This window comes from Rhea pennata, chromosome 1 (genome assembly GCF_028389875.1).
Source record: "Rhea pennata isolate bPtePen1 chromosome 1, bPtePen1.pri, whole genome shotgun sequence".
Lineage (NCBI taxonomy): Eukaryota > Metazoa > Chordata > Aves > Rheiformes > Rheidae > Rhea > Rhea pennata.
This window is the reverse complement of record NC_084663.1, coordinates 186680422-186752143: the sequence shown is the minus strand read 5'-3', so window position 1 is coordinate 186752143 and position 71722 is coordinate 186680422. Positions and strand designations below refer to the sequence as shown.

The 71722-nt window shown below is 39.8% G+C and overlaps 3 protein-coding genes across 7 annotated transcripts; 1 reads left to right on the top strand and 2 right to left on the bottom strand.

Annotated features, from left to right (window-relative positions):
• Positions 1 to 34968: 34968 nt before the first annotated feature.
• On the bottom strand, positions 34969 to 39231 carry KCNRG (potassium channel regulator). Its single transcript, XM_062567045.1, has 2 exons — positions 37449 to 39231; positions 34969 to 35524 (listed from the first exon to the last, which is right to left on the bottom strand). Exons 1-2 carry the CDS (start codon positions 38024 to 38026, stop codon positions 35272 to 35274), a joined length of 831 nt encoding a protein of 276 aa, XP_062423029.1. The 5' UTR covers positions 38027 to 39231; the 3' UTR covers positions 34969 to 35271.
• A 91-nt stretch (positions 39232 to 39322) lies between these two features.
• On the bottom strand, positions 39323 to 45859 carry TRIM13 (tripartite motif containing 13). 5 transcript variants are annotated; one of them, XM_062567041.1, is made up of 4 exons: positions 45783 to 45859; positions 45564 to 45650; positions 41390 to 41506; positions 39323 to 40905 (listed from the first exon to the last, which is right to left on the bottom strand). In XM_062567041.1, the coding sequence occupies exons 3-4, from the start codon at positions 41399 to 41401 to the stop codon at positions 39673 to 39675; spliced, it is 1245 nt and encodes a 414-aa protein (XP_062423025.1). In that variant the 5' UTR covers positions 41402 to 41506; positions 45564 to 45650; positions 45783 to 45859; the 3' UTR covers positions 39323 to 39672. The 5 variants fall into 5 exon arrangements, with proteins under 5 accessions (XP_062423025.1, XP_062423027.1, XP_062423024.1 ...); XM_062567043.1 differs by lacking the exon at positions 41390 to 41506; XM_062567040.1 differs by lacking the exons at positions 45564 to 45650; positions 45783 to 45859 and adding an exon at positions 43399 to 44723.
• A 10915-nt stretch (positions 45860 to 56774) lies between these two features.
• SPRYD7 (SPRY domain containing 7) lies at positions 56775 to 67899 on the top strand. The gene is made up of 5 exons (XM_062567039.1): positions 56775 to 56928; positions 57926 to 58042; positions 60515 to 60681; positions 62300 to 62402; positions 65228 to 67899. Exons 1-5 carry the CDS (start codon positions 56823 to 56825, stop codon positions 65323 to 65325), a joined length of 591 nt encoding a protein of 196 aa, XP_062423023.1. The 5' UTR covers positions 56775 to 56822; the 3' UTR covers positions 65326 to 67899.
• The last annotated feature ends 3823 nt before the right edge of the window (positions 67900 to 71722 follow it).

Genomic DNA, 71722 nt, shown 5'->3' with positions numbered 1-71722 from the left:
ATGATTTTGTTCTCCCTCCCCCCTCCCATACAAAAGCAATTACATTCTTGTTAATGAAAATCAGGATTATATTGCAAGGCAAAGGTATCTAAGGCTCCCTTGTGACATATTTAAAAGGTGAAAGTTTGATGGAGTGTTCCTTGGTCTGACACAAGTTCAGAGTATTTCTCATAGAATCTTATTCAGCAAAAACTATAATGTCTGCTCACAACTGTAAATCAAAGGGATTTTAAATTTAGGGCCTGATCCTGCAAACTTCTAGATACACAAGTAGTCCTAATGACTCAGTTCCATGAATAAGGATTTGCAGAATCATGTTCTTATTAGATCCAAACTTTTATTTCCTTTCATGAATAAAAGATATTAAAATATTTTGAACTTTGATACAAGTCTTAATAAATTAAGCAAAAAAAAAAAAAAAAAGTCCAGGGAGAAATTTTGCAGTAATGGATTTAATTGCAAGCCTTACTCATTTACAAGCTCAAATACCTTTCAAGTGTGCTGCAGTTGTCAGTTATCATTAAAAATCTGCTTTTTGAGTGTTGATTAGCTCTAGAACATTTTCATGCTGAAATTTGGCCTATATTTCTGTTTTAGAATTTTTCTATATTTAATAGTCAGCATGGCTGTTTTGTGACCCGAGTAGTTGAAGCTTTCAGGAGAAATGTGTGTTATGTGTTGCGGTGGTGTGTGGTGGGGGGGTTCTTATTCTTAGCTTCTACTGTTGCGGTTCTTATTTAGGCAAAATTCCTATTGATTTTGATGGAAGATGAGCCTGAATAAAGGCTGAGTGCTGGCCCCTTAAAAACTGTTGGTGTGGCTATTACAAATTATATGGTTAACTTTGTAAACTGTTTTGCAATACCTAATTGTAATGAGGCTGAAAAGAGAAAAATGTACAGACTTCTTTGCTGAAGTGCTTCCTATGTGTAGCTTTTCATGGTCACTTTTACTATTCGTAATACAGGTATTCACATGAGACTCTACAGCCCTTGTTGATTAAATCATAATTTGATAGCTGACAATGCATGCTTATTACTGTTCCGAAAGAGCTGTTGCAGATGACTTTGTCAACTCATTTATGCTTTCTTTAAGGATTTCTCTTCCTTTTCAAATGCAACTTAAATAATCCCCCTGAAAGAGATATGCAGCTATTAATGCAACCCATGCCTTGCTATTACAACACATGTAAAATCAGCCATTGTTTGAAAACCTTATGATATCTTGGGCATAGCTGTTTTAATTTTTGATCTGAAACAACTGAATTTTCTGGAGTCTGCTAGTCTAAACTAGATTCAGCCTTAACATTATTTTAAAATAGAGTTCTATATACTATTAGATTTTAAATAAACATTTAATTTTTGTTATTAGGTCAAGCATTTAATAATACATGTATATTGCAAGGATTTCAGACTGGTACATAATTACACTTCATTTTTTCTTGTCTGTTAATAAAAATGGTACTTCAAGGCAATTGGTAAAGAAGAACAAATGACATAAATATCCCAAATTAACATGTTTTTACTATTTTTTCCTAAAGGATTTTTAAGTACTTGCTGTTCTTACCCCAAACCAAATATGTGAGAGTAAGCTATTGCCTTCCTCCTGCCCCCCCCCCCCCCCCCCACTGCAACAAAAAGCTAAGAAGGAATTCCTGTAAACCGATGTATTTAAGCTGTGGTTTGTTGGGGGGGGAGGGGAGAAGATATGTAGAAAGAGTTCTCTTAAAAGTTCAACTGCTGTATTGATGGCTCGTTAATTCACCTTGTTTTAGACTGCTATTCACACAGTAACACGAGGAGGAGAGAGAATGTATAAAGATGTGACTACTGACTGAGTAGTGTATTTGAATAAGCCCTATTTCTAGCTTTGCGAATTTTGAATTTAATTTAACCACATAGATGTTCAAAGTAATTATTTTTCTAAGCATTAAGTTTTTTTTTTCCAGAGAACTTTTTTTCCTGATAACATTATAATCTTTTGCAGCAATATTTTGAGAAAATTAATGCTTTTTGACACTCTACTTGCACGACATTTTTTTAATCTCACTACCAAGACAGTAGATTTAAAGCATGAGATCTACAATATAAATATTTGTTTAATTTGTAAAGTATTTAAAAATCTTGGTATTATGCAAATATCTCTAAAATATTTACACCTTTCCATTAACCCACTAAGCTTTAAGAATATGCTTTTTACTTACTGTAAATGCCCTTTCGTGGTTTTTTTGAATATTTCAGTCCAAAAATTGTCATGATTTCATCCATCAGTCCACTGTTAATACCAAATAAAAAGTAGGGGTTTTTAGTAAGAAATTGATCTAAATATTAATCTGAAAATGAACTTAATCACAATGTTTTCAAAAAAAGTATCAGCATGGTTATCACTTTTAACTGAAACATTATGCTCTATTTTGCAGGAAATTAGGTCACTTTTAGATATATTGAAAATTTGGGGCAAGATAGGACTTAAAGTGGATCTTAAATATCAAAACATTTGATTTAGACTTTCTGTACAACTTTGGAGCAAAATTTGCCCTTGTTAGATTGGACAGATACTGTGATCTTGAGACTATTATCACTTCGGTAATTCTGAGATCACTTTGTTTCTTCCTTTTATAAACTCTTCCATATTTTGATTAAGATCAAGAGTTAGGGGAAAAAAAGGATGCGCTATCCACTGAGAAACATTTTAAGGGCTTTTAGGAGAAAGTCTATCTCAAATCAAAATATATACACAAAATGCCTTTTGCAGAGCAGAATTCTTCGACACAAGTGTGACAATGTCAGCAGTATCTTGCACAGGAAAAGCAAACTATTTATCAAAAATAACTGTCTTCTGTATACGCACCTCTCCTTTGCCCCCCAGACTCCTCAAAACCAAAAGATTTTTCCCATGGTTTTTAGAGAAGGGAAAATGATGGCAAGCACAGCACTTGTATAAGTGTCAAATGTGTATTTTCTAAATGTATTAGATCCCTTGATTTATATAATATTTTTCAGTTCTCAGGTAGAATGAATGTTAGGGACTTTAGCTGTATATGACTTAAGCCTGTGTTTTGGGGGGTTTGTTTTGTTTGTTTATTTCTTTATTTTAATAAAGGGTGATATGCTGATCTTTGTAATGGATGTGTATATCAATAGTCTAGATGATATGCAAAGGTTACCAAGAATATGTTCTCCATACTTTAAAACTGTACTTTTTGGATTATAAATTCACTGGGTCTCTGATCAATTCAAAAGTAGCTAAAACAGTTTATTTTAAACTTGAAGAAAAATGCTTATATTTTTCTTCATGGAATTACCAGGTTTAAAATCTAGATCTACAATTGCATGGTGCCTGTTTTATATCCAGTTTAGAACATAACTAAAAGACTCTTGAACTAGCAGTGGGAGAATAATTCCTTCTGCAGTATTAATACTGGTAGACTGTTTTCTGTTTTTACACCAGTAACCCTTCAATTTTCATTAAGGTCTTGATTCCAGCTATGTCACTATTGTTACAGTGATTTGGCTTTGAATATTGTGTGTTTGTTTCAGGAATTTATATTTTTTGTAAAATTACATAAGAAACCAGTGTAAATGCAGAATATAAGAATGTTCATAAATTGTCCTTTAAATTTATTGCCCTTGATTATTTTTTCCTATTTAGAAATGTAGACTTCTTGCATTTCTGTTGTGTGATGTTTAGTTTAATCCCACAACATCTTTTGACATGAAAATGATCATTCAAAATGCTGTGCAGTCTTTCTAGCTTTATTTGCAGGCTAATATAACTTCTGTTGGTGACCCGTTTGCCATTACATAAAAACCTGTCATTGAAGGAGGAATTCGTGAAGGCTAACACTAGAGGGCAATTCAAAGCAGGAGCCTGTCTTACCCCCTGCCCCAGAGCAGCTCAGGGTGCCTCTGCCCCACCTAGTGAACAGCGAGGGAGCCGATGCAGGCTGCCCTCCCCAGGAGGAGGTTGGTCTTTGTCACCACTCTGCTAAATCATTTCTTTAGCTCGCTTTTCACGTCCAGTAAATTACATCAATGTATCTTTGAGTGCTCCACTGAATATGGAGGAACTTAAGCCAGTTCCTATGCTTTGTTGAATTAAAACTTAAACTTCCAATTCTACAGTGTCCCCCCTCCCATTCACTTTTGCCACTGTCAAAAAAGAAGGCTTAATTTATTCTCTGTGTGCGTTTGAGGGAAGGGAGAGTGTTGTTTTTAATCTGCTCTGGTTTGCTACATTGAACCTTTAAGATCTTTTCTGAAAGATACAAGTTTTGGGGTGGTAGGGTTACGCTGCACAGATACTTAAATGCAATGCCTTTGTTCTTAAGGAAAGTAGGCTATGTAGTGAGTAAAGTATTCTGAATTTGTTTAAAAGCATTAGTAGTGTGGAAAATAGTTTTTTGACCAATTGTAATCAATTTGCAGTAATACTAATAGCCAGGAGAGCCATTACAAAATATTGCAAAATTTTATTTATTAATAAGAAAGTATAAACATTTTCATTGAATCAGGTGCTATATTTAATATTAAGCTGAGATTGAGAGATCACTTGTGTATATTTTGTATGGTTTAAACTATTTACATAACAAAGTATTACGTAATAAATTATAGTTTTTATTGACTATAATCGTTACAGATTTATAGAATATCATGAACACTTGTAAATAGTAAACTAATGCAAATAGTGATGTCATGGTTCTTGAAAAGCCCTCAAGAATTCTTATTTTAGCAATATGGATACATACATTTCAATATAGTGAAACAGAATCTGGCCATGTAAATGCTTGCAAGTGCCATAGTACAAATTTCAACACACAGGTGTTTTATAAGCGTGTGTGTGTGTTTTTGTTTATGCTAATCTGAGATAAAAAATGGTGTGATCATTGCTACATTCTGTACCTATTTTTTTAGCAGTACTATCTGTGCATTCTTTGCACAACTTATTATAGATATCTAAAACATCTTGCTTTAACTGCTCTTTTTTTAAAGATTTTTTTTAATAACACTTGCTCATAGTCACTTAGGCAGTGCCACAAATGGATAGAAATATTGCAATGCACTGTTACAGTAAACATTTACACCTGTCTTCTGCAGGTCTGATCAGCAACTCTGGTGCGATTTGAAAATATGTAATCTGCTGGCAATGATGTGCCCAACCTTAATTGGTGCTGGAGCCTTTGGAAGAGAGATTGTGTCATCACACAGAATAAAATCCAACAATAACTGACCTTGATGAATCTGTGAAAGAAGAAAACAAAATCTTCTTAATTTGCCAAATGCACAGAAGAAAAAGATAATGGATTACATGGAATTTAGCCTACTCTGAAGTGGTTAAGTTCCCTGGGTTAGGGGTGGGGATTCTCTTTTGTTTTTTGGGCAGGGAGGGAAAGGGTTTAGAAAACAGCTGATAATCAAAGACAGTGATAGAGGAGGTCTTAATAAAACACAAGAACACTTGATTTTTGAATATGTGAACATTCATACCAAATCTAGGTGAACACTCAAGTGCTTAAAGCAGGCATGCATGTAAGCTTTTAAGGAACTGAACCCTTAGCCTTTTGTAGGTAAAACGTTAGCAATTTTAAAATAAGCATTTTCATGTCAGTGTGACTCTCCTCATTTTTTTTCTTCTATCAGTTTGATTTTTAGGTCTAAGGCAAAGAGTTAAGGTCTACTGATAAATAAGTTGATGTAAGTCTGTATTCAGAATTTTATTTGTTTGAACAAAGCAAGAACAATTTTGTAAGTATCATCAGCAGCAGACCAATATTGCAATATTGTTCTGTTCTATCTTTAAGCAGGTGGTTTTATGTGGCAGGCTGGAAGAGAGATTCTTTTTCTTCCCAGATTTTGACAAAAAGATGACGCATATGACTCAGAATTAGAAGGGGAAATCTGCCAGTTTGCATCAGTTCCTTAACTTGTGAGTTGCTATTCACCACAAGGAAAATCAGTATTTTCGCACCAATGCTTCTTGAGAGATGAGGAGTAATCATTTCCTTCAGAAAGTGTAGGATGATTGGAGTAGGCCTTTTGTATGTTATACTAGGCTTTTAGTATAAGATACTTTTCAACTGTGTTTAATTTTAGGAAGGAGAAAAACAAATAGTGTTCTTAAAAGCTGCATTTAATGTTTAAAATAGGAATCAGACATCTCTTGCAGCTTAATGCAGAATAAAGGCAAAGGAATCTGCTTTCGTCTGAAAACATTAAACTTCTATTTTGATGGCCCTGAAACTCAAAAACCATCGTAGATCTCCACAGTTGAAAGGTAAGTTTTGTATTTTAATCTAATTCAGCATATTGGAATCTTAAATTCTAGTTTTCAAGTAAGTTAGGACTAAGAAAATTAAATATAGTAACTTTGAGAGCAGAAGCCATCTGTTTTGAAGGGAAAATACTTATAATGAAGATCTGATTTTCAAAATGTCATACTCTAGACCTTCTAGAGCAATTACAAATACTATTTAATTTGCAAGCATGAAAGCATATTTCTTAATATTATTTCTAATGATAGAAAAGATAATGCACAACTCTAGTTTTACTTCATTTTTCTTTCGTATAGGTTTGGAATATAAGGTAGAGAAAATTTGCAGAATACTGACATTTACTCAAAGAATGTACTGTCAACTGGTTTTTCATTTTAAAAAAATCTGCTGAATGTTAACTGCAAGAGATTTTGCCATCTTTTTGGTTTGTGGATATTCACTAATCAGTTTGATAGGAGAGAGACTACAATTTAGATTCCTTGACTGCTACTGTGCTTTAGGTATTGCATAATACATCTTTTTCTCGATATACTAACATCTAGTTAATTCAGCATGGTTTTATTTTAAGCTTGTTAGTAAAATACTGAAAATCTAGCTTAATATAAAGCCATAAGAGGGCCAAGCATCCTTATCTTTCTTGTAGTGGATACAGTTCCTTTCATTTGGCAAACACTTATTTTCTTCTTGTTTTAGAAAGGCATATCCTGAATTATTGTAACTTGAAAAATGAGCTTCACTGCTTAGCAATCTGTGTCTGCCTCCGAAAGCGCCGTATTTCTCCACGTTAGCTCAGTTCTGAGCAGTGAGCCTCATTGAAGGGCATGGAACAAGCTCATAAACATTATTGAAAGTGAGTATATGCATATGTGTATGTAGATCTCTTCTACAGTTACTTTATTGGGAGGGGAGGGAGGGAAAGGGAAGGGAATAAAACAATCTCCTACCTGAGCTGCTGCTTCTGTATGTTTCCTCAGCTACCATTGAATAAACAAAAATCTCAGTAGATAACATCTTTGACATACAGATTCCTAATATTAAGGACACCCAAAGTATCCCTTAAAATGAATAATGAAATAATTAAGTTGTAGAAATACATCTAAGGATTGGAAAAATTCTAGCAAATACCAGGGGATATTTGCCCTGTTGTTAAGGGAATCCACTAGTTAAGAGTCCAGTTGATTTCTTCCAACAGTTGCAGCCTTACCTTTTGTAGGTCATACAGTTGTCCTGCATTTTGTGGAAGTCATGTAGCGATGATGTCAAGGTATAGAACAAAAAGATAAATTTACTATCAGAGCCAGGAGGCAAGCTACCAAGAAGCAACTTTTTTCAGGACAGGAAAACCTATTTGTTCTGTGGCTTTGGTCTTTTTGTGCTTTGACTCTTATTTTACAGCACTGTCACTCTTACCCTAAATCTTTGGAAGCAGACATGCAGCAAGTCCTTGTAAGTGGGACTGCGATCTGCGCTCTGGGCCAGTTTTTGTCTTTTGACATTATAATCCTATAAAATTGAGATACACTAAAATCAGAAATTGGGGTTTATGCTTCTATGTAGTGTAAGCAGTATTACATGTATATCAGGGAAAGTTTTATATAGATAGCTATATTACCATTTTGTGAGTTATCGTTGTTATTTACCAATTTCAGATAAGAGAGCAACTAGGAAGGCAGTCTCCCTAACACTGGTATTTTCTACTTTTCCAGCAGTAGTTTGAAAACTCATTGTGTGAGCTGACCACCAGGGACCCTGTTGTAATTTTATTGAGGACAAAACTTTGATGTATGTTATAGAGAGAGAAGATTTAAACAGCAGTACCTGAATGACTGACTTTCATACAGCTCTGATGCCAGCTTTGGTAGGAGAAAGCAAAATTTTAAATTAGGCCTGTGACTCCTTCCTGGGCCAAAAGATTGCTCCATTTTTCTCTTTTACTGCAATTATTCTGTGTATTTTAGCAAGCTTTTTGTAAGCTTGGACTATAGCCATAGGATACTCTCTTGAGGAGATGATAGTATACTAATCTAAACAATTTGTAGGATATGTATTTATTGGAGAATTTGTAAAACATATGTTAATTTTTGGTCTAAAGTCAGGAAAAAATTTACAGATTAATTTGGAAACTTAAGCTGTGTTTTAAGACAACCTTGGCTTTTTCTTTTGTAGAAGGTCCACTAGATTATTAAGTATTGATACCTTTATATTAAAAATAGGGGAAAGTGAATATTTTAATGGCCACTACAATGCAATATAAAACTTCATAGAATTTTATAAAATAGATTTTTCCTTTTTTTGCTTCATTTTGTATGTGTGCTTTCAAGTAAAAAGCATAATGTTGGTGTAGTTCAAAAGTCTTCACACAGCTTTCTTCCTATGTGCATGCCAAAGGTACATGGAAGATGTGGGATTTTTTTGAAAGTTGTATGCAGGCTACACTAGTGCAATTAAAAGAGATCAGGAAAGCTTTTCTTAAACACAACTTCTACAAACTCTGCTAGAGCCCAGAGCTTGCTATGCTTTACAAGCTCACTGTGAAGTATTTCACATAGCAATCTAGTTAAAGCATCAACATCTGACAAATCACTTTTCGAAGCTGCAAAAGAGATGAGGGGAGTCAGTCTTACTTTATTTTCAAGCTAAAGTCAATACTAAAATATTTTATTTCTATCTGCTACCTATGCCAGCTTCCCTTCGTGCTGCTTTTTTGGCTAGCAAGTTCTAAAAACTGCTTAAAGTCCTATATTGAATTTCTCAAGTCAGAATAGACTACCTTTAGTATCTTACCTTCCACATACATTTAGTGCATCTTGAACGCTATCCGCCACTCCAATAGAAGTGTCAATATTGTGCTACAAAACAACTGTTTTCATCTGGATTTATTTTCATAACTACAATGACAAAAACAGGAATACAGCTCATAGAATATGTGAGTCAGGCTAATGTGAGCAGTAGATAGTGTTGAGATGGGTTTGGAAAGGACATGAAACTGCATTTGATGATGATATACCTGGAAGTTTGGAAATGCATTTACAGTATTTTTTTTTTTTTTTATACTTTAGATTTTCTTAATGTTTTACTTCCTGAGTTGTTTGTTTTGGTTTTTGTTGTTTTTACTTTCAGGCGGCTTCATTTGTTATTTTATACTTATCTTTTGTAGTAGTTCTCCAGCTAGTCTAAGTAAGTTTGTGATCCTTGGAGAGATGACTGGCCACATTATATAGATTCACCCCTATTCAATAACAGCAAACTTCAGTAATAATCAGGTGCCTGCTTAACTTTCTTTATTAATATTTTACATGGTAAGCAAATTCTTACATACAATGCAATTTCTGTAGTTGCCTCAACCTATTACAATGATTATATGAAAGAAATTATTGATGTGAAACAGTTGACAGACTATCCCTGTTTTGTCAAAGTTTGTTTGCTGTACCTTACTTATAATTTGCAACCAAAAACTCCAGCTCAGTGCTAGACATCTCTGTTCAAATAATCATTCTGTTTCTGTTCAAGAAAATTACCCAAATTGTTAATTATGAGTTCTTAATACAAATTAGTTATAGTCTTAGAAATAATCATCTGCTCAGTAGACAGTAGGAAATTTACTATATATGGGGAGTGTGCACAAGCTTCATCCTAATTGACTGCCCCTTTCTGAGGTGAAGAGGCAAGACAAATTTATTGCTGGATAGCGGTCTTATGCAAGTTTTATTTAATAACTGCAACGTCAAGGATATAGATTTTTTTAAAGAAATTTTTAAAGATTTTAAATGGGAATTCAAAATTTTCCTGTTATTTCAGGAGAAAAGCAATTAAGGTGTATAGTTAGCTCTTTTAATTCTCTTCCAGGCCCACAAAATAGTCTCGCTTAAAGTGAGCAGATTAAATATCATAGGTTATATCTGAACTAAACAATAAAGTAGCCAAAAGTACACGGCTGTAATATCTTTTATACTTTAAAATGATATTTTAATGGGATCATCTTCCCCCCGCCCCTCCTGCTTTGTGTTTATGCATATCACTTAAAGCAGAGTCTGCTGACATGAAGAATTTGGGGAGATAAAATCAAAAAGCAACCAGAAGGGAGAGAGAGAATAATATTTAACTTACATTTAGCTTCAAATGTAAGTTTTAAGAATGAACAAAAGTTATAAATTCCAATGTGTTTGCAGTTATAAATATTACTGCCTTGAGTGTGCATATAGCAAAATAAAGTGAAACTACTATTGTTTAAAGTGGGGGAGGGTAGTAAACTGTATTATCAACATACAGCTAAGTACACCTTCAGGTCTTACAATTTGTGGTGTTTGAGATTAGAATTGTTTAGGCTTGTTAATATTGACGTGAGTGTTTCTTTAATTCTATAGGGTTTTTTTTCTGGAGCTAAGGAGCCCTGCTAGCCTAAATAATTTAGTAAAATATATATATTTAAAATATATATATATTTTATATACATATTTTATAAATATATATTTTATGTATACAGTTAGCAAGTATTGCACTGTCAGTGTGTATACATGTGTTTATTTGTATTGAATGATGCATTAGGGTCATTGAGTTGTGAGCTCTGAGAAGAGTGTGTTGCAAAAAAAAAAAAAGACTTATCTGCCATGTGAGTGGACGTTACTGTCTCTGGAATTCACAAAATGAGACATGTCTATGCCATCTAAGTACAAACTATCTCATTCCTAGTTTAAACTAAGAAGCTGAAGTGGGAAAACTGAAGTATGGAGGTGTAATCATTCTGATGACTGTGCTAGAGAGAGGATACTGCTGGTAGTCTAAAGAATTATGTTATTTGTCTGTGGAATGCTTATTCTTTCAATGTATTTCATCTTCAGATTCCTGAATTTAAACTGAAATGAGGTTGAGAAAAGGTCATAACAAAGAGCAAAGCAATAGCCTTACTTTTATAGTGGTTCTGTGTTGCTTTGTCTCAGCAAGTAAGTACCCCAACAATGGTATGTGGTTGTGTGCAAATGGGATGTAATGGTATCAATGAGGAAGGCATTTTGGCCTAAAAGTACCAAGAGAGTGCTGTTGATATATGATCAAAAGGCACATGAACGTTTGATCTATTTTTGTGTTCTGGGACATCAGAGATAGTATACTCTGTTTAATAGAAAGGCCTTGATTTGTTTTCTCCTAAATCACAGGACTGTCAGATTGCTGACTAATGGTAATTACCTTTTTGAACATAATGTGTAGCGTTTAAGGAGCTTCTTAGTATTTCTAAGAGCAAGAAATTCAATTGTAGTTGGTTTTCATGAGGTCAGGAATAAAATGAATTGACCTTTGTCTTAAACTCTTAACTAACAAATACTGAACATGGTATTTGATATTAAGCATGGTCTTTGATTAAATCAACTAGAATTTATTTAAAGGGAGGAGCCTTCCCTTGATTTCAGTGTGTGTGTGTGTATATACATAAACATATATATGTAAATATATATATATAATTTTTATATTTTTAAAATTCTTTTTCTAACATCCTTGATTTCTGTGTATATGTCTGCTTCTGTGGAATTTAAATTTTACCTCTTCAGAATTCTTCTTCCATCTTCTCCAGCAGAGCTCTCACTTTGAGAGGTCTAGGGAGGATCTAATGGAGCGCTGTCTACATGTATGATTCACAGCCTTTATTGAAGTCTCCTGAATCATCCCTATCCAACTGAAGACACAAGGATAGAGGTAGAAGGAGCGCTTTTGATGCACATGTCTAATAGCCTTATGACCTGAACGTAGCATTACAAAGCTTTGCACAAACACCCCTATAGATCTACGTTCAGGAGATACATTACTTAGATTTTTAGATGGCTTTTACAGGCTATATTACTAGTACTGTTTTATCCTCATCTTCCTCTTTTCATCGTTTTCCTGTTCTTCATTATCTTCTCTCACGCATTTTTTTTTCAATTTAGCCCTAAAACTTGCTTTTGTTCCTTACAGAGAAAATACATTTTTAATCATAAAGTAGAAAATACACAGTTCTGTTATGTTTGTTTGTGTTTTTAGGTATTTTAGGGTTTTTTTTGTGATTGTAAAGTAGAAAATACATAATCCTGTTATGTTTGTGAGGCTTTTCTCTTCATGATTTGGGTGGGTAGGGGGGAACTACTTGAAAGTTCTACCACTAAAGAAGCACTTGCTGCAGAAAATATCATAATAATTCTGCCAAGTCCTACGTTTTGTGATGTGTGTAGTTTAATTTTAGAGAGACTTAATTATGCAACAGCAAAAGCCTCCATGCTTGTGCTAGAAAGCTACAAACAACTAGGCAATTGAAGCAACAGAATCTAGTTAAATACATATACTTTAAAAATAAAGAATTTGGCCTGGTTATACAGATGAGAAAAGTGTTTCCAAAGGAATTAAACACTGCAGCTGTCTTGTTTACTTCAAATAATTTTCTTTTGATCTTTTAAGGTAGATCTACATGTAAGAGGCAGTATTTGCTGCTGTTAGAGAACATCTTTCATAGTCTTTTTCCCAGAAAAGTTTAAGCAAGTCTCTTGCTAGTAGCTAACATCTATGCTAAGATTCACACTTTTCTTGTCTGAACCCACCACTTTATGTATATCTGATAGATATTTTTTCTCCTTTTGTTTGCTGGATTATGCCTAGCACAGTTTCTTCACAAAGAAACAGCTGACGCAACATACCTTTGCTGTTAGTTTTATTTTTATATTCAGATTTTACTTTATATAGGCATAATAAATTGAGTCCTTTGATAATCTAGCTTGCCTATCCTCACTGTCAGATAAAAACACAGGCATGCTCTAGGTGACCCTGCTGAGCAGGGGGATTGGACTAGATGATCTCCAGAGGTCCCTTTCAACCTTACTGGTTCTGTGATTCTATGAATAGGGGAGGGGGAAAAAAAGAAAATCTTTTTTAAACACTATTGAACGATTGCCTCTTGTTAAAATTGTCTGTAAGATTTGTTCTATATAAAAGTGTAGTTGTGCATGTATAAAATATACCAGAACTAGCTCTTTTATGCAGTTCTGCAGATAGCACAAGTATTTAGCCACATAAAAACCTCAGTGTGCAGTAGCTACCTGTATACTTAAACTGGCAAATCTCATTTTAACTGAAACAGCTATACCAACAAACCCTTCTAGCAGAGACCAGCCTGCATTATTATTGTAGGAGCAAACATAGGAGGGAAGAAAAAGAAGACTTACTGGACCTTCCCCCTTTCTGGCCCCCAAAACTATTTCATGCTTAGCGATAGCACTTTTAATTTACAAACATTATTTTATCATGAACTGCCCAGAAAGAAGACTCATTACAGTGGGATGGCACACTTGGGTCTGGTTTCTGTAAGTAGCTTTTGGCATAGTAATTTTGTGTACCTTGGCATAAGGAAAGGATACCTAGTAGGGATGTGAACAAAGTCTCTTGCGTACCTCTGAGTTAAGTAGAGTGATCAGTTTAAGCTACAGGCAGATCGGCTCCTATAAGTTGCTGTCTTGCTAGCAGTCTGTTTTTTTTTTTTTTTTTTCTCCTCTGAAGTGCACTAAGCAGCAGCTGTAAATCTCTCTGCCTAGAGACTGTGAGATCAGTAACTTTCTGCACAAGTAACAAATAGCTTAAAGGCCACAGTAGCTGACAGAAGCAGTGTTTTAAATTAGCTTTTTTTTCTTTTAACAAGTGTTGTGTTTCATGTCAGGGGTTTTAAGCTGAGCAAAAGTTAGAGTAGAAAATAGTTTTGAAGTAAATATCTGCATAACCCTCAGTCCCTCTAGTTATACACCTAGCTGTCCAATTTCTGGTCCACGTCCCCTTAAGGTATTATACACTGTTGATAATAAAGGCTAGAGCCTCACTGTAAATAAGCAGTTAGTTTGGCAATGGACAAATGCTTTATGAATGTTTCATACTTAGTACAGCTTATGTCAGTATGTGACAACCGATGCTCAACAAGAAAATTCTGTATTCAGCTTGCAGCATATGTTTCTATTTCCTTGAAGTACGGTAGACACCTTGGCATAACGTAGCAGCACATAATGGTTTGTGGGTTTTGAAAAGGTGCAGGCCATATTGTGCTGCCTCAAAAATACAAGGATTTCATCATCCGGAAGAGAAACACCACTTATGAAGTAGTCAATTATATGATCCTGATGTCTGTCATACTTTAGCAGCACGTAAATATTGGTGTTAAGACTGTAAATATCTCCAGTATTAACTGTGCTGCTGAAGTAGGGCTAGTCACTTCTGCATGTGAGTCATGGGAAAGGATATTTGACACATTTCCTGAAGTTTTTTTACTGTTATTACCTAGCTGTTGATTGTTCATTAACATTTTCTGGGCTTTTGTTTTTATTTTCATCTACTCATACCAAGTTTTAGGACTTAATAGTATCTGATGGTATATCTAGAATTGATGTATATGTAGTTTTGAATACTTTGATTTGCATGAATGTCAAATTAATTAAGGATCTCTCTTCACCTGTACCTGTCTAACAGTTAGTGCTTTGGTAAGTGTATAAAATCATTATAAAAACTGAGTTACTTTAAATATTAGTAGAGCTTTAATAAAACACTTAATTAAAATTATGTTAATTTTTACAACTCTTTATTAATGAATGGAAACTGGGAAATGCTTTGTCATATTTTCAGTAAACTGTGAACAAAAGCAAAAATGGCTTCCAAAATTATTAACAAAATTTAATGAAATATTCATTTTGTTTCTTAAATTACAATTGTTACTGCCATGTAACAATTTTAGGTTTAGAAATTTAAACTCTATAACTGCTTGTGAATTTACTTTTTTTTCTCACTTTCCATGAAGATATTTCTTTTGTAGGGGAATCTTTCATTGAGATGATTGAAACTGCTGCAAAAAGAATGGAAATTACATAGGCTCTTTTTCTTTTAAAAGCAGCATGCAAGAACTGTGTGGTGAGTCAAATGTAGACTAATGGTTATGTAAATGTCACTAATTTTAGATGCAGTTAAGATCTGAAAGAAAGTGTTTCCTTTTGAGATTTTATTTTCTTCACTATCATGACTCAATATCACTTGCTAATCTAGTTTTATTAGCCCTATTATATCTTACCATTAAAATATATGACTTTGCTTACAACCTTAAGTTAGGCATCATATATATGCTTCAGAAGTTAAGCAAAAAGCTTACCTGCATAGGAGATTTGTTTTGACTTCAGGCTTGAATTGACTGCTACTGGTGTAATTGCACAGGTACAAACATAATGTACATGAATATGAATACCTGTTTTTGTAATTGATACCGTGTAGCATTTCAGCTGATATACTCACTGATAAAAATGAAAATTTTCATCTCCCTGTGCTATGGATTTGAACTGATAAAATTATAATGGCTAGAATTTCCAATTTAGTTTAAACCTAAGTGCTTCTTGAGTGCAAAGTTATCCAAAATTAGCCCACAGTTTTTCATAAAGTAACCAAGCTTCTCTGTGTCCATTTACATAGAACAGGTGGCTTAAGATAACTGGCCAAAATGGGATTGACTACTCGGAAAAAAATATGCTATCTGGCTGAAAGTTGGATAGCTTTCTCATTGAGGCTTCTTTGAGTGGTTATATTTGCCCACTGTAATCCTTTGCCCCACTGTATTCCTTTGCTGCGAAATACTTTCACATGCATTTTAGCCCTTTGAAAACTCAGAAATGCTTGGAAATGCCAGACCCTGGATTCTAAAAGAAAAATGGCATTACTTGTCCACTATTCCTCTCTCTAAAGGTCACTAGTTCTGCTAGTGCACTACAGACTGTAGTACTTTCACTGGATCGTTTACCCTGTTACTCTGGTAGAGCTAGTATTTTCATGTGTCTAGGCTTTCTCTCAGGGACTGGTTGAGAGAAGATGTTAATCTAAAAAGCTGATAGAAAGATCTGAGTTCATGCAACAAGTAGGCCTGTCTGCATTGCTTTGTCAGTCCAGTGGCCCAACTATTTGTTCCTGACCACTTTCTTGTGTCAGTGCAAGCATTCATGTGCGTGGTGAAAGAGTGCTTCCTTAGTCTGGTTCACCACAAAACCCCATGCTGGCCCAAGGCAGATGCTGGTAGAGAGCAGAGAAAAAGCAAGAAAAGAGAAGGGAGAAGGCTGGACTGGTTTATTTGGTGGCTGTGATGGCTTATAACAGTTTAGTGAGATGATAGAACTACAATTTGAGAATTTTCAGAAGTAAACTCAGCTGAGGAGACAAAGTCCCAGGCAGGATTTGTTGTCAAAAATATGACTTCAAATTCTTGCCCCATGTTATTTAATTTATAAACCTTTGGGAGAAAAATCACATTTCTTGCATAGTTCATCATTGCCTTAAACATTAGCAACTATATTTCCCAGGGACTGCCTGCATGTGCATGCCCCAGCCTGTAGCGAAATGGAACTTTTCTTGCAATTGCAGCTCTGGACTCCTATGGATTTAGCATGGGTTAAGAAGGGAGAGCATGTTTTGGGGCAGGAAAAAAATACTTAACAGTTCAACTGTAAAAATTATTTAAAGAACGTTAAGATTGCCAAATGAAGCACGGAAAAGTTAATTAATCTTGAGGTTAAGATTATATGATCTTAATTTGCCCCCCTGTATTAGTATACTAGTAGGCAATCTTCATGATCATATGGAATATTTAATGATTCAATGAATAGGGTTGGCCTGTTGTGGTGCCGAGCTAGGGAAGATATTTGTAGGCTGTGCAGGTAAGAAGTCTCATTCTGCTGCAGATGCTGCAGAAATTTGTAGAAAATTACTTACGAAATGGGACAAAGGACTGCAGGTGGAGAAAACTGTCCTCATGGTAATGTCAAGTGAGGAAAAACTAAGAATAATTGGTTGGTATTTTTCTGTCTGTGTTCCTATATGATGCTAAAGTTACTAGGCCATTTTTTTTTCTTGGTATGTATTTATATTCCTTATTTGAGAGATGTTTAACTCAAGAATTTCTAGTCTGACAAACAGTTTGTTCATATTTGCAGCTGAGCTTCTTGGGAGTTGTAATTTGAATTAAAATGCTATGTAATGTTATGTCTAACAATGATCTCCTAAATATCTTGCCTCAAACTCTTGTATGCTTTTTGCTTTTACTTTTTAAGCACTTTCATCTTGCATTTAAAATAGGGAAAATAAGCAGTTATCTTGAAGGGCTACTGTGAAACAAATTCTAAAATCTTTGTTTAGTAGCTGTACTACAGTGATGCATTTCCATATGGATTTTTCTGTGGCATTTACTAATTCTGATCTCTGAGAAACAGGTGAGTATCGTGCATCTTTTAAAGGACAGATTAGTAGTCAATTTTCCTTTTTACATGCTCAAGCTGAGAAACTCAGTTTCCAAGTTGCTGGTTTATGGTCTGTTTGTCCCTTCATGTGCACCTCTGATCTCTGTTCTATCTTATCCCAGATGCATTTTGTTTATATAGCTATTATAATTAAGCATTAGTTAAATATATTTTTGGAATGATATTTCGTGAGTACCACCTTCAGTATTTTGCAACATCCCTTATATATTGGAGATAATGTTCATGCTTGAACTTTGGCATATTTTACAATGCATTTATCCAACTTGTACAGAGATCTGTGTGACAGAAGAAATGAGCCAGTTAAATTCTGACATTGTTAATTTCTTATGCACAATATTAAACAGCGCTCCTTTAAAAATGTAAAATGACTTAAATGCGTGTGTTTGACTTGTACAAGCCGTTGTTCTTCCAATTTCAAATGCGGTACTGCATATTGCACTGACAATGATTCCATATTTGATATTCATGATATAGACATCAAAAAATTTTTCAGCTTTTCCCTTAATCATAGTATTTTGTTAGGTATCGAGGGAAGTCTTTCCTAATCAGGTAGCAATAGTAGCAGTATTCCGTGAAATTTGAAATGTTTAGACTCCCTTCATGTTCTCTGTCACCACCTCCTATCACAGAAGTCACAGGAAATGATTGATAGTAATATATCTGAAGTGGTGAGCTGCTATTTTACTACAGTTTAACTCGAAGCAAAGCAGCAATTCTTTGTTTAAAAAAGTTTTAAATATATTTGAAGCAAAACTTCAGTGTCTGGCATATATGTAAATCTCCTTTCTGAGTTGGCAGTTGTGTGTGTTTCGGAGGAAAATGTTGGAACTATAAACAGAGATAAGAAAGAGCAATGGGGAAAATGCAGTGGTACAAGTGATATTGTTTATCTTTTTCTGAGTCAGGCTTGGTATCACTTTAGTATTGCTCTTTCATTCTAATTTAAGCAGTTTCTTTCTGGTAGAAGTCATTTAATGATTTTTCAGATGTAACAATACAATATTTTACATATTTGACTTTTTGGAGAATAATTTGTTAATAATGAAACTTACCTAATATTGCCTCTGTCTCTTAATGTAAAATTTGAACACGATATTCAACATTTTTGAAAAGGACAAATTATAATAGTATTTATCCAATTTGAGTCTTCAACCATAAGTCTGCAGTGGTGACTAGCTAGATACTGATTCTGAACCGTAGTCTGAACTCTTCTTTTCTTAGCTTTTGTTGAGAAATAGGAATAATTTTATATCCATAATATCATCTTCTACTACTTATAACCATAGGAGACAGCCATAGATAGCTTCAGATCTCCCTAAGAGTTTTTGCAGGAAAAGCTTGTGACTTTATTAGCCTTAAACGAATCTTCTATTAGCAACTTCTATGCTGTTAAATTTCTGGGTTTAAAAATACAACATTTAGGAACCTTTTGTAAAATACTCCAAAAACTTTTAAGTATTAAAATCTGAACTATATAAGGCATAAACTATTAGAATATCAAGGTTTTCTAAAATATTAAATATTTCACTGAAATAAAAACAAAGCTTCAGGGATTATAACATTGGACCAGTTAAAAGAGCCTACAGTAATATGACTATGGTTTTATAGTTCTGCAGTTCTTAAACTGGATAAGCTTGGGGCTAATGGAGTTGTCCTATTCCCTATTACCACGATTCTGATGGTTTCCACAGTGGTTTCACCAGATGACTTTGGGTTAAGTGTTTCTTTTTTTGTGTGTGTGTGTGTGTGTGTGTGAGCTCAGCTATCTGAATGTGCTTGCTGTGTGAGCTGCAGTGGAGGCAGCAGAGAAGTTCTCTCCACTCTGTTAAGAAAAGCAGTCCAGATTTAAGGTGCTTTTCTACGTAGCTTAATCTGAGTAAGGAACACTCAGTACCTTACTCTTTTTTTTCTTTCTTGACACTGCTACAGACATTTTTATTTATCTGTTCTTTAAATTTTTAAAAGGTGGTGACAGATCACCTGGCCCATGTCTTTTATGTGCAATATAAAAGCTACAAGATTAACTGCTCTCATAATATAGGTGCTAGTACTGGAGCTTCAGCAAAGTTCAATCTGTCTTTTGTCCCTGTGGGTGTTAGTATACAGTGTCCACAATGCACATGTGCTCTAACCATAACTAGGAGAAGACAGGAAAGAAATGACAAGTATTCCTATGATCCATTGAGAAAGTAATGTAAACTAAGAAAGAGTTTGTTTCCTCCCACTCTGCCTTGGGTGACACAAGATTAGTTTGCTGAATTCCTAAAGAAAATCCTTTAATAAAAGACAAGGAGAGCTTTTCAGAGACTTCATTCTTTTATAGGCATACCAATAATGAATGTAGAGCTGAGCAGAACTTCAGGGCTTTTAAGAGCCCAATACCATAACAGAAATGTCAGAAGTAGACCCTGTGAAATAGTCATAGGAGTCTTTGAGTCTTCTCAGTTTATAATAGAGATATTGCCTTATGCACAGTGGTGAGAAATGGAGAGCTGTTTCAAAGAAATTGTCTGAAAAGTAGAAACAAACCAAATTTATTAGCCTTTTTGAGGAAGGTACTTCCAAGCGTGGTATTCTAGTAACTGACATAGTTGTTACTTTCAGAGGAGAGGATAGTTTAGGACCTGCAACTGGAATTTCTGATTATTTGCTATGGATCACCTTTCTTGTACTTCCGTTAATTTAGATACACATGAATTGAAAACATAATTCCTGGTTCACTACTTCATACTATACCTGTGGATTTTAAATGAGTGTTCTTACAAACTGATTGGTGAATTACTAGCTAATGAGTCTTGAATACTTCTTCCACATCTGAATTTAATTTGTAGAGTTAAAAATATTCACATTTCTAAATCTGAACCTTAAAGCTATGTCATAAGAGAACATTTTGTTTCATAGTATGACTGAGCAGTTCTTCTGCCATGTACATTCACCTTCAGGAGGTTAATACACAACGTAGCAAAATTTGCCTCGTATTGTGGTCTGTATCTGTAAGCATACACTGCTGTTCACTTGTCACAATACATCTTACCCATATTTAACTGCAGGTACAAAAGAATAATGAATTATTTGCTCCTAGTGTGCTTCTGTTTGTTGACTTACTATCCTCAGCCTTCTAGCAGGTTATGCACTTGTAAATCTGTTCCTCTTACTATATTCAGTGGAAATTCTAATTATTAAAGCCTTACTTCTGCAAACTGAGCTGAATGGAGCCCTCATCACACTATGTAATGATGCTCTGTGCAATTGTCACAAAGATGGAAATTCCTGGGTTTTTTTATTTCCTATATGAAACTTTGATTAAAAACAGTTATTTTCTGCTCTGCTTTGTCCTGTGTTCCCAAGCTGTACTCTGTAAATTTGCAAGGAGACTTGCAGAACTGCCAGTTGTTTGTTCATCTATTGACCCATAAGGTGATGCAATACAACTTCTATTAAATTAGATTTTTTTCCTAGATTCATCATCAGTTCACTTGAAACGGGAAAAAAAGTATAAGGGGGAAAAAAAAAACTAAGTCACAGAAGCAGGAGCAAGCAGACTGGTTGTGTCCTAATCTGCCTCTTTTTCTGCAGAAGACAATTAACATATACATACAAAATGAATACAAAAATGCTCATACAGAAATAGCTTCTTAGTGTACTAAAACAGTTGTGACACACCTTTCATATCCATGATGTGAAAAGCTCCCACTTTTCAAAAAAGCAATTTCTCCTATTTTCAGACGTATTTAAAACTAATGCATTCATAGTAGTATGAGACAAAGATAAAGAGCTGCCATTTTGGAGGTATGAAAGCTATAAAATGACCTGTGTGACTATGAGTTTTAGGTAGGGAGTGTGCTTGCCTGAGTGGTAGGTTGCACAGTCAGAAAAAGGATTTTGCTAAGGCTTTGTTATCATCGTGTAGCCAGACAGCCCCCTGTTGGTTGCATTGGTGTGAAGGTTTTGGGAATGAATTGTGCTTCAACACTTTATCGTGCTCAACAAGCATGGTTGTGGGGGCAGGGGGCAGGTTTGGGGGTTTTTTATTCTCCTATCTCAGAAAAAAATAGAAAAGCTTCTGTGCATTTGTACAAGTTACCTTTGAATTAAATGTTGTCTCTTTTGTATGGAAGTTAAATGTCAAAGCTTGGTTAAATAGAGAATCAGCTCTCCAGTTTCTTAATGTCCTCACAGAAGCCCGTTTTTAGAGAGCTGTAGTGAATATATAGAACATTACTGTGTCCTTACAATTAAAACTGAAGACTAACATACTTTAACATTGCATTTAGAACCTGGCTAATGCAAAGTATTTAGATAAACTTCTGGCAAAAATGCAGATACAATGTTTTGAAACAGCCGTTTGAGATCTAACCAGATATAGGCTCCAGTCCTATTTAAGAACAGGAACTCTCTTGCAAGCATGTTTACCAGAGCTTCTGCTATTTAAAAAGGTGCACTTCTACCAAGAGGTTTGCTTGTTGTTCCTCATTCCTGCCTTGCCTCATCCTCTTCTTGTATATGAAGGTTAAGTTACTACCAGCACAGCTAGCTTTTATCCTAAGCTTGTTACTCCCAGACTGTGTTTTCCAGTGCATAGGCCTTGTTCTTCAAAAGAAATATGTCTAAAATATTGGAAAACTGAGGGATCTGTAATAAGTATTTTAATTTTTTTAAAGTATTTATAAAGGAGACTTGAAATCTGTCTTGTGACAGTCACTGTATACCCATGTGGCAATGGGGTAGTAGGTACTGTATGAACGTGTGCAAGCAGTTTTTGTCTACAATCTAATAATGTATGAAGGCTTAACAGGCATGGTTTATGCTGGAAATCTGAGCCAAGGAAATTCTTTTTTCTGTATTTCCTCAGAGGCACACAGTCTTCTGCTCAGGGATAAGTGATACAGAGATTTTCTTTTCACATCAGATATGATCTAAGTTTTAAAAATTCATCTTTGAAAAATTGGACTTCTGTCTACAAATCAATACTATGTTCATATCTGATTGTAACAGTAGTAGTGGACGGATGTGAAAATTAGTCTTCAACAAAAACATAGGTTGGAAGGTTAGTATGATGCCGAGAAAGCTAAAGCACTTAAGGCCTCTGTTTCATTCTCCCCTTCTTCAGTACACATTAAAAGATGAATTGTAATCTGGTATCTTATCACAGCTGGCAAAAACAGTAGACCATAAAGACATGGTGACATAAAGACATAAAGATATGATTAGAAAAGAGGAATGGGAAAGACAGGGAGAGACTAGAGACCACTAAGTCCAGTAAGCAGCTTAAAAATAGACATGACCTGATAAAATCCATCATAAGAATTAAAAAAAAAAAAAAAAAAAAAGTGGCTGAAGCAACCTCAAGGCCGTAGTATGCACCCAAGAAACAGAAAACCTAGATTTGAGGCCCTTCAGAAGCCTGAGGGGACTTAAGTTCACATCTGCTTCCCAGGAAAATGCCTCGTGGAAGCATCCCACAGAAGTTCCTCATCTTGATGTATCAAAGGTATATGCAAAAAAATAATAGAAGAATCTAAAGTTGGTAGCAATGGTGACTAGTTACTTTACCAGATTAATGAAAGTTGTAGTTGGGATTTCAAGGGGTAGGATAATTTGTTCTTATTGGACTCTGTAATTTCATGCAAGTTTGATGGGGTTTTTTCCTAAGATGTTTGCTGAAGTAACAGCAAGAAAAACATACAGTAAATATGACAAAATATTTCTTTAGCTTGTTTTAATGGGTACTTATGTTGCCAGTAGATGCATAATGAGATAACTAAATATTTGTCAATTGGGTTACAGAACAGTTCCAACACTTCTCCTTTGAGGAGTGACTACTTACTCCATTTCCAAATTATGGTTAGAGTATTAAGACCCCTCTTGGAGTATCTGTGTAATTTGATTTTCCTTCAAGTAATTCTAGTAGCTCAGGACATACAGGTTACTCGCAAAGCTGTGATACTGTGACCCACTATTTTTTTTTGCTCACTCAGGCATGAAAGTACCCTGAGTAAGGCACTACTATATTTCATGAAAATATTCTTAATCAATTTCCTCTAAAACTGGCCCAGCTGTCTGATCTGCACCCTTTTCTCTGAATGTTTAGCTAGAAGCAATTGTCCAGTCTAGAGCAGTTTGTTTTTAATGGTAACTGAAAAATTCTTATCTGTATCTCCACTTATTCACATTTATTTCAGAGTTCCTGTAAAAACAGTATCTGGTCCTGGTGATTTACAGTGTTTGAGTTTCTCAAGCTGTGCATAATCTCTTCCTTTGAGACTTCGAGGCCTAGTTAAACTACTCTGATTTCCCACAAAGCATGCCCTTGGGATAGGAATTTCTCTGTCACCCTCTATATTAAAACCAAATTATTATTCTCTAACTTCTCTAACTTTGCCAGTTTCTTTCATTCTCTCCTTGATACTACATAGACAAGGATGGATAAACAAAAAAGGAAAAGATTCTAATGTCTTCAGAAATATTTGTAGTTCTTCTCTAGGTATATGTTTGTGCAGCTGTGCACATGCACAGCATTCAGCCATTGGTACCTGTGCATTAATAGCTGTGTACTGAAGAGTGTGGTTCAGCAGCATCTGTGAAAGCGATAACTGTTTATCTCCATCCAAGGGCAGTGATAATCCATCCATCCTCCAGTTCTTCAGGCTGCTGGTAGCTATGAAAAGAGTTTTTCATCAGCCTGTTATATAGCTGGTAGCCTTCTATTATTCACTAACTTATACTTAAATTAACTCTTAAATAACTGTTAAGATTGGATTTGGTTTTACAAATTCTAGCATTTCTGTTATTGTTCTGTTATTCTGTTGGAGAAACTGCTTTAGCCTAGGAGGAATTCCATATCACTGAGTCCTATATGAGCACAACCTCCCTAACCTTCTAAAACTGCTGATTGTTTAATGCGGTGGTGCCATTAAAGACTGTTCCGGTAAGATACATTTTATTTGGTTTGATGAGTAACACATAAAAAATTGATTGTTTTTTCTAGGAAGACTGAGTAAGCAAAACATTTTGCCTCAAGATATCACAGGTGATGTAGACACCTGGCCCCCAGTTTCAGTTTGCCTGAGTAGAAACACTGAGAAAGACCAGAAATCTCTTGCTGTTCTCACTTCTTGGCTTGGACTGTTAGGAAGCCTCCTAACATAGATAGACTGATTAGCAGGTGACAAGGAGTAGATCATTTGCAAAACAAATCCTAATTTTCTCCTTGTACATAAATTCTTCTGAAGTAAAGCATAGCTCAAATCTAGGAGCACTTGGCTGTTCTGAGGAAAACTTGGAATTATTTTGGGTATTTCATGTATTCCCTGGATCATTCAATAGCCATGAGGCTAGAGCAGAAATCACCAGTGACAAGGATGCTGGGAAATTAATTTTGACAAGATTGAATCATGGGACCTTTGGATCCTTCAGCTGAAAGCAGAGTAATCCAACACTCCATTATCAAATCATGATCAAAAATCACACTTTATAAGCTTCCGTGAAGGTCCAACCTTCAGTACTGCTTCAACCTTTTTCTACTTTGCAGGTCATTTTCTGTAGTTTTTGTTTCCAGCGTCCTGCAGGATTAGTTACAGAAAGAATATTTCCATGCTGAGTCAAAATCAAAAGAGGACAGAGGTTCTTCCATAAGGTTATCTCTAGCTGGACTTCCTACACTAGGTAGAGACTTCAGGTGTGTGTTCATGCTATCATTACTAAGAAATAGGAACTTACTGCATTTCTCAGCGTTTCTATATTCTCATTAATATTTCTTAAATGACAGGGGTCCTTGAGGTGTTTTATAACCGTGTGCCATCCAGATCTACACCTTCAGCCCATCAAAGAGAGCCTGTTGTTACTGTAGCGCCAGATGTCATAGTACAGTCTACATGAACATTTCATCCTCTTTTTCTCACCAGATGGTAGTTCCTAATTCATTATCACCTTCATCTGATGAGTACAAAGTCTTAACAGATCTAATTGACAGAACAGTTTTACCAAATACCGAAAGCATCACTAAATGCAATCAGATTAGAGTGTAGTCTCATGACGGGGTTCTCTGGCAGGAAAGCTGCCTCCAACAACAAAAATTGAGACCTAGAAGAAAAAATAAAAAGTTTGATTTCTCCTGCAGAAGGAGGTATCCCTCCATAAATGAGAGTTACAGACTGCCTACGAACCATACAATCTAAGTAGTATATTTATAATTAATATTTGTAAATACTAATTTAAAGTAATAAGATTGCCATAGACATCTGGGGAGGAATTTAGATATGATCCAGTAGAGACCACTTATGGCAATAACAACTTTTCTGGTGACAACATTTCCATGAAAACAACATCTTTTAGGTTTCCTTAAGTACAAGAAGCTACCAAATACTTTGTGATCTGCTTAGTATAGATGAGGTTGTTCAATGTTGTTATTAGGTCTTTGGGAGATAAAGACCCTCTCCCAAGCACAGGCATCACAAAGCACAGGCTTCCCAACTGCACAGACCTATGGACTCTCTAACAAAGCAACTGAAGACTTAAAAAAAAAAAAAAAAAAAAAAAAAAAAAAAAAAAAAACTTGTATAAGGCAACTCACCTGCTACTTTAATCAACATGGCAGCATCAGACATCACTGAGACTTGCATATCCCGTTTTAGTCACTTACTGACTCCATTCTATACCAGGGCATTCTAATGGGAGTGTGTTGGATCCTTAGGGATATTTTTTGATTAGGGGAAAGAGATCACACTCCCCCTTTCAAAAAAGGAGAGGAAAAAGATTGAGTTAATGCCTCACTTCCCATACAGTGTTTGTTTTGGCCTGTCACAGTTCTCAGTTATGTGAATACATCCATCTGAAAGATCAGATAAAAAGCAATATTTCCAGCTAGCAGTTTTTTATCACCAGATTAAAATGCCGTGCTCTGAGTTTTCAAAATGGGCATTTCTCTGTTTTTATCCATCCAGCCCAAAGGAGCTATGGGGTCTTTGTAGTGGGACTCATTGCTTCTAGTAGGAGATCTGCTTGCTTGTCATCACTTATTTTCAGAAAAACACCTTCATATACTGAATGCTCTGGATGTGAACTCGTGTGACCTGCCATCAGATCCTTCTTTCATAGTTACATTTTGCTGCTATGAGGAAACAAGAAGTCAGCAGTGACACCCTCCCCTCCCCCCCCCCCGCAGAATACAGAGTATAGAAACGATAGCAGACTGCTGTTGCAATAGCTTATCTTGATCTCATGAAAGCCCAGTTTCAAACTCACGCTCACCTCAGACATTGAGTGAGAGCATACATCGGGCTTTGAGTAGCTAAGCACTAGATTGCTACAGCACAGCTTGTTAGGCAAGCTATAGCCAAAATAAGTTACGCAAGTGTTCCTGTACCTGCTAACCATGATCATAGATACCAAAGAAAAATTATAGGGCTTAAGAATCTATTTGCAAACATGAAAAACAGATCATCATCAGTGGCGTGGAGTCCAGTTGGAGGCCTGTGGCTAGTGGCGTCCCCCAGGACTCAGTACTGGGTCCCATCCTGTTCAACTTCATCAATGACCTGGATGAGGGGACAGAGTGCCTCCTCAGCAAGTTTACGGATGATACCAAGCTGGGAGGAGTGGCTGACACACCTGAGGGCTGTGCTGCCATTCAGAGAGACCTGGACAGGCTGGAGAGCTGGGCAGAGAGGAACCTCCTGAGGTTCCACAAGTGCAAGTGCAGAGTCCTGCACCTAGGGAGAAATAACGCTAGGCAGCAGTACAAGCTGGGGGCTGACCTTGTGGAGAGCAGCTCTGCAGAGAAGGACCTGGGAGTGCTGGTGGATGACAGGTTGACCATGAGCCAGCAATGTGCCCTTGTGGCCCAGAAGGCCAAAGGTCATCTGGGGTGCATTAGGAAGAGTGTTGCCAGCAGGTGGAGGGAGGTGATCCTGCCGCACTCCTCAGCCCTGGGGAGGCTTCATCTCGAGTCCTGTGTCCAGTTCTGGGCTCCCCAGGACAAGAGAGCCATGGAGCTACTGGGGAGAGTCCAGCGTTGGGCTACGAAGATGATCAGAGGTCTGGAGCACCTGCCACATGAGGAACGGCTGCGAGAGCTGGGCCTCTTCAGCCTGGGGAAGAGAAGACTGAAGGGGGGATCTTATCAATGTGTGCAAGTACCTGAAGGGAGGGTGTCAAGGGGACGGGGACAAACTCCTTTCAGTTGTCCCATGTGACAGGACAAGAGACAATGGGCAGAAATTGAAGCACAGGAAGGTCCGCCTGAGCGTGAGGGGGAATTTCTTCCCTGTGAGAGTGACGGAGCACTGGACCAGGTTGCCCGGAGAGGTTGTGGAGTCTCCTTCTCTGGAGATCTTCAAGGCCCGCCTGGATGCAACCCTGTCTAACATGTTCTAGGTGACCCTGCTGAGCAGGGAGGTTGGCCTAGATGATCTCCAGAGGTCCCTTCCAACCTTACTGATTCTATGATCTAAAACATTCTGTTCCAGAAGAAGATGCCTTTCTGATTTATGGAACCCTTGGTTTACTGTCCTCAGTACCAAACTTGAATTAAAACAAAACAAAGGTTGCTAACAGGAAGTATCCAGTTTGACGGAGGCGTGTAGCCTAAGTACTGCCAAAGCAATGCTGGCATTTGGATCATCCAAATTTGTCTGTTCAGCCACCAAAAGCTTTGCTTCTGTTTCCAGATGTCTGAATCCTTCAGTGTTTTACTTCCTAGCACATATACAAGACTGACTTCTGAGAGAGAAATCTGGTTCTTCAGATATGCGCAATATACACAATATAAGATGTTCTACGTATTTGCTTACCTAGACAAACTGAAAAGAAAATAAATTGTCCCCATGGTCTCATGAAAATCTAAATTGCCCATCTAAGTTGTTCTGTGCCTTTTCCAGGTTCCTTTAGTAGCTATCACCCACCCATTCATTCACCCATATAAGATCTTCCATTTTTCCTTCTCTGATCGTGTAGAAATTTCTGACAGCTCTGTTAACTGTCCTCCCTTCAGTACAATAAGTTGTGTCTGTTTGGTTCCACAAAGGCAGTGACTCCTGCTGAGTTCCATCCCTTGACTCCTTCTCTTTCCCAGTAGGAAGAAAAAAGAAGGAAAAAAAAAAGTTTGCTTTCATCTGTGGATCTCTGCGCTTCTTTAAAGCATAGTGGAGCCTGCACTCCACCAGTGACCAGGCCTAGGAGCAGTAAAGGAGAGAAGGGTCAGCATGAGCGCTAGTTACTGTTCAATACAACACTAAAAGAAATAAAATCTCAATAATTGTTTTATTATCTATTTGGTATTAATCACCATAATAAATAAATAAATAAATAAATAAAAAGCATAGAACAGCTATTTCAAAAGGACCTCAATGAAAACTAAAACTTCCCTTTGAAATTTAAAGAAAATTTCCTAACTTTGAAGTTGTTTGAAAATCCTAAACTTGATGTTTCCAATCTGTTGTCTTTTCTTCCAGTTCCAGTAGAATCGAGATGGAACAATGTTGCAATGTTTAATTCCTAACAGTTTTAGCAAGCCCTCAACTGACTGTTGTAGCAGAAACTTGCTTAGAAAGCAAAGCACTACATTCATTCTCTGAAGTGAATTGTACGCATTGCTCTTTCTAACCTTTAGGGATGCATGTGTTTAAATGGAGTAGGAAATTTACGTCAGATCATGCTTACAGATAAAACTTCAAGAGGTTATTTTAGCAGAAAGTGCACTACAGTCTAGAAAATTGACATGTCTTTTTTTAAAAATAGAAGTCAACTTTATTTGTATTTTATGTGATGACTAGTGATTTACATCCCATCCATCCATTTGAGAAAATTCAGGGCTCCAGGCATATCTGCAGCCAGTTCCAGACTATTCAAATCGTTGTTGGTCCATCCCTTTGCTAGTCATAACAAGGCATTCTGTGACTAATTACAGCCTGACTGCGGCAGGAGATGCAGCTTCAAAGAATGAGAATCCTCAAATGCACAAGCAGTTAGTTCCCTTGGTTCCCAGTTCTTTATTTATGTGGATTACATTGAGCTGACAGATTTAACTGGGCTGTTGAAGATATGGTCAAAGAAGCGGAGTCACTCCCTTCCCTTTTATTGTTTTCCGAAGACATAACATCATATGTATCTGTCACTAGAGAGAGGAAGTTCTCCATCACTGGACTTGATTTGGTCTTTTATATGCTGTTTCAGTAGCATCTGGGAATAGATCGATATAATATTTGGTAGGGAGATGTATTTCCTCATGACTCACTGTAAATCTTTTATTGTAGATACTCCCACTGTTTATTGTTGAAAAATCAATAAAAATAAACCTTGTAAAGTTGAAGCCTGGCAATGGTTCAGCACAAATCATAGGGAAAGAATAAGAGGCAATGAGTCTCCCTCCCCCTCTTGGATAGTTCCCAGCTTGTTTCCCAATGAATATTCAATAACACTTTCCAGCAATCTGGGAGCAAATTTTTTTTTTTTTTTTTTTTTTTTTGAATTATTCAAAGTAATGAATACTTTGTTGTGATCTCAGATGGGACTTCTAATCCACTTTGGCTGCTCTATGGTACTAGATTTAGCTACAGATCAAGACTGAATATCACCCAGCTTGTGTGTTGGATATACCTTAAAATTATCCCCTTCAGACAGGCAAAAGCCCACCAGCCTTGCACAGCTCAGACTAAATGAGTTATTTTTGAGCATTCCAACTGTGTTCAAAAAACTAACCAAATAGGAAACTAACCAAACTAGCTTAAAGGAAAAAAAAAAAGAGTGTGTGTGTGTGTGTGTGTTGGGGGGGGTCCCTGAGGGAACAGTATAATGTGAAGAAAAGTTCCTCCAAAGTTAAAACAGAAGTTACTATCTCTATTTACAAGCACATAGAGGCGGGACAGGATGCAATTGCCTCAGCATAATTCTTTTGCCTATACCTATTAATCCCTTATATACTGCATCTTAGGCTGGAGTCCTCTACTATTTTTATGATGAGATTCATCTATGCAGGCAAATAGGTTAAATAGGTTATGTTTAAGTAGGTTTAAACATCTAGTCTTAATTAATTATATGATCTTATGAGCGTTGACTGCTGAACAGAAGACTTTCGTAAAAGAATTAAATTCTAGATGAATTCATCTAAAAAGATGAAACTCAAGAATAATCATTTAGAAAATCGGTACCAAAAGATTTTCCACTGCTGGGCAAGGGGACAAAGAAAAGGAAGGTGGTTCACATTGGACTCTCTCCTTCCTGCCATCAGCAAATTATTGAAAAATTCAGGTGGGAGATAAACCATGTGTCCCTGGAAGAGATGATGAGAACTTAACAGAATTTTCCAGTTTGTGAGGAAGCAGACAAAAAGCTATCTAAAAGCACAGAAAATGTAATCAATCACTACCAGAGGTAAGTCAACACAGTGCAAAAGCAAAAAGGGGTGAAAAAAATGAAAATACTATCCTGTTGGATAGTATTTCATAAGACTTTATCAATGAAGCCCTTCATAGCCTTGAGTAAGATGAAATACACCTATAAAGAAAAGTGATTAAAATAAAAATGAGGATACATGACAAAGGAGGTGATACCTTCCTGAATCATCTCCAAATCTGGCAGCACGCTATCACCACTTTTAAAAAGATCTACTTTTAGATCTTTTAGATGTAGGACATGTCCTAGATCTGTAGATGTAGGACAGAATGACTGCATTATCTTACCATTTAGTTTCCTTCCCCTCTTGTGATCTTACTGTTCTTGAAGTTTGCTTGCCTGTTAACAAGTAGAAGACACTTCACTGCTCGTGGTACATTCACAAGTGACCTGGAGGGCTGGCTCAGGGCTGTTCCAGCACTGTGGCAGTCAGTTTGCAGCGTATCAGGCAGTAGAATGGTTGGATACTTTTGCTAAATCAAAGGAGGAAATAAAAAGGCAAATAGAGCAATAAGTCTACCGACGGCCCTAACAAATTCAGCAAAATCTTGAACCTTCTAAGGAAAGATGAATTATCTTGAGAAAGTTGGCAATGACTGGAAGAAGCAAATTAATATTAGTGATCAAAATTCCAATTTAATTGGAAAAAATAGTCTAAATGTTTCAAAATCCCATTCCCATTTAACCAAAAATGAAGATAGAAAAAGGGGTGAGAGAGATCAGAGTTCCTAGTTCTCTCCTACACAAAAGCATCACCAAATTACCTGCAACATTTCTGCTCTAGTAGAGATCATATTGTGAGATGTTATGGTTTACTCACTCACCCAGAGTGCTCAGCTTAGCACATACTCTGTCTCTGACCTGAAGGCTTTTAAAATCACCCAGGCTCAGAGCTAATCTGGTTTCCTCCTTTTATAGGCAGCAGTATTCATAATCGGCTTCCATCAGCCAAATTCACTTCTACTTGTATGGCCGTATCGGCTGTGGGACTGCGCCGGTCTGAACTGCTCTCTCGGTGATACGCGACAGGGCCTGCTCTCTGCTGCGTCGTGGCCTCTTTGGGACCTCGGAAGGGACGACATAGTAGTAACCTTGGCAACTACTTCTAAGTAACTGCCTCAAGGCCTGCAGCTGCTGCTGCGTACCACTCTAAAGAGGGCATAAAAACACTGTTGCCTTGATGGCAACACTTCACACTGATGGAAAAACTCTTGCAAGGTGGAGGCCCCTAACGAACCAGCCTAACTGTGGATCCTCTTTGTTAGCTGGTGCTATCTTTATACTCACTTCTCAGCAAACACACTTTCATCTCTGCCTTGGTGATTACTGTCATTAACTTACAGCTTGAAGCTATTCATACACCAAAACATCCGTAGCAGCTACTGCTGCTTCCACTGTCTGTACAAAGACATTCAGGAGGGCACATTCCTTTGAGGAATCAGCTTAATATAAAATTGTCTTAATTTAAGTCATGGTTATGCTATTGATAAGTTTCTGCAGGACAGAAACTATCAGGTTATTGACACACATGCTCCCAAACTTTCTTCAGCAACTGTTAATTGGAAAAACAAAAGCACTGTGTAATAGTTTAGTCATGTTTCCTGCAGGTGCCTAAGTGACAGAAGGTGAAACCTGCAGTTCAGTGCTAGGTAAGCGTAAGTAATAGGAACTTGAGAAGCCAGCGTTAGCGACAGTCCTGCGCTTCATTTTAAGAATAAGCAGTATCACAACAATAAGCAACCTTAAGGCAGAGCATATACAGTTCTTTACAGGACAGGAACTTACATTGGCATATTTTCCCATAGCCAAAATATTAAGTTCATAGAATGATGTTTGTGACGACTAAAAATGAGCCCATGAGAGGAACCATAAATAGTTAATCACTAGCACATCATAAGCTGTGTTAGTAAAATAGTTGTACTAAATATTGCTTTTGCACAGTGAAATATGTGTTAAGACATAGCTTAAAACTTGGGTAGGGTTTATTCACCTTATTTGAAAAAAAAAAATCTCAAATTCAGCTTTCAAAGTGACTACTACAGCAATTAAACTCACTGCTTCTGCAGTGGGTGAAACGTTTGTTATTACAAAGGGTTAAGAAGCTAATCTTGGTTAATGCTGCTCTCAGTGATTATTTAAATCATAATCTTTAAATACAGGCTCAAGTCCTTTTCTTTTTTCTCTCTTTCTCAGTAAAAAGTTTTCACTTTCATCTTGTGTTTCTTTCATTATTAAGTCTCTTTCCTAAAAATATCCAAAGCCATTGATTCATTCAATACTCACAATTATTGATTTCCGTTTTATTTAGATTTGAGGGATGGGAACTTTTCTGGAAAGTCAGTAAATGTATTTCAAAATGAGCTGATTGCTTAGCAAGCAGATAGCGTGGTCTTTGTAACAGAGCAATGCGTTGGGACAGTTGCCTCACACAGCTGGTCTGCTGCATCGCCCCAAAGCTCCATCAGCAGCGCCAGCCTCGAGTCCCACCGTGTTTGCTCTGACACGCACAACCACTCAGCGCAGGGTGCAACTCAACACAGGTCCCGAGCGGCCACCCAGAGCAGGCCCAGGGCTTAAGGGCAAGTCAGTGCTATGCGAACACAGCCCCAGAGCCGCTCTGATTTTGGGGAGAGACGAGGCTTGGTTTCTTGCTGTTCTGAGTAGGGCAAGATACATCGAACACATCACGGGGAACGTAATGTTGCGCAGATACCAAAGCTATCTTACAGCCTGGAAATGAGAGAGCTATGTTCAGTCCAGACCAGCCAGTGCATTAATACAACTGCTGTTAAGACAAATTAAAGAAAATAAGGCAAAGTCTAACAAAGAGCCCATGCTCAGCATATTAACAGATTGACATTATTGACAGAAACAGTCCTGTTTGAACTGAAAGTATCCATGCTTACACTCCCCACCATCTCCTGCGCTACATAACCTGTAAGCACCTTAGGAAATGTAGTCCCATAATCACTGTATTCTCAACCCAGCAAGCTCTAGAACAAGCAAAGAGAACCCAGTTGTTACTAGTGAACTTCTGAACTTGTGTCAAGGTAAAGTGCATTGCACTGGTAGCAAAAGAAAATAGAAATCTGACATTGCACCAGCAGTCTGGTCTGCAAGAGATCACTGGGAATTCCAAGGACAAGAAACAGAAAAGTGAGTCCACCACCCTTGCCCATTTCTAAGTGCTGCAAACAAAGTAATAAACTCCCACTTTAAAGCTAACTAAATGCTAGATCCAATTAGTTGGCCAAAAAAGTCCAAAGAAGCTGTACTCATCCATTTGCAACTTGAAAAAATTCAGTATTTGTAATTAATTAAATAAATCCTTGAGGTTATCGCTATCTTCCTTCCTTGCCTAGCAGCAAGGAAGAAAAGAGTCTTAACTGATAAAGCTTCATAACTTACCTCTTCTGGTACCCGAGATATTTTGGTGTCTTTACACAACACTGTTCAGGGTTAACATTCCTACGGCTTTTAAAACCACTTCTGCCATCACTTCCTCCTAAATACGCTTTTTGCTTTACAAGCATTAAAAAATTCATTGTACTAAGTCTTCCAACTGAAGGACTGTTTATCGTGTTTTCATTCTTTTTATAGTTAAGGTTCTAAAAATGAACAGAGCATTCATTAGCAAGTATTTTTAATGTCCTTTGATCACTGAATTTTCAGTACCAAAGAGTAGCTTTATGCCTTCGGAGGGGAGCAGAGATTCTGCAAGAGATCATAACATTATTTCATGGACACTAATGGTGGCTTCCCAAGCCACTTTCTCATGTCACAAGTCACAGAGAAATACAACTTGTGATGCATCTGTGAACACATTCTTTCACAAGTAGAAACAATATGCAATCGTTCAGATTTGCATTCCTCCTCCAATCACTTCTTCAAACTGTCGGGATGAGAGAGTTGTGTAAAGTTTTTTCTTCTGATGTTACCATATTTAAGGTCTACTTACAAATTAGCAGAGAATACAAAAATGATTTTCTGGAAGAAATGTCCTTACTCTAATATGGTTGGGTTTTTTGACAGTCTTAATATAAATTTTAGCCATAGAGAAAAATAAAAACAACCCTTCAAATACCGGAATCCGGTCCACAAACACAATATTGAATCTGTGGCTCTTCTGTTTAGAATTGAAGAGGGTGGAGCAGCAAAAGGCAGGAAAGCAGAAGGGCTTTTTTTTTTCTTCTTTTTTTTTTTTTCCTGAACACACAAAAAATAGTTTGTTATTTCCCTCCATAATTGCAGTTTCAAACTCCCCCAAAATAGGTTAGTAGTGTTGGCACACCCCTCTTCACCTTAAAAAGATTAAAGGAAGAAGCTTTATTTCGCTTTATGTGTGTGACTCCCCTTTGCCGGGGCTATTCCAGAGCTCCCCGGGCTTTGGTTCACAGTGATGGTAAGGCCTGCCGGCCTCCTCATCCTTTCAAAACTGTAGCATTCAACTTTTTCTTCACTGGAGACTGTTCTGGTGCTTAGAAGGCGGAATCCATCTTTTAGTAAAGTGTCAACCAGGAGGCCTAGCACATTAGTACCATTAATCAGCTTTCTATTATCAGGCTTTATGGAAACATACCTAAAATAAGAAAAGAAGTTGTTAGAATACAATTTAATTACTTCCTGAAGGAGAGGTGTTTTTTTTTTTTTTTTTTTTTTTTAACAAACCAAGTCATCAGATGGTGCGTGTCAGCACAGCTGCGCTGATTTGGGACAATCAAGATTCTGGATTTTTTTTTATTCCCTTGAGGATGATTTAACTCTTCTCCTCATTTTAAGAGCAGTATTCTTCAGCTTGTCCATTTACATGTTACAGAACGAGCACTTCTCTTTCAGCCCCACAACAAAGCTCATTTCCTTAAGAAACAGTTGTGACAATCTCCATTTGATTTCACTTAACCATGGGGAACTGAGCGGCCTGCTCTAGTTGCAACAGGTTTTCAAGCAAGCATAGTCAAATGACAGGAGGAGCAATGAAACCAGGATGATCTCAATAGTGTCACTCTTCATTACACAGGATCTCTCTCTACAAACAGTAACATTTATTGCAAAGTTACCTTGTACAGCAGGTCTTATGGCAACAAGTAGGAAAACAATTTTCACATTACCTCAAATGATTATACTTGATATAAAGTACAGATTTAAGAATCTATCCAGACATTTCAAGAAACAGAAGTCATGTAAAAATACTATTACAAAATACATAAGTTGACAGAGGTGAAACTGTTCCACAGTTCACAGAAAAGTACACCAAACATTCCTGAAAAAGCACAAAAAGGGCACAGAGTCCATGTCACCCACAAAGTTTAACTAAATAGAAATTTGGTAGGTGACATAATCACATAAGTTGACTTATTTCATTAATCAAGCTATCCCTTTCTATTGATCTGCAAAGGAGAAATTTTACTGAGTCTGAAGAGAGAAAGGTAAGAATTAGGAATACTTCTTGCAGTATTTAAGTTGCCATAACCTACTAAAGCAACTGTTAGTCCAATAAAATTAAATTATAAAATTAAGATTTAGTATATAAATATAGGCTGCTTTCTAAACACAAAGTAGTTCAGTGTTTCCTCTACTTAGTTAGCTAAAGAAAGTTAAAAGGAAGACAAACTTCACTGATTTTTTTTTTTTTTTAAATAACCAAAGACTGCTGTGTTAATTCTTATATTCAACAGAGAGAATAACTCTCCTGGAACTATTCCAATGAAATTTCCATAAAACTCCAGATATTCTGAGAGCCACACAAGACCAACTAGGTTAATTTTTCTTCTATTAGAATGTGTGTCCATACAACAGAGACATCCAGTAAGAGTTTATTTAAAGTGAAAAAAAAAGATATGGTATTAAAATATGCTACTATCTCAAAAATCACTGATTTACAGCATTTTTAATAAAAAATAGAATCTGGCTCTGAACTTAAAGAAAACCTGCTGTGTAGCATATAGTTAGTGTTCTACCCCTTCTCCCTCTCCCTATAAAAGACCCTATAAACTTTCCAGTCCCTGAATGGTAATCTTAACTCCACTCATGCTTTTTTCCTCTTTTCCATATGAAATCCTATGGGAACATAAACTAGTGGCCATTTTACTTGTCCTTCTCCGGTAGCTCACTCCTTACTTATTTTGTTTGCTTTCCTTCATTTTACTCTGTGTTTGACAAGTTTTCTAGGAGGTCAGTGATGCTGTGAAATTCTAAAGTATAACACAGAGAGCAAGGAGGAAACAAGAAAAGATCTGAAAGAAAACAAAAGTTTCAAGAACAGCATATTTTAGAAAGTTAGGAATCTTGTTGAGAGTAGGCAAATCAGTGTAACAAATCTGATATTTCAACATTAGAAAAAATGTAACATTAAACAGGCAGAAAGAAGGAAACCTATTTCTTTTCTCTCAGACAATTGTTCAATTGTTTCTTTAAAATGAGGCCTATTAGCAAGTGGCATGTACTTCAAGAACTACAAGTCACAAAGCCATTTCCATAATGAGAAGTCACCCTAGGGAGAATACCTGGCCACAAACTGGTCACCAGCAGAGTAATCAGTACCACACTGAAAAACCATATCGTGATGAGAAGGTCTTTCCAAAGGAAGTGGAATGAGTGGCTTCTGCGAAGGAAAAGGGCTATTCCAGCTCTGTCCTGTCTGCTGGCCTGTAAACACAGTGATCTGTTCAGCAAGAGCTTCCACAGTGCTACTGCAGGAACCAAAGATCCGGAAAAAGGCTTGCATTTCCTGCAGAAAAAAACGCACTTCCAAGATCTCCAGCCTGGGCTTCAGCAAGTGCTCTTGGCTCAGGAGCTCAGCCAAAGAGCAGAGCCCATAGAATTCTGCTTCTCTTTGCAGCCTCTGATAGTCTGAAAAATCAGTGGGTAAAGAGACCTGAAGAGTCCTCAAGAAGTCCAAGATGTAACTAAACAAATTTCCATCTCTGTCCACAAAAAACTCCCCATTCAGCTGTCTGAATTCACAGTCTTCATCATTCAACATCCGTGCTAACCTGGACTCAGGGAACTGCTGCAAAGTAGAAGCCCGGGTTACAAATCTCACCCCTCCCACACTCAGAACGACCAACTCTCGATTACTCATCGTCCTCTCAACTGTCAAAAATTATAACACCCTGATCTACGTGTTTGTGACTTTATCCTTCCTAAACTGTAAGCACTGTTCAGTGCTTTTAGCAAGCGTTTGAGGTGAGCTGTAGAGCAGCGACAGGATTCCCAGGCAACAAAGATGTAAATACCACGTACAATAGTTTTGTTTGCAGGGCTTGGTTGCTTGGAAACTTTGATTCTTGGAATTTAGTGTTTTATTTCTGAAATGAACAACTTCCAGTACTACTGGAAGACAGTTAATTGATCATCACACCTTATTAAACCTTCATACAGACCAAAGAATATCCCCAAAGTATGGCACATTTGCTTCCTGGAGATTTTCATTCTATATGTTGTTCATAGGACCACTGCAAAAAGAGGTTGAATATAATTCAAGTAATATATTTCAGTATCGTGTACTCTTCAGATAACTGAAGCTTACATTTCACTTTAAATCATTCTGTTATCCTATAGCCAAGTCAATAAACTCAGAGTCAGCTCGTTCCTGAAATAAGGTACATGAGATCAAATGGAACACTAACCGAGACTACCCACGTTCCAAGGCTAAAGCACTTCCAAACACCAACAGCATCCATAGTCCTGTGACATTATGCTCTCTGTTCCAAAAAAACATTCAGTCTTTTTTCCTCAGCCACTGGAATTATGACCTGGAGATACAGAGAGGGAGGGAGAGACACTGCCCCCATGCCACCATGGCTGGGCTAGAACACAAGCTGCCTTTGCTGGCTGACCAGGCACGTGCATTTCACAGCACAGAACCATTTACTAGGGCCTCTTTTTAAGAGGTGGCTTACAAGAAACATGGATTTAACAAGACAGCTCAGATACCCTAAAATTTTCATGCTGGAAAATTAACCTGCAAAGTATGTACTATCTTGCTGCTTGTTCTTCTCTTCTCTCATCAGCCTATACTGATTTCTCTTTACTCCTGCAATTTATTCAAGATGCTTGCCCTGGAAAGGTTTTTTTTGTTGTTTTTTTTTTTTTTTTTTTTGTATAGCATGTGTAAACAATAACCAATATCTATAGTACCATGAACACACAAGATAATTACATTTGGTTAGACTTAAAATATAATGTTTCAGTGAAAAGTAACATCCTCAGTGAGAAAAAGGTGCCATAATGTGAATTAATGTACTCAGTATTTTGCAATGGGTGGGCAGTTTCAACAAGCCTATCCGTACACCATTCTTAATCTTGACTCTTCCTCTTCTTTCCAAACCACCTCCAACTTAGGGAAAAACAAACAAACAAACAAAAACCCCTATGCTTTTTAGGAAGCAACACCTTTTATCGAAGGGTATACGGTATCTTATTTTACAATTATATTAACACTGAACTAAGTACACAGTTTTGCCCTGTATTTTGGTAAGTAGGACGATTTACAATGAATAAGGTTTCCATAATCACCACTGAAATAAAAATTCAGAAACAATATGTTTTTCAAAGCTCAATTTCACCTTCCAATTTATCAATGTTCAAAGCATGTGAACAGTAGGAATATTTTGGAAACATTTTGAATCTCTAAAATGTTTTCATTGGAAATCTTAAAAAAAAATTTACAGAGCTTTTTGTTTTCTTCACCAGATCTCTGTTACTTCTTACATTTCAGTAGGGACTTCACAACAATTTATATTTGCACACAAACTGTGCAACATTATCCAGTACCACTAACGTATAGTTTTTACACTTTTCTCTTAAAAGTGAAGCTCCATCTGTCATCTGTTCCCAGTAAAAGACTGCATGATCTGCTATTTCCACTGTATCTGCCAAATAGGACAAGGTAATTGTAAAGAATTGAGATTTCCAGCACTGGAGATTGTCAACAACAGACTCCACAAAGGACATTCTGGTGACAGCAAGGATAAGGAAGCAAATAAGAGAAGTCACTATGAATCTGGATGAAAAGACTGAAGTAATTTTGAGTTTAAGAGTGTTGTTTTCCTGAGGCAAGGAAAGCTTGTCCACATCAACTAGTTTTATTCCATTCCACTGGCTGGTATCAAAGTTCTTCATTGTAGGGCTGATGTCTACGTTGGAACAAGGTAAAGGAGTCTCTTTGAGCACCTTGATTTTTTCCCTGAATTCCTGCATCTGTTGTAGAAATATAATAGGTTCAGATACATCTTTGAAGGCCTCTGCGATGTTAAAAGCCATTCGTTGCTCTTGCAGGATTGTGTTCAGCTTATTGATTTCTGGGTCATAGGCCTGCATCACTGCAAGCTTCATGGTCTCAAAGTCAGAGAGAATCTCATTTCGCTTCTGCTCCAGTGTGTGTTGCAGCTTCTCAAAGAACTCTTTCACCTTGTCAGAATCTTTGGTCAGCATCTGCAGAGCTTTCCTCTTACTAGTTTCTAAGGTATCCAACCGAGAGAGTGCATCTCCGCAACGCCAAGTTTCAAAGCCCTGGAACAGGGTTTCAAATGCACGCTTCTCCTGAGAATAGGCCTCTTCGATAGAACAAAACACATGCTTTGTATGGTCACCACGGGTGGCACAGACCCCACAGATCAGCTGCATGTCTGTCCGGCAAAAAATGTTAAGGGGTTGCCCACTGTGCACTTTGCACACTGGCATTTTAGGAGTTACTTTGATTTTGTTATACTTCTCCACAATACCTTTCAGAGAATAATTGACTTGTAAGCTGTTGACTCCAGTAACAGGAGTTTCCTTCCTGCATGTGGGGCACTTGAAAGGGGATGGTCTCCAAAGCACATTCCGCACATTTCCCTCAAGTATTCCTTCCAGACACTTCCTGCAGAAGTTATGTGAACAGGGCAGGACACGAGGATCGTCAAACAGGCTACAGCAAATGGGACAGGTGAGATCTTCCTCCAGGAGCTCCATCATATCCTAGGAAAGAGAAAAAAGAGAATAAAATAACTTTAAAAAATTACTTATCCTTCAGGAAAAGTATGCAAAAATTCATCTCCATCTGAGACAAGGCTCAGTGAGAAAAGGAACTACCTTTTTCCTCGAACAACCTTAAGACAAAGCTTCAGCTAGGTTCACACAACCAGTCCAGCCCCAGAATTGGAAACTTCACAAATGGATTAAATTAGTTGTGGTATCTGGCCACCAGATGGCAGGCACAAGAACAGCTCAGTGTCCAGGCAGAACCATTTTCTGACTCTCAACACAAATGCTGGAAAAGGCTAGCCAACCCAGCAAGGACTGTCTGTATCAAATGAAAATAACTCATGTACTAATAATTCAAGACTTAATCTTTCTTCACTGATGCCAGACTCAGCAATTGGATTTTCACCACGGATACCAAGCTGATACGCCCTGCAAAGATTTAATCACTCTCTACTTGCTCAACTCATCCAGGGCTTACCGTTTTAAACATCAAACACCACTCCTTTAAGAAAGCAGTATTAAAAGGTGGCTGAAAAAGCAAAGTGTCAGAATTTCTTCAGCTACAAAATATGCGATGTGGCTCTTTTTTTTCCATCTGCAAAGACAAACATGAGTCACCATTTACTTTAAAAATTATTTTTTCCTCTTGCTCCTGCAGTATTTGTAAATAACTAAGCAAATGAGTTATTGTTGAGCAATTCAGCACAAAGTTAGAATTTTTCAAAGAATAAGCTGCTCATAATCCTGAAAATTCATAGTGAAAAAAATTATTAAACATTTTTACTCCTATGCAACCTCTATTTCCAATTCCTTTCTTACAGTATCAGCACTTCAGCAATTCCTCTTCCTGGACAGGACCTACAGGAAGAGGATTTATCATTTATCTTTGTACTGGAATAGCCCTCTGAAGTCCCAGTGAAGAGACCCTGCCCACTACACTCCCAGTGGCTCTAACCAACGTCAAGTTCTCAGATGCAGACACTTTATAACTTCAGTATTCCCCAAGTAAACAAATAATAAAGACCCAAACCTCTCAAACACTTAGTTTGGCTGTACATTATTATAGCTATACATTAGCTATATATTAAAAGGTGCTTCCTTTGTATTGAATCCTTTCATATAAAAATAAAATTGCTTTTCTGAAGTAGAAGAGGTATCATAAAAAAAATGCATTCAAGTACCCCTGTAACAGCAAAGCTTAGGAATGAGTTCTTCTAAACAGTTTTGACATTATTACCAAGGTTTCAGTCCCTTCAAAGAGATATAAAGTGGCAAACAAAGGGAGCCAAAAGAAGAGCTGCAAGGGAAGATCCGGGCTGCACAGAACAAGAGCAATAAAATCAATACCACTGATCCAAGGAAAGCAAAGATAATTACAGGGAAGAAAGGGAACATCAATTCTGAGTTTTTGTCACAAGAGAACAGATACAGCTGCAGCAAGACTTCACAGTAAAAGCCATTCTTGAGAGATGTAAGCAAATCTCCCACACTTCACCAGTGACAAGAAGTAGAATACATGCTTGTTTGGATAAGCAGAGTTTGAAAAAGTTGCCAACTTTTCTACTCAGCCTCAGCACCAAGGTCATCAGGCAGAAGAAGGCCAGCATTAGAGACAAAAAGAGCCCCACAGAAAAGGTCCATTACTCCATTTGCAGCCGAAGGATTCCTACGAGACCACCGATCCCATTCAGAAACCTTGTTTTCTAAAGGCAATATCCTCACAAGTCACTTTGAAGCACCTTTCACTGCTCGAACAAACAAGATTTCTCTCTTCTGTCCATTCCCTAATATTAAAAGAATTAAATGAAGGAAAGGGGAGATTTTGCCCCCATAGTCTCAAGTCTTCTTCTTTATGAGCAGATCTCTGTTTCTAACTTTACTCATAAATCTCAGCCATGGGTAGCAGCACAAAGAAAAGACAATTCACAGTTTTGCAAATGTGTGAAAAAGAAGAAGAAAAACTAAAGTAAAGTAAAACTAAAATGGTAGTTCTCCATATTTTAGTATTTGGAAATTCAGAGTAAAGAAACTATCTGTGCTGGTCTACCTCCTTTACCAGGTAAGATTTTACTTTTTAATTAGGGAGCAGGAAAGCAGCCTTTGCATATCTGAGAGTGACTACTGTAAATCACTACAGAAAATGCTTACTATAGGTTTAATTGAAAATAGAAGATGAACAGTGAAAACTTTCATACTCTTAAAAGAACAAAAACATGCATGACAAAGCTTCATGATCCAAATAAAACTTTCCTGGTCTATTCCAACCCCATTTATCCAATTAAATAATTATACTTTATAAATGGAACCGAATTTCAAGAACATTATATGACATCGTTAAAAAATAAGGATTAAAAAAAAAGAAATGGGAAAGCCTATGAGCATATTTTCTTTTACTCTTGCAACAATGCCAGGAATACCAAACCAAGAATACTAAAACCTTGTACAACTGGTTGGGACAGCTGAATCAGCTTGGCAACTCAGTCTTACTTTTCAGCTTCCGTCTTCCTTAAAACATTAATTTCAAAGAGTACAATTCCTTTGAATTAGAACATCCATTGTATTAGCAACTTGACAATTGCATGAGTGACTACAGTTCAAACTCCAACATCTCAGCTTCTCCACTTCTGCACAGCTTCTGACATGGGTATGGATGGCCTTGGACCTGTCACCCAGACAAAAAAGGCACAGTGGGTGTCTTCCTTCACCTGAGCCACATGGCCTCTGTGGCTACAAACCCAGGAGATGGCATCTATTAGAAAGAGCAATTTTAACAGTTTCATCAGTCAGAAGATGGGATAAACAACTCAAGCCATAAATGCAAAAAAAAAGTTCTGTAGCTTAATTCCACACCGCAAACACTGTATGAGAGAGAAATTCATCTAGGATGTTTCTCAACACAGAAGTTGGGTTTATCAGCCAGCAGCAAGCAGACACCAAATCAAAAATTCACCAAGCTGATTGCAGCACACAAATTTCCTCAAACAAAACAAAAAGATAGCTCACACTGAATAACAAATTCCCTGCAATGACAAGTAAGTGTTCTAAATAAAACTTGACAGAATCATGCTGTATTTCCACAAGCAGTTCGGCTGGTCAGGAGCTCTTCCTTTGCAAGGGCACTGGTCCTTGTCAGGACCTCCTATGAACTACTTCACTAGCCTTTCAGATTAGTGCATTGAACCAACTTGAAAAGGGTCCCCCGAGATAAGGGAAAAAGGAAGATGGGAACTCCTCTTTTCTGCAGCAACCATGTTTTGATTCTGCTCACCCCATACACAGGAACTGCAATCTAATGGGGCTTCACTGGAGACATTTTTAGCATGAAGTAGTGGACCTCCAGGTCCGTTAGGTATTGACGCAGCCAAAAAGAGCTGAAGAGAACAGCCACGCTTTAAATCAAATCATTTCACGGCCAAAAGTTTTTCCAAAAGTATCGTGCAGATACAGCATGTCCGGCTTTTAGTAAGCTAGAAAGGCCTGAAAAAATAAGCAATTACAATTCAGTGCATTTACAGCTCTAAGAACATTGTTTCATTAACAGAGTTTGACAGCCCACCAAACACATGATGTAAAGGCAGCACCACTGCATACTTCTGCGTTAACTCATCAGCGGCCTCTTTATCTGTCTCTGCAGGCAGGAATTCCCAAACCGCTTCTGGTTGCAGTCCCCCGCTTCTGCCAGGCTCCCGACCCCAAGCGCCATGAGACACAAGGAGGTTTCTGTCGGACCCATGACCCCGCCGCCGCCCCGCCGCGGCCTCCCCGGGGGTCGCGACCCCCAGCGGGGGAACCCTTGTTCGAGGGGATAGCGGCGCTCAGAGTCACCCAAAGACGACACCGGCAGCGAGGCCGACGGGGGGGGGGGGGTGCGGAAAAAATAATAATAAGGATTGTCCCTTCCCCTACACGTCGCCTGCCTTCGCTCCGACAGAAACGCGCTATTCAGCCGCTCCACAAAGCCGCGGGTTTAACGGCTGCCTCCAGCCGAGCCACAGCACAGGCACACAAAGGGCCACAGAGCGCCCTTCGCTCACAGGGAGCCTTCCCCGCCTCCTCCTCCTCCTCCTGCCCCGCGGCGCACGGCCCGGGGTCACGCCGGCCCCGGCCCCGGGCCTGCGCGGCGCGGCGCGGGCGGCCGTTACTCACCATCGCCGGGTCCGGGGCCGCTGCGGCTCGCGGGGCCCGGCCGCGCTTCGCCGCGCCGCGCCGCGCCGCGCCGCGGGGGCTGCGGCGGGCGGCGCGCGCGAAATGGCAGGGGCGGCGCGAGAAAATGGTGCCGCGCCCCGCGCCGGCCGCCGCGCGCCCGCGCCCCGCGCCCAACCGCCAGCCGGCGAGCGAGGCGGCGGGCGCGCGCACGAGGGGGGTTGGGGGGTGTCGCAACGGCCAACGGCCGCCGCTCCGCTCCGCTCCCGCCCACGCACGCACAGCCCCGGGCTGCGCGGGCCCGAGGAAACCCCCGCCCCGGGCTGCGCGGAGGACGAGGCCGAAGAGGGCGACTGGCGTTTTCCAGGCGCCGCGAGCCGGAGGTTTCGCTCTGCGGCCCGAAGCACGGATGGGCGGTCTCGGTCTGAGATGCTGAGCGGTTCCTGTCGGGCCTTGATTCCTCGGACCTTAATCCCTTCCTCAATTCCTGGACCTCAGCTGCGACTTACGTGCATGAGGCTGTCGAGCCGTGCGGCGTAGCTGGGAGCGCTGCTCCGGGGCGGTTCAGCTGAAGCATCTTCCTCTTCCTGCAGGCACTGATTAAAACAAACAAACAAACAAATTTGGCCAAGAATTCTCACGCGCGCTGTAAGGCAATGAAGGCACGTTCCTAATTGCTTTAACATACTTTATGTACTGTTTTCTGCTGGTAAATCTATTAACAGTACCTGGCTAAGGAAGGTTAAGGTGGCCTATTACGCCGCGCTGATCTCCCGATCTCCCGGCAATAAAACGGAGCCGGAGCAGGAGGGAGTCCCGCATCCGTGTGGGAGGATCCACCAATTCTAGGGCTGTGAAATGGGAGCTGGGTTGCAGGGAGATACTAGAGGAGCTTTGTGATTTTTATCCTTTTGCAGCCCTTCTGCTAGTTTTCAGTCAACATAACAGCTCTCGCATCCAAGCGAGATTGGATTTTGTGAAACACTTCATCAAAAGCTGTTCCAAAACTGATGTACTCTGCTTCCTGCATTCTTTTCATTCCCTTACTCTTCATTCCCACTTCATTCATCCGCTGCAGTCACATCATTCATTGGCACAGGGGATTATGCATGCCGAGGACTACTCACACAAGTCAAGTTTGCAGGCTAGACTATATCAAATGAAGCTCCCTCGCTTGCCTGGCATCTTGCAGTTGTTTAGGAATTTGGATTTTAAAACTCAGTAACACATTGAGGCTGCGGTTCCCCATTTACTGCTTCCAAAAGAGGGAGACCCCTTCACCTTCCTCCTGCCATAGTGCCCCTTTCCTCTTCCTCGCCTTCCCGGCCTTCCCTCCTGCCACTCTCACCTGAGCTGGCTTGTCTGCTCAGGCAAATTCGGTGGGAAAAGTTTGACTAATGACAATCCTATTCAGAGTGCTCATATGCGTGTGCATTTGATCCCTTATTTATTGCAGAGTGGTTGCACTAGTTAGAATTAGAACTAGTTAGAAAGTTAGAATTGCTACACAAACAGCAACCAAGATTACTCGCCTTTTGTAGGTGCACTGTAATGGCACATTTATTTCTTCTTGATTGTTTAGTGCCTGCAGTTTCTAGAACAAATTGCAGGTAGTTTCTGAAAAGTGATAGTTTAATCCATTCCTCAGCTACCATAACTGTGCTCTAGAGATATCCCCACGCTTGCACATTTATAGTATCCAAGTGTCCCTTATCTGTGTTTTCCCAACAGCCATTTTTATATGAAGAATTTCCTAATTTTACTAATCTTTTCCTGTAATTTTGTGGTTACAGACTTTAACAACAATACGACATTTTATATTCCTCACACATTTTAAGTTAATACATTTCTTGTATTCCTTTTTTTTTCCTGATACACTTTTAGAGTTCATTTTATCCTCCAGTAATCCTTTTGGCTGACATGAGCTTATTTTCCTTATCCTGCTCTGGACTGCCTCCTTATAAAGAAAGAGGGAGCTGTATGGGCACAGGAGTGGAGAACTGACTTCCTGGGCTAGCATCTCTTCTTTGGGACCTTCTGAAAATTTTAGATCAAATCAACTGTCAAAATTGAAAGCTGAAATCTCAGGACAAACACAGCAGGTACAGTATAATTTCCTATGCAGCCACAGGATTTCTGTATTTGGTGCATAGAAAGATGGTGCTCCACTAGCTGAATGCACCACGGCTGTCTTGAGCATGATCAAATATAATTTGGGCATTTTGCTACCTCTGTCTCAATGATTATTTCTAATACACATTTTAAATATGTAATAGAGCTCTAGAAGCTGTACACAACCTACTTTTCGTACAAATGTAGTCTATCTGTCTGCACATAAACTCTTGGCTGTTATAGAGGTTTTTCAAGAGCAGTTGGCTTATGAGCTTGTACTGACACACCTGAAAGTGTGGAGTGTCCTCCTGAAGCATCATCAGAGATCATATGTTGACGTTTCAGAAAAAGGTTCTGGCTGATGAAAAAAGAGCATCAGTACAGCTGTGGCAATATTTCCCTATCTAACAAAGAAATCAAAACGAGGGTAATACTGCCTTAGGTCAAACTGAAGCATTAGGTTAAGTGTCACCTTTGGGAGGATCCAAAATACATATATTTGGAAAGAATTATAAAATAGTGACATCTACTATTTTTACGGGGCAAACACATCTGTATTTGTGTTAGGATAAAAGGATAAGGCTTATTGTCCTGTATAAATTACAGAGAGAGCCTAGATTGTGGTTCTTCTATTAAGTGTTAGGGCAGGAGATTTCTGAGGCTGAAGCTGGATCGCATAGTTCAGTCAACTTTAGGGCTCTGTGCTGCTACCCTCCTCCCTTGTACCAGCTCTGCCACTCGTTGGATGCTTTACTGCGCTGATTCAACTCACTCAGCCAGCCGAACGTTATTCTCTTTTCCTTGCCTGGGTTAGTTTTCTCCTGATTGAATGAGCCAAAGCAGTTCAGTACAAGATCAGACAGTCACCAGAGCTAACATGGAAAAGAGGAACAAGATTTTCCCCTTTCTGTGGAAGGAAGCCATTAGACTGACTCAAGCCATGATAGGTAATTTTACCCCGAGAGTGGATTCATGAGAAGTTCAAGCCAACCTGAGACTGTGCTACCGCCAAAAGAGTAATAACATCCTTTCCCCCTCCCTTAGTCAAGCTTTCCTGATGCCTCCCCTCTGTTGGCTCTGACAATCACGCAGCCACATGTTAAGTTAGATCTGCTTGCCAACGGAGCTGAAAGCTAATTCAGTTAAAAAAAAAAAAAAAAAAAGAAAAAGTTCTCAGCAGGATCAGTTGCCTCATCCAGCTGATCCGGCAGCCACACAAATGCTGATGCCAGTGTAAGAGAGCAAAGTGTCTTTTCAGCGGCAGCCTGTGCGCATGGCAACATAAAATAGAGCTGCCTCTGCAGGCCGTAATTTCACAAATGCTTCCAGCCAGCTATTGCCGGCACTGCTGCCAAAAGTAACATGGTCTTGCCCTTTGGCCGCACCAGCTGCTCGTTGCAGGTCCCAGCCACCCTCTGTCTCGTGCTGGAAGATATTTGTCACAGAGCTGTTGGATAAAAGTAGCTGGGATTAAAAGTAACAGGTTTTTTCCATGTTCGTGTTTGCCATCATTAAGACCTCTCTGAAGTCATGCTACCAATACTTGGTGGATTGGAATTGTCTCCGAGGGTGAAACACCAAGGAGAAGAAAATAGTTGAGGGCTCTGTTATCTCTCCTGGAATTTTCCAGTTTTGTCCCCTGGCTCCACGTCTGCCTTTACTTCCCAGTGACGGAGGTTAAGGCTTCACCTCCTATCGCAGAGGTGTCAGGGCACACACGCAGTAAAATCCAGCCTTCGGGATAATGACTTCTTGAAACACACTGTTTTATGCAGCTGTGCTCATGTGAACATATCCCCAAATGCAGAGATACAATCTGCAATATACTATGTACCGCGTGCTATAGGGACCGAAATATGGAAATAAATCTGCAATAGATTCAATGTGATAGCAGCTCAATAACAAGACACTGTAAGATAACATGAATAAGGAAACTATTCAAAAACAGCTCTGTGTATCAAACACTTTAAACACATATAAACATTTCACAGCTATGTGGTATCTAACTATATTTCTTTTCAATAGATACATCTGGACTATATTAAACACTCCAAAAAGAGAGATCAGAGAGAGCAGTTTCTTGTTACCATTCCATAAAAGCTACTTTTAATATGCATTATAGAAATACCAGGCACTAAAAAGCTGTGAAGGATCATCAGCAATTGAAATGATCAACTGCAGTTTTGATGTCTGACTTTCAGAGACTGCCTTGATATCTGCAGGGTCTCTGATGACTATTTTAGCAGTATTGAATAGCTTTGTAATTTTACACACAGAACTTTGACCCACACAGTTAACTAATATTCAGGGCTTTGCCAGATTTTTCTGCGAGGAGGAAAAATTGATGATGAATTCAGTTATCTCCTTAGTGTAATCCTATTTATTTACAAAGAATGTACAGCCACATCCCATTTCCTTGCACGCAGAGGAAGCAAATGGGAGGGAGCGCTGTGCCGCAGTCCAAGTTTGCTGCTCTCGCCAGAACACTTGCCCAGAAGAAGCTGTCCCTTGGCTTTTTCTCAGGGCCATGTACCACTGCTTCTCCCACTGTCTGCTGGCTCTCGCTTGGTGTTTCCGGCCCCTGACATGCACACAGGCAAACACAGCTGCAACCAATCTGCGCTCTCGCTGCTGCGTCTGCAAACGGTCCCTCGAGAAAACTCTCTGACTTTCCCCAAATTAGTGCTTGCTCATATGAGTTAGCCAGACTTAGCGCTTGGCCATGTAGCCCCATGCCTTGAGCAGTGGTTTCTAGTTTTTCACTATCTTCGCCATAAAAGAACTTAATTACTGAACGAAGCATGGCCAGCGTGCCTGTCAGTTTTAATGAGGTTTGTGACTGCCCATAGATCAAAGCTCTGCTCCGGTGGGTTTTGCTTATATTGCATAAAGAGGAAAGGAGAAGTGACCTCCAAAGTAAACAGAACAACTAGGAACAAAATTAATTTTCATATACAATTTCTTCTATGACTTGGCGAATGTCAGATTAACTGTACAAAGCAGAAGACATCCTACAGAATGCTAATCCTCACAAGAACACTATATAATGAAGATTTCAAAAGTACAAGCACAACCTGTTTTTCATCTGAGACCTTGCCTATATCATCTTCCAAACCACAGGCCTGACCCTGTGAGTGGAAGGACTGCTTTCAGTAAACAAACCTTGGTTTTCCAGGCCTGCACTATCATTTACCTCTCTGCAAGTCGCATGTAGATGTCACTAAACCCACACCAGCATATTTTATAACTATTCTTTCATTGGCTATTCCCAGGAGCAAATGCCCCCACAAAGCTCATGGCAAGGGAGAAGCACGTCCTAATAGTTTTTTTCTATCAGAGTTTTAAGGAGAACAGAGATGAACAGGAATCATTTTTCTGGAGAACTGAACTATTAAGCATGTTGTATTAGACACTGTAGCAATAGGTGATATACAGTTCACCCTTCCCTTTGGCTTCAGTGATATCAGGGAACCTTATTAAAACATACTTGTCTGCTGATGTGGATCTGCTTCGCAGGGTTAATGAGAGACAGTTACGTTTCACGGTGAAGCTCTGAGCTAAAGGACAAAACAAGTCAACGACCATGGTTTCAGCTCAGCAGGATCAAGTATGCCTGCATTTGGGAAATGGATGGGACCGTTCTTTTTTCCTGCTCTTCTAACATGGTTCCCAAACAAAATGTCTCTGCTGCTACTGTTCAAATAAATGAAGTTGAAGCCCTGTGAGCAACAAACATGTTTAGACATGCTGTGCATAATTTTGCTTCCAGTGTGGGAGGGCCTTAAATACTTGGCCTCCCCAATGAAGAGAAGTGCATACTCCTCAAGAAAGGCAGAAGCCGAATTAACCCGTCGCTACCAAGCACAGCTACGCTTTTAAACACTGGAGCCCAGCTCTTCATTTTCTTGAGGCAGTTCTTTGCGTATTGTAAAAATCTTGAGACATCTCAGGCTCCAAATATGCTCAAAACAGGCTGACAAGTATGGTGCTATCTCGCTGGTGTTTCTCACATCAGCCTCCGCGAAAGAGCCACGTTTCCTTACCGGCCACCTTCCACCTTCCTGCCGCTTGCCCAGCATTATACGTAGCGGATTGTGCCAGGCACCAGCACCCTCACTCAGGGCCTGGGTCATCTCGCCGGCTTTACCTGCGTGCCTCATTGTGACACCAGGACGTCACCGGCCGTCACCGCCGCACCGGGCTCCGCGCCACCTCTGCGGGACACCCTCTCTCCCGCCACGCACGTACGCACGGGAACAAATGTTCCTCAAAGACTCCCCGACAGCTTTTCCGAGCCTCGGCACATGTTTTACCCCACAGCCGCCTGTAAAATGAGGCGCTCGAGCTAAGGGCCTGGTGGGGCAGGAAGCCCGCGGCAAGGCACCGCCAGAGATTGCCCCAAAGAGCCCCATCCCCCTTTGCCCAGCAGATTTGGCAATACGAGCACGTGTGGCAAGGCATGTTTGCTTTCCCAGTGGTCACTTGGGGGAGGAAAGGACTTTCTGGGCCACAGAGAAAGAACGGGACAGCAGGTCATTTTGAGGTTAAGTCTTTTTTAAATATATTTTAAAAATATATTAGCATATATCATTTAGCACTTACTGTAACAAACTTGAACATGTGACAGACAATAAAAATCCCACAGTGACTTAAATGGGTCTAATTATGTGAAAAACAAGTTACCAATCAGAACGATGGTGCCCTACATACGAAATAAACAAACATCAGTTTCCAGCTAATATTTACTTCTTAGAAGTTCAAGCATAATCCCATTTGGCATATTTTAAGGAAGTGAGCTCTTGACCCCAAATGTTTATGGGCTGTAACAGTAAGTCCAATAAAAGAAAGGAAGCAGATTTTAAAGTTGCTCTTAAAATTAGATTGGTTTTAGGCACAATTTTCAGAAAGACAGCATTTCACCTCATGTTTCAAGTAAAGGGGTAAGTGTGACTGATACAGCCCATCCAGGCCAATGAGGTATTTCTTGCTATGAAAACTTCTTTTAACAAGGGTTTTTGAATATCTGCTTAAAAAAACCTCTAAGATAGATAACTTCGTACCACATGGGTTAGATTAGTTGCATCATATTATATAAGGTAATAAAATGTTAAGGGAGTTTTCTAGGTGAAATGCCACAAAATGAGACACCAGCTGAAAATCATGAGAAACAACAATTTCATCCCAGATTGGTTTGGGGATAAGTATGACTTTAAATATATACATTCAAATGATCTGCTGTGTGCAAGACATTGTAGATCAGCAGTTCGCAGCACACCTTTACTGGATATTTTTCTGTAGATAAATAAGAACCTGAGGTAGGTATAGATGGGCTGCTATAGCCATCTTATCAGTCTTTACTATATTTACTGGAGTAGCATATCAGAGCCCTGTTTCTGCATGCTGTGTGTCCTCAAGTTCTACAACTTTTGATAAATCATTTGAGAAACACCTGTGTAACCCAAAGGCCACAAATCAAGCTAAAACTATTTAAATTAAGGGAAATTCTGCCACTGTGAAAGGCACACAAAGCTGGTTCCAAAATGTGACCATGTACTTTGCAATAAAACCAGTGCAGTAATAGAGTACTAGCCTTTCACTAAGTACATGCAGCAGTCTTTACTGCTCAGTTCATCCAGTCCTGAGTAAACCAGGGAAGACTCCACCAAAGCTTTTGAATACAATTGTACTAATGAGAAAGCACTCTAGAAGCAAACAAGACTTTAAAAGTTGAGACTTAAAACTGACTAGCCAAGACTAGCCAAGGTTTGGAAGATGCATTCATAAGCAGTTACAATCAAAAGCTGTATCCACTGATAGAAGCACGTATTTTATATGATTTAGAACAATAGTCAGTTTTTTTGGAAAATAAAACTTGTTTACACGGGTAAATGAATTGAGAGAGGTGACAGGTTCTATAAACTTTTATAGTCTTTTTGTAACACTTTGGAATAATGATATAATAAATAGTGAAACAGAGAATACCTCCTGTGCTGGAATGATGCAAATTAAGGTGCACACTTCTAAGTCACCTACTTAAAACCTGTGAACATATTGAAAGACAGCCAGAATAGGCTGCAGAAAGACTATAGGGCTTCCCCGTGTTTTAGAGCAGCTCATGAGAAGGGCAGAGGGGCCAAAGAGGAGCTGCACATTGCCTTCCCAATGCTTTCATCTTCCTCTGAGTGTCCACCTTAACCTTTTCTTGGGACAGGCATATGCCTGGTGGCTGATCCTGTCCCACAACCACCTTGTAAGCAGATCATAGAACCACAAAATCAGTAAGGTTGGAAGGGACCTCTGGAGATCATCTAGGCCAACCTCCCTGCTCAGCAGGGTCACCTAGAGCATGCTAGACAGGGTTGCATCCAGGCGGGCCTTGAAGATCTCCAGAGAAGGAGACTCCACAACCTCTCCGGGCAACCTGGTCCAGTGCTCCGTCACTCTCACAGGGAAGAAATTCCCCCTCACGCTCAGGCCAAACTTCCTGTGCTTCAATTTCTGCCCATTGCCTCTTCTCCTGTCACACGGGACAACTGAAAAGTTTGTCCCCGTCCCCTTGACACCCTCCCTTCAGGTACTTGTACACACTGATAAGATCCCCCCTCAGGCTTCTCTTCCCCAGGCTGAAGAGGGCCAGCTCTCGCAGCCGTTCCTCATAGGGCAGGTGCTCCAGCCCTCTGATCATCCTCATAGCCCTACGCTGGACTCTCTGCAGTAGCTCCATGTCTCTCTTGTCCTGGGGAGCCCAGAACTGGACACAGTACCCGAGATGAGGCCTCCCCAGGGCTGAGGAGAGGGGCAGGATCACCTCCCTCCACCTGCTGGCAACACTCTTCCTAATGCACCCCAGGAGACTATTGGCCTTCTTGGCCACAAGGGCACATTGCTGGCTCATGGTCAACCTGTTATCCACAAGCACTCCTAGGTCCTTCTCTGCAGAGCTGCTCTCCACAAGGTCAGCCCCCAGCTTGTACTGGTGCCTAGCGTTATTTCTCCCTAGGTGCAGGACCCTGCACTTGCCCTTGTTGAACCTCAGGAGGTTCCTCTCCACCCAACTCTCCAGCCTCTCCAGGTCTCTCTGAATGGCAGCACAGTTCTCAGGTGTGTCAGCCACTCCTCTCAGCTTGGTATCATCAGCAAACTTGCTGAGGAGGCACTCTGACCCCTCATCCAGGTCACTGATGAAGAAGTTGAACAGGATGGGACCCAGTACTGAGCCCTGGGGGACTCCACTAGCCACAGGCCTCCAACTAGACTCCACGCCACTGATGACGACCCTCTGAGCTCTGTCTTTCAGCCACTTCTCAATCCACCTCACCGTCCACTCATCTAACCCATACTTCCTGAGCTTCTCTAGGAGGATGTTATGGCAGACAGTGTCAAAAGCCCTGCTGAAGTCAAGGTACACAACGTCCACTGCTCTGCCCTCATCTACTCAGCCAGTCATTCCATCCCAGAAGGCTATCAGATCGGTGAAGCAGGATTTCCCCTTGGTGAATCCATGCTGGCTACTCCTGAGCACCTTCTTGTCCTCCATATGCCTGGAGATGACATCCAGGATGAGCTGTTCCATCACCTCTACCAGGAATGGAGGTGAGGCTGACTGGCCTATAGTTGCCTGGGTCCTCCTTCTTGCCCTTCTTGAAGACTGGAGTGACACTGGCTTTCTTCCAGGCCTCAGGCACCTCAGGCACCTCTCCAGGCCTCCAGGACCTTTCAAAGATGATGGGGAGCAGCCTGGCAACACCATCTGCCAGCTCCCTCAGTACCTGTGGGTGCATCCCATCCGGGCCCATGGATTTGTGGATGTCCAGCCTGCCCAGAAGATCTCTAATCCTATCCTCCTCAACCAAAGGGAAGTCTTCCCTTCTCCAGACTTTCTCCCTCACATCCATGCTGCAGGATTCCTGAGGGTTGCCCTTAGCAGTGAAGACTGAAGCAAAGGAGGCGTTCAGTAATTCTGCCTTCCCTGTATCCCTTGTCACCGGGGCCCCCACCCCATTTGGTAGTGGGCCCACATTTTCCCTAGTCCCTTGCTGCTGATGTATTTGAAGAAGCCCTTCCTGTTGTCCTTGACATCCCTTGCCAGATTCAATTCCAACTGGGCCTTAGCCTTCCTTGCCCCATCTCTACATACTCTGACTGCATTCCTATAATTCTCCCAAGATGCGTGCTGCAGAGACAGGAAAGTGCCTGGCGTTGGCCGCTCGGTCTAATGCAAGCTCCAGCCATCTCTGACCTGCTCCCCGCAGCGTGGGGCTGTGTCGGGGCACTGGGTTAAGGTTTGAATATCCACTGAGAGGAGAAGGAATATTTTGCATCGGACTCTCAAAGCCTTGGCAAGACCGAGGATACCAGTGTTTTGCAGGTCAGTCCTGCCCCATTGTGAAGCGGCCCCGCGTTGTGTCTTTCTCTCCTGAGCTCCTGCGATAGCTGAAGTCGCGCAGGCCAGATGTGAGGCTGCTCAGCGCACGCAAAGCGCAACCAGTGGGAAAAGGCAAACTCACAGGGAACGCAGGAACAGGTGTAGAGACCCCAGGGACCAAAGACATGGCCTCTGCCAGGCAAGATTGTGTGAAAGTTTTGCTCCAAGGAGTCTTTTTTTTATTATTATTATTTTTCCGAGGGGGAAAAAAAAGGAAAGAAGATAAATGTGGTTCTCATTATTTGGAGCCATGAATAACTGACCAGTGAATTTCCAAGAAGGATTCCATTTTCACATGGCCCAGGACACTATTGCTAAAAGTTCGCTGACATGATATCTACTGTCTGCCAAATATGTACAGATATAAATTTTTTTTAAAAAAAGAGGATAGTGAGCATGATTTCAAAATGCGAAACACATGCTGCATGTTGTCATCCTATCATATCAGCTCGCGGGTTCCTGGCATATCTCACCGAAGCTGTTAGACATGCGTTGTTCTTTTTTTTTTTTAAGTAGTCCTTTACTGCGATTACGTTTGACTTGAAGAGTACAGTGTTGCATCAAGTGAACAAGAAGTTCAGACGTTTTCAATTGTAAAGGGGAAAAAGAAAAAAAAACAAAAAGCAAGTACATTCCTGGCTGCCAGCTCACGTGTTTTTAAACTTTCACTTCCTACCGAGAGACACAACTTTAATGGGATTTTTTTTTTTCTTCTTTTAGGAAGTGTTTGATTTGAGAGCCTAGAGGCAAAAAAAAAAAAAAAAAAAAAAAAAAAAAAAAAGCTGAGGTGCCCAAAACTGGCTGAAAAAAGAGGCGCCGCCCGGCCTGAGGGACCACGTTACCGGCCGCCGCGCCACGAGGGGAGCAGAGGGAAGCCGCGGGGGCGGCGGAAGGGCCTGACTCAGCACCGCCAGGATTAGCGCGGCCGGGGTTTGCGGCTGTTTTTGCCCGCTGGCGCCGTTCGTGCCCGTAATAACCGCCAACGGGCCGTTTCTCGCAGGGAAGCCGCGGGCCGAGCCCTCGCGCCCGGCCGTTGGGCCTGGGGGTGGTGATGGGGGGGGGAGTGATGGGGGGGGCGCCCCGGCGGCGGCACCACCTCCCGCGCGGCAGGGGGCGCTGCGCCGCCGCCCGCCCGCCCGCGGGGCCGCGCTCGCCGCCGCTCGTCAGCGGCTGCGCGCCGCGCCGCCCCGCTCGGCTCGGCTCGGCTCGGCCCGGCCCCGCGCGGGCAGCCATGGCCGCCTCCGTGTTCTGCTGCCTGCGCTGGTGCGGGGACGGCGGCGGCGGGCACATCCCGCTGAAGGAGATGCCGGCGGTGCAGCTGGATACGCAGCACATGGGTAAGGGGGGGGGGGGGCGGCCCCGCGTCTCTTCCCCCTCCCGCCGCGCTGGGGGAGGGCGGAGGAGGGGGGAGGGCAGGCGCCGTGGCGGAGGGGCGGGGCCTCGCGGGAGCCCCGCCCCCGTGGCCCCGCCCCCTAGCGCCTCGGCCCCGCCCTGACGGCGGGGGCGGCGGGGAGCCCTTCTGGGGTTATCCCGTTAAAACTGGGAAGGGGGGGGGGCCGGCCTGGAGGCCGCGGCGGCGGCCGCTGAGCTCGGGCTTCGTCGTGGCGAGCGCTCCTCGGAGTCGCCCGCGAGAGGCCGAGGGAACGAGCTGGGGGAAAGCGGCGTGGTCGGCCGGGGTCCGGTGCCGGGGCACAGCTCCGGGCCTGTGCTTGTTCAGTCGTGTGGGTGGACTTCGTGTGCTGCGTTCCTGGCCGTGACGGCAGGGCCTAAAGCTGAGGTTTTCCACTGAAAAAGGGAACTTAGCAGTGCTTGGTATTACATTTTTTTTTCCGATCTGTTTTGGAGGGCATGTTTCTAATAAAAAGAGTGTTTCAGAGAATAATTAAATGGCTTGCGACTCCTTCAAACATTTCTCCGCGGCGTGGCTTCCCTTCTGTTTGCAGAATTTTTTTCTCCAGTGTGTCGAGACAGAGCGCAGGGGTTAGGTCCTTCTCACGGTGAACCTTTTCTGACTAAATTTTAAAAGTTACGCTTCTGATGTGGTTGAGCAAAGGTTGTGATCAGCACGGTGCTTTAAAACCTGAGAAGCGAAATTAGAACAGAGTATAGATTTTAAATAAATAAACCTTTGTTGAAAGATGACGTAGCCTATAAACAGTTTTCCTTTTCTTACTTAAAAGCATGGCCCATCATCATAATTCTCACAGATTAATGAAGCTCTTGCTTGGAGTTGAAAGAAAAAAAAAAACGTTCGCAGTGTTTAGGGCTCTTAAGGGCTGCCTCTAGACTTCTAAGAAGGTTTTGAAGTTTTGTGGGTTTTTTTTCTCTTTACAGGAACAGATGTTGTCATTGTCAAAAACGGCAGAAGAATATGTGGCACAGGAGGCTGCTTAGCCAATGCACCTTTGCATCAGAACAAGAGCTATTTTGAGTTTAAAATCCAGTCCACAGGTTAGTCAGCAAAAATGTACAATTTTAATCTTGGAAAGATAGGTCAGATTGCTTGCTGGTGGTTGTATCTCAAATACTGAGCACATATATCATTCTTATTGCATCCTTGAACTTTGTGAATATCGGAGTTTTATAAGTTGTCATTGTGTAACAGAAAATTTCAGGTTTTTGAAACTGTGGCTCTGAATTATTAAAAAGTATGATAAGTCTATTTATTAAAGAGGTACAAATGATAGAACTGTACTATTCTGTATGTTGTTATAGGTATGTTTTTCAATTAATATATTTTAGAAATGTTTTTGGTAAAAACTCTGTAGCTCTGAGGTGGTCTTTTTCTAATTAATGCAGCTTATCCAGCAATATCTGTAGCTCTTTGTCTACCTTTATTTGCTTTTAACATGCACTGTGTTTGCCTCAGCAAGGGAAACACTTGTGCCACACTTTACTCTTCAGCTGAGGGCACAGCACTCTTCAGGCTCTGCCTTATCAAGAAGGAGCCTTTCAGCACACTGTTTGTTTATTTGTTTGGTTTGTGCAAGTTTGTCATGGAAGGTGGCAGGAAGTGAAAGAGATCTGGAAACATCCTGCTTTTACTAATACAGCCAGCTTCACTAGTACAGAGTATACTCCAGAGCTGTCTGTATTCTAATATTAAGGATGTATTTTCATAAACAGCAAACACCTTAAAAATGAAACTATTCTTCCTGTAAGTTTGTTGGGGAACGAAAGAAGGGAGCATTAGTCCAAAGATGTCTCGCTGAGCATTACAGTGTTAGCTGGAGCTAATGCTGTGCTTTTTAGGTGATGATTGCTTGCATTCAGTTGGATTGGAGTGTAGGCAGTGTGAGGACAAATCTATCCAGAGCACCTTGTGGTTGGTTTGGCTGACCATTGTTAAGTTTTGTAAACCCCAGCACAATCTTAACTTGGCAATTTTAATATCTTTTCTATTGGGGGTAGAATCAGCTGCAGCTGTTTTTCACCCGTGGCTGTTACTTGCACAAATATATTATCCATGTTGTTATGCTTTAGTTTAGAAACACAGAAAGTAACCTCTTGTGGTCCCCATGAGCCCTGTCCTGTTCATTCCCATGCCCCAAGGCAGGAAAATTGTAGACCACTTAGCTTAACTTTGAATCACAGAAGTATCCCTGGGCAATCTGTTTGGGCTCATCTAGCCTAACTCTTAGAGTTTTTTCTAAGTCACATCTGAACCTTTTTCATGCTCTGATGCTCCTCACTCTGCACATGTAAGCATTAGAATAAATTGTTCTATGATTCTATCTTGTAAAACTATTTTCTGTATATTTTGGCTTCATTTTAGTCTTCCATAGATTAAACAGCTCCAGTTCTTTCATTGTCTCCTCACAGATCACATTTTCTAGACTTTTGAGTGCTTTTACTGTTTCTTCCACAGTTTATCTAATAGATCTAATTTATCTTGAGGTGTGATGCTTGAAATGAATGCTTTGCTCCAGCTGCAGCAGCCGTACAATACAAGTCCTTCATCTACTTTACATACAATGTATCTGGTTTATACATGCCATATATCCAGGATTTTTCACAACAGTAGGACATAGACTTGTGGTTCTGTTCAGCCTGTGGTCTGAAACAGTCTCCAGATTATATTCTGTGAATTGTTTGCCAAACCAATATTGTATTTGTGCAGTTTATTATTCTTACTTACCTGCTGTTCTTTGTAGTTCAGTTAAAGCAACTGCATGCTCCTTGTTTCAGACCTTTAAACCAATTTATCAGCATCATGTAAGACTTGAATAGCCTTGGGAGAGTTTGCAATCCTGTCAGGTTAGTATTGGCAGCATGTTTAAGAAGCACACAGTCACATTATCCAAATCATTAATCTAAATATGGAGCAGTATCCGACCTAAGGCAGATATTACAAAGCCTCAAACCCCACTTGAGTCATCCGTTTGATTTGACAGGGTACTGTTGGTAAGTAGTCTCAGAATACAGTTTTCTATCCACTTGTGCATTCACATTGCAGTAACTTCATCTAGACCATATTTTCCTGATTTGAGCATCTGAGTGTCATGTGAGGTTCAAAAACATTACCAAATCAAGATCTGATGTATTTACCATTTCTCCTTTATTCCTAGGATTAGCTGAAAGGGGAAATTGTGTTGTTTTGACTTGATTTGTTGTTGACAAATCCATGCTAGCTAGATTTATTTTTTTACCTCCTTTTATTTTAACACAGGGAGTTTGTTTCTATTATTTTTCTGGGAAGAAGAGTTAAGCTAAGTGGTTTAGAATTCTCTGGAGCCTTTTTTTTTCCCAAGATATGTGCTGTCTGTTCAATGTTTTGTGACTGCTGGTATTTCCAATAGAACTTAACTGGTAGGATCTCCATGGCACCATTGTTTTTAAACGTGTTCTTTATACTGTCCTGTTGCAAACAATTTTCAAATGAATAACTTTTTTTTTCCTCATCATGTTAACATAATGTTTTAGGAATTTGGGGTATTGGAGTTGCAACCCAAAAAGCGAACTTGAATCAAATTCCTCTTGGCCGAGATGTCCACAGTCTGGTGATGAGGAATGATGGAGCTCTCTACTACAACAACGAGGAGAAAAATAGACTGCCAGCAAACAGCCTTCCTCAGGAGGGCGATGTGGTGGTGAGTTTCTTAAGGATTCTTTATCTGCAGCTGCTGTTCCCAGACTTTTCCTATTTGTGGTCAAACTAATCATTTCAGTTGAATTATTGTTTGGCTTACATTACTCAGTTTGGGAAGTGACATAAACTCCTGTTATGTTTGAATGGATCAGCAGTCTGGATTTCAGTGAACTTTGGTCTTGGCGTTGATGTGTTTCTAAGGGGGACAGACTCTACCAGTGTTTGAAAAGTAGCTTCTAATGCTCTGTTGCAGTCTGGTTGCTCTGTCTACCCGGCTGGTAACATCCCATCACACATTGCTTGAAGTGGGACTTTCCTGAATAAATAATGTGCTAGAATGTATTACATGGCTATGTAACATGCCCAGTTGAACTTAATATCCTGTAGCTAACTGATTAATAGTTACAAGGACAGACCTGAGCAAAGATAGTCCCTAGATGATAGATGAATTCTACTTTTGGCCAAACCTTTATAGGGAAGGAGAGGGAGATTAATCAGGGATGGGGAGAATGATTCTCACTCAGGAGATGCTTGGTGAATGAGAGCAAAATGAACATCTAACTATTTTGTGCCTTACTGTTTGTAGTTTCTCAAAACGTTTTTAAATGTTCAGAGGGTTCTGCTTAATTGCTGCTATTTTCTCAATGTTAGAGATTAAATCTCAAAAATACACGAGAGCAATGAAATTTGGATAATTTCTCACCACCAGGTTTTCTTGGTAGCAATGGTTAAAAATTTGATCCCTTAGCCTCAAACAGCTAATGTTGACTTCTCTACCCTTTACCCTCAGACACTACATTGTTCTTTTAATCCCTTTCTGAAATTGTTTTCTTGGAGGGCTGCAGGCTCTTTTAGGATTTGGTCAGCCCATTTAGTCTGAATAGCTTCAATTAAAAAAAGTAGCTGATGTGTCACTTTGCTAAATTCCCAGTTTTCTTAAATTTCTTAAATTTTATTGTGTTCTGTCATGAAAATAGGTTTCTGAAATAGTGAATAACAACACAAATTGTCACACTCAGCCATGCCAGCAGCAGTCAGAAAAACCATTTAGCTAACAAATAAGTAATTTATTACCTTGCTAGTGTTTGCTTTCTGCTCTGTAGTCCACATGTTTATAGTACTGTGTATCAAACTGTGGTCTGTTACTGCTGACAAGAGAAAAAGAGCTCAGGGAGGTTTTTATAGGGATGGATGAACAGATGAACTAAGTTCATAACATCATTATTTTAAAATTGTTTTCATAAGGAAATATAAACAGGCAGACTATAAAGTGCTTAATACTCAAAATCATTGGAAATTTTGTTATTCCTTAACATGCTGAAAAATAATCTGGAAATTTACTTTGTAAACTGTCCTTGGCTAGATACGATATGCAATCAGTACAATACTGTACTGCATCCCAACTGAATGAGCATTAAGGAATCCCAAGTATTTGAAAATATTATGATCATTTATTAACTTCTAGTTGCTTGCAAGAATATTTTAAGTCAGTTTTTCTGGCACACCGTGGTTTACATAATGGTGTTAAAACCCACCTGTGGTTAAGAAAGACTCAATAAGTAGCAGTTTTCATTGTATAAACATGTTGATGCTTTTTTTTGATGTTCTCGACTTTGTAGGGCATTACATATGATCATGTAGAATTAAATGTGTATTTAAATGGAAAGAACATGCATTGTCCAGCTTCAGGAATCAGAGGAACTGTCTATCCAGTGGTATATGGTAAGTCTATCCTGTGGTATATGGTAATTCAAAGATTTTGAAACCCTTTCACAGTACACAGCGTCAAGTCGCTTTCCTGAGCTATCTATTCTTCTTAGTTACATGGAACATACATTCTTCCAGTCACCATCAATCACTTATTTATGGCAACTACAACTTGTAATTGTGTGGATATGTGGAATTAGGAAAACACAGAAGTATATTTTCACCTCATTTTTGATGCTGCTTAATAGCTAGAAATGAGGGCACTGCTTACTGGCTTGTTACAAAATGGCTACGTCCAACAAGTTGCGGACTTCCTGCAGTCTAAAAATTCCTGAAATGAAAAGAAAAAAAAAAAAAAAAGGAAAGAAACAACAGAAATCCAACCTGGTGTAGACAAGTGGGCTAATCCAGTTATCTCTGAAGGTTGGTATTTATGCCTGTTAAGTTCACATACTTTATAAATACATTTGATGTCAAATATGGTAGGCTGTGAATTGCTGCTTAAATTTTCTTATTTTAATAGTAGTACAGCTATTTGCTCTATAGTAGTGCAACTTTTTGCTCCTATGATAAACTGATACCCATTTTTGAAATCCAACAATCAGCGAGTGAATTGTGGTAGCTCATGCCAGCAACCATCAGTACAACACAACAGTTTTGAACATGAAACAAATACCATATGCAATTAATTTTTGTATAGGCAGTTTAAGAAAGAATTTATGAATTATGGAAGTTGGAATTTGGCCAAGACATGTGTTAACAATTACTCTTCAATAACTTGGCGGTGTTTTTGTAGTTCCCAAGTAATTCTAATTCTGGTTAACATCTCAACTGATGTTCCTTCCCCTTGCTTTGTGGCGTAATCATACTAAACTCTGGGTTGCCTTGTGACTCAGAAAATTGTAACTGCTCATTGAATTCCCTGTACTACACCTACAGCCATCTCCAGATTATCTTTATTCCTTTGTAAGCTTTGTCTTAAGTACTATCCTCTTCAAAACTTGCTTAGCTCTTGAGAAGCCATTGCACTATATGGCATGGATAATTATTTCATTTCATGGTTGCTAATGAACTGTTGACATGTTCCCGTTTATGTCATGACACATTCTTAATATTACAGTTCATGCACAGGAAGCAGATACTCTAGATGTGCTGTGTGGTGCCTTTGAAGTGTATAAATTCCTCTAACAGCTTGCCTCTTTCTAAGCTACTGAGAGTGAATGTTGTTCCATGTTGTCATTCTGTGATCTGTTCCATATTGTCATTTTGTGATATGTTCTTATACCACATGATGGCGCTGCTAAAATACAGTGACAAATAGTGGCAGGCCTGCAGCCCTGTCGTTTCTCCTTGTGACAGAAGCAAGCGGTGGGAGAATAGATGCTGTGTGGTAGCTGATGCTTGCATCTTCCCTTGATTTTGGAAATAATGTTACATAGCATAGAGAGTGCAGGTTGCTTTCAGAAAATACTTGGTGGCATTTTAGCCTGTTTTAAATCCTTGTTTTCTCAGACTATAGGAGTGATGTGCCTGGGGAATGCAGTGACCTTTTATTGTTAGACTCTTATCATCATCTTTCACAAGTGGGCATAATTTCATAATAATTATGATGTTTCCTATTTATTGCTGTAACAGTTCAAGCCTGCAAATTGTGTTTACATGACACTTACTTGATACAGTTTTTAAATGTAATGTCCTTAGTTTAATGTTGCTACTCCTAGTCAAGTGAAGGATTTGAACCTGGAGAAGAGAGTTTCTTAAGCATTAGTCCAATCCATAATTCAGACTAGAACTATAGATACCTTTTAGAAGAAACATGAATGAGTATATGAACATGATGTCAAGTCTGAAAAAGTAAAGCAGAAAAATGAGCTTGCAGGCTGCTCTTCACAGCAAGCGTACCTCAGGTGCTTGTGTGTAAGTGAGATGCAAAGTTACCACCACCACAAAAGTGATACAGCACTACAAGTACACTAACAGTAGTTTTAGCTGAGCCTAGGAAAGAAAATTTCCTGTCTTGACTCTGAGATACCTTAAATTCCAACTGAAGTGAAGCTTTTTTATTTCGATCTAATGCTACTATCAAAACAGATTTAGGTCTTAGGGGATCTTAGAAGACCATGTCTTTGGAAGAGATCCTGATTTTCTGCCTGGCTGGATATTTCTGTTTGCTAAGGCAGTACTTGAAAGCATTGGTGTGAAAATCCTAAGCAGTTTCATTTTAATCTTCTGCATTGAAGGCTAATAATACTTTTGTTTCAGATTATGCAGATGGTCCAAAAATGGGAGAGATGCTGTTTTTAAAACACAATTAATTTCCGACTTAAAAAAAGCAATGAAAAAAGCTCTCTTGGTATCACAGTCTAAAACAGATGATCTGACACCAGCTATTGCAGACAGCTAAAACATTGTAAGCCTGCAGCAAAATTAGGAAGTAGATAGAAAAATACACAGTTGAGGAGGGGGACAACCCTGCAATGTTTATCTAGTAGTGTCCTTGATTTGTAGATTTCCAGGGAAAGTTTGGAAAGAATTGTCTGAAGCCATGCTAACGCAGCCAGTGAAGTCAGAGAAAACAATGACTTTGTCAGAGACCATTGCAGACTAAAGTAAAGAGCAGCAAAGAGAGATGATCTGCTCTTCTTGGGTATGTCTAGGAATTTAGCTAGTTTTCTGAAGAGATTTCTTTTTGTTGTGTTAATGTAACTGATGTATTGGAGAATACTCTTCATGATTTGAGCATAGTATTTTTGTATATATTATCTAGTAAGGTGGTGCAGTAGAGGATCAAAATATACGCATTCTGCCTCTAATTCCTTGTGTTTGGTTGTCTCCTGCAGTTGATGACAGTGCCATTCTGGATTGTCAGTTCAGTGAATTTTATCATACACCTCCACCAGGGTTTGAAAAGATCCTCTTTGAGCAGCAAATCTTCTGAATGTCTTCATACTGAAAATCTGCACCCTGCACTGTTACAAAAGCTTTGTCATCTTAAATAAAGCTTCACATTACCTTTAGGAAACGTACCTGTATTTTTAATAAGTACTTGTGACTGTTGTCTGCAGAACGAATGTGCTAACTGCAACACCAGGTGATTGTGCTGTAAAATGCTAGGTTTCTGACAGTGTTTTGTGGATGCAAATCAGTTATTCAGGGCAGGTTTTTTTCTTCTGATTTGTACTTGATGCATAAGGAAACTAAGGGATATAATTAACATCAGTATTAAATTCAGTATTTTGAATCAACTTGAGCTCTGTAAAGTAAATAGTTCTTATGCCATGATAGCTATAGAGATTAATATTTCTTACTTTTTTTTCTGATTTTTTTCACACAGAAGTTATGTACCTTCTTGAAAGGAAGGACTATCTCTCCACTATGTGATTTGGAATTTCAGTGTCCTGGTTGTGCTCAATGACTAGTAATACGATGGCATAACAGGCAGCTAGATTTTTTTTTCTTTTGCAAGGTGTAATTTATTCATTCCCTCAGCCTTAACATGGCAAGTATAACTTATTTCTCCTAACTTTTCATTTGCTTTGACTGTAACAAATAATAGGATGCTTTTTAGTAATAGTTCAAATATTATTTTGCTGAACCTTTAAAAAGTAAACCTGAATACTAGATATATTTTTGAGGACCATCATGCTGTGTTACTCTGGTAGCAGAGTAAGTCCAGATTGCTTAATTTGGGTATACAAAGAGACAAGTGAAGAGTGTGAGATGTTATGCTGAAGCCTTACATCTAAACTGTAAATCAGATTATTCTTTTATGGAATATCCTATTTAATTTCTTTATGAATCATTTGTAAATGATTAATGGCTAAGACATTGTTCTAAAATGTGATGTTCATAAATATAAATTATTTTCCTCTTGTTGTGTATTTAATATACTTCCTAAAAGAATTTTTATTGTAAAGCAAATCTTCATATTGGATGTTTGTTTTTGTTTGCCTTTACCGGAATGAGTAACTATTTAAATGTTTTTAGAAATTATCTGATTCTGAAAGTTTCAAATATAAATAACTTACTCTAAGCCTTTCACCTTATGATTTTATGCATCCGTTCTAAGAATCTTTTCATTCTCGAAGGCCTGAATTTTCTTTCCTTTTAGCCTTGCTTTCACACAACAACATTTGCAGGAAATGTTGGAAATTTGCAGCCCAAAAGGAATGATGCCCTCTTCAGCATTATGGTACAAAGATAGGGGAGTTTGGAGTGCAGTTTTGTAGTCTTCCCTTGAAGTCTGCTCTCCTGCCGTGGTCAGAGACATCATCACCATTATATGAAACATTCATCTTTGAGGTGATGTCACTCTACCAGTTGACACATACCATAGTGTTTCTGTAATCAAGTTTGTCAACTCGTTAAACGTCGAATGATTATATATTCTTTCTTGTATGTGAAGGGAGAAGGAAGGCATACGCCCTCTTTCCCTTCGATACCTTTGAACAGTGCCTTGAACAGTGGTTCTTTTACATGAAAGACTATTGAGACTACTGAGTGCTTCTTACGGAGTTAAACTTCTCGTGTTCCTAGGGAAGGAGGAAGTATTTCAAGAAAATCTTACCACTTCATCTAACTGCAAACAGCAAACAACTTTTTTGGAAGTTTGATATGTTTATTTAGCTTGATGTAGACTTGGGAAGGGAATTCCAGTTCTGCTTGAAAGTACAGAAAAGACTGCCTTCTTCAAAGTTGAAAGTTTGAAATGGGAAACATTTTGGTAAATACTAATATTCAAAATAGCTGTTAAATTGACCAAAAATATGAGAAGAGCTGGCCTTTACAGCTCAAATTTACTTATTTCTCATTTTGAACAGTGTAAGAATGCATTTGTCGTACTGTGAAGTAAAACTATACCTCTTGTTTAAAAAACCCCCCTCCTTTTATCATTGGTGATGCAGACAATCTGTATAAAATAATGGAGGTAAATATATGACCATTACCATCTATTTCTGAAAATGGAAGGAGAGCACCTGAAAATAAGTTGTGTGGTGATATTTCATAAAAGAAGCAAGGGTACAGTTAATGCCATTTTACAGTTAAGAAAACTGGGCTATAGAAATAGAAAATGAATTTACCCATGTGTCTCAGCATATTATTTCAGCATTTGGCAATAAAACCAGCATAGTATGTTCCCAGTCCCAGCTTTGCCCAGAAAAATGAGATACAATAAATATTTCTAAAAATTGCACTAGAAGGTTATTTTAAGTTAAAGATTTAGCAATATATTTATTAGTAGCAAAGGTGTTTTAGTAAGAATGAATCATGCTTCCCAATGAAATTGTTGAGGTATTTCCACTAGCTGTTTGTACACAAATGTTTTCTTAATCTTTGAATGTTGTGATATGGATCCCTATCTCATGAGTGCAAAACTTTGTATTTACTGGTACTGTATGTTTTCTGAATCTTTTGTAACAATACTGTGGCAGCAGGATATGAAGTCTGTTTCTGTGCGTGCGCAAATAAATAGAACTGACAGGGCACATAATACAGTTTTCATTATAGATCAGTAGAGTTGTTATTTTTGCAGTATTGGAACTGTTGATGGTGCTTTGGTGATGAAGTCAGATAGTACTGTTCTGCGGAGCTTAAAATTCTGATTAGACACATAAACCTAGGAATAGGTTTAACAGGAGAATTGCCTGAAAAAAATGAGGGATGAAGAGTGAAGTATCAGATTGTATTGGATGATATTGGTATGACTTAGATTTGAGAAAGCTCTTTGCAATGACTAATTAATTTGGTTAGTATAACTCAAATAATTCTGTGTTAAGTACCCACGAGTGAGTTTTTATTTTTTTAAAAAAAAAAAAAGTTTGTGTACTCTTCACCAAGATAATCATGCAAGCATACCGGACCATAACCACTCTGCAAAGAGAGCTTGTTTGTGATATTCATCGAGTCTCTTATTCCATGAGAGCATTTCTACTCCCAGGCCTACAAAGAGCTGTCAGAGAGGGCAGTACATGCTATTCAGGTGCAAATACTCGTGTGAATACAGACTTGCATGAGTATTTGTACTATTTTTCCTTTCTGCTGGCTTCCTTGGGAAAGGAATGCTAAGCCTACTTTTGGAAAGGGGGTTAACTATTACCTCTTGGTGTAGTGAGGGCCTGATGCATAAATAGGTCCAGAAATGTGCAGTTGAAGTCTTTGCAGGAAGCCTGTGAGAGAACATTTTGAACAGATCGAAACTCTCTTCTTGTCCGTTTTTTCTCTTACCTCATTCCACCATGAAGAACTGTTGAGTTTATTGACATCTTGGGTACGAATTCCTACATGAAAGCTCAAGGGCTTAGTGAGAGGCCTCAAAACTAGAGGGTCCACACTTTGCTTTTCTTGAGTGCTTCATGTAAGCTCTGCATTGGGGCCATCTCGTGGAAGCAACCAAATCCTGATTGCTTAAATATTGAGTTTTTGCAAGTTGATTATTTGTAAACTCAAACAAACAGTTGGTAGGAGCAATTCCTTCCTGAGCTGGCTTGTTCAAGAGCATTTACTTATTTATTGCCTTTTTTTTTCCATGCAGACATTTTAGCTTTCCATAGACCCAACAAGGGGAAAGAAAAAGGTTTAAGGAAGGTTGCCTGATCTGTGCCAAGATAAGGCAGCAGAAGAGCTTTGCGTCTCCTCACCTGGTGTGAAGGCTGACACTTCTAGGGAAGAGGAATAGGTGCTTAGGCACTGGAATTTCCTTTGCTGTAGTCAGAGAGGATTAGAGACTGAAAGAACATGCTTGTGGCCAAAGTGCCAGCAATTTAGTATGAAGAGAAGAGCATAAATAAATCAAATATTACTTCCCCTTCACTCCAGAACATGTCAAGGAAAAAAAATGTATTCTTCTTCATTTGTATTTTAAGTTGTATTGCACATGCAGTCTAACTTGGCATAATACAATGAGGGCAAAAATAGAAGCCAAGTTGCATCCATGGAAAACTGTGGCAGATTGAATAGAGAAGGCAGTTCCTAGCTTCGAGAAACATGACAATTTGAGTCGTATTTCTTGGATGTGCACGTTACGTCTGCAAGCAGCACATGTTAAAACCTCCACTATTGAGAAATCTGAATTCCCTTTTCAGTCTTCACTGCTAAGGATAGCCCTCAGGAATCCTGCAACCTGGACATGAGGGAGAAAGTCCAGAGAAGGGAAGACTTCCCTTTGGTTGAGGAGGAAAGGCTTAGAGACCTTCTGGGCAGGCTAGACATCCACAAATCCATGGGCCCAGATGGGATGCACCCACGGGTCCTGAGGGAGCTGGCGGATGTTGTTGCCAGGCCGCTCCCCATCATCTTTGAAAGGTCCTGGAGGCCTGGAGAGGTGCCTGAGGACTGGAAGAAAGCCATCGTCACTCCAGTCTTCAAGAAGGGCAAGAAGGAGCACCCAGGCAACTATAGGCCAGTCAGCCTCACCTCCATCCCTGGAAAGGTGATGGAACAGCTCATTCTGGATGTCATCTCCAGGCATATGGAGGACAAGAAGGTGCTAAGGAGTAGCCAGCATGGATTCACCAAAGAGAAATCCTGCTTCACCAATCTGATAGCCTTCTGGGATGGAATGATTGGCTGAATAGATGAGGGCATAGCAGTGGACGTTGTGCACCTTGACTTCAGCAAGGCTTTTGACACTGTCTGCCATAACATCCTCCTAAAGAAGCTCAGGCAGTGTGGGTTAGATGAGTGGACGGTGAGGTGGATTGAGAACTGTCTGAAAGGCAGAGCTCAGAGGGTCGTCATCAGTGGCGTGGAGTCTAGTTGGAGGCCTGTGGCTAGTGGAGTCCCCCAGGGCTCAGTACTGGATCCCATCCTGTTCAACTTCTTCATCAGTGACCTGGATGAGGGGACAGAGTGCCTCCTCAGCAAGTTTGCTGATGATACCAAGCTGGGAGGAGTGGCTGACACACCTGAGAACTGTGCTGCCCTTCAGAGAGAGCTGGACAGGCTGGAGAGTTGGGCAGAGAGGAACCTCCTGAGGTTCAACAAGGGCAAGTGCAGAGTCCTGCACCTAGGGAGAAATAACGCTAGGCACCAGTACAAGCTGGGGGCTGACCTTGTGGAGAGCAGCTCTGCAGAGAAGGACCTAGGAGTGCTTGTGGATAACAGGTTGACCATGAGCCAGCAATGTGCCCTTGTGGCCAAGAAGGCCAATGGTCTCCTGGGGTGCATTAGGAAGAGTGTTGCCATCAGGTCGAGGGAGGTGATCCTGCCCCTCTCCTCAGCCCTGGGGAGGCCTCATCTCGGGTACTGTGTCCAGTTCTGGGCTCCCCAGGACAAGAGAGACATGGAGCTACTGCAGAGAGTCCAGCGTAGGGCTATAAAGATGATCCGAGGGCTGGAGCACCTGCCCTATGAGGAACGGCTGCGAGAGCTGGCCCTCTTCAGCCTGGGGAAGAGAAGCCTGAGGGGGGATCTTATCAATATGTACAAGCACCTGAAGGGAGGGTGTCAAGGGGACAGGGACAAACTCTTTTCAGTTGTCCCATGTGACAGGACAAGAGGCAATGGGCAGAAACTGAAGCACAGGAAGGTCCGCCTGAGCGTGAGGGGGAATTTCTTCCCTGTGAGAGTGACGGAGCACTGGACCAGGTTGCCCGGAGAGGTTGTGGAGTCTCCTTCTCTGGAGATCTTCAAGGCCCGCCTGGATGCAACCCTGTCTAGCATGCTCTAGGTGACCCTGCTGAGCAGGGAGGTTGGCCTAGATGATCTCCAGAGGTCACTTCCAACCTTACTGATTCTATGATTCTATGATTTTGCCTTAAAATATCTGAACTCAGGGGAAGATGGGTTTTGGTAAGTGAAAAAATAATCACGTGGAGTGATGATTTCAGGATTTTGTGTGGAAAAAAAAAGCAGCTTTCTGGTCCAAAGTAAACTCTGGCAAAATAGAGAGAAGCTGGTGAAAATGACTTGTTTCATGCGACTTGGTAGCCTACTCCAGCTACAGTCATCTTTTCCTCTCTGCGGGATGGAAATAGTGCTTCCTGCTTCAGGGCCCTGTTGGGAGTACAAATCTTCTAGGGAGCGTGAAGCAGCTGGGCCACATTCAGACCGCTTCTGTGCTAGTGCCTGGCACAACCGGCCCTCGCCGTCGCTGGAGAAATAAGTCGTGAAGCACGCATGACTGGTCCGAGCGTAGCAGCTATCGCTCCTAAATCAGGGCTCCGAGAGCAAGTGGCGCCAAGCTGCCTTCAGACCTTGCAGTAAGCGTAGGGAGCTCTGATCATCTCAGAGTCTGCGTTATGCCCTGGGCTGCTTCAGAAGAAGATCAGGCTGCTTAGAGCATGTTTCCATGCTTCTCATCGTATTCATTGTCTTTTATTTCTCTGCTTTCAAGG

What these genes read in the sequence shown, in the direction of transcription:
- KCNRG (XM_062567045.1), bottom strand. Translation starts at nt 38,026, where the DNA reads ATGAGTAATCGAGAGTTGGTCGTTCTGAGTGTGGGAGGGGTGAGATTT. An exon ending in GGTGACCAGTTTGTGGCCAG is followed by an intron (nt 35,525 to 37,448) that starts GTATTCTCCCTA and finishes TTCTTATTTTAG; the next exon opens with GTATGTTTCCATAAAGCCTG.
- SPRYD7 (XM_062567039.1), top strand. Translation starts at nt 56,823, where the DNA reads ATGGCCGCCTCCGTGTTCTGCTGCCTGCGCTGGTGCGGGGACGGCGGC. An exon ending in CTCAGGAGGGCGATGTGGTG is followed by an intron (nt 60,682 to 62,299) that starts GTGAGTTTCTTA and finishes TCGACTTTGTAG; the next exon opens with GGCATTACATATGATCATGT. An exon ending in TGTCTATCCAGTGGTATATG is followed by an intron (nt 62,403 to 65,227) that starts GTAAGTCTATCC and finishes TGTCTCCTGCAG; the next exon opens with TTGATGACAGTGCCATTCTG.